This window comes from Chironomus tepperi, unplaced genomic scaffold (assembly GCF_022539635.2).
Source record: "Chironomus tepperi strain 1889 unplaced genomic scaffold, CSIRO-AGI_Ctep_v1 contig_370, whole genome shotgun sequence".
Lineage (NCBI taxonomy): Eukaryota > Metazoa > Arthropoda > Insecta > Diptera > Chironomidae > Chironomus > Chironomus tepperi.
Genome location: NW_027226492.1, coordinates 4,404 through 76,492, shown reverse-complemented (window position 1 = coordinate 76,492; position 72,089 = coordinate 4,404). Strand labels below are relative to the sequence as shown.

General features: G+C 36.0%; 6 protein-coding genes across 7 annotated transcripts; 1 reads left to right on the top strand and 5 right to left on the bottom strand.

Annotated features, from left to right (window-relative positions):
• Positions 1 to 5,777: 5,777 nt before the first annotated feature.
• On the bottom strand, positions 5,778 to 8,596 carry LOC139095639 (peptidoglycan recognition protein 4-like). Of its 2 annotated transcripts, XM_070647029.1 has the most exons (7): positions 8,348 to 8,596; positions 7,914 to 8,114; positions 6,896 to 7,720; positions 6,278 to 6,399; positions 6,122 to 6,215; positions 5,985 to 6,068; positions 5,778 to 5,906 (listed from the first exon to the last, which is right to left on the bottom strand). In XM_070647029.1, exons 1-7 carry the CDS (start codon positions 8,565 to 8,567, stop codon positions 5,785 to 5,787), a joined length of 1,668 nt encoding a protein of 555 aa, XP_070503130.1. In that variant the 5' UTR covers positions 8,568 to 8,596; the 3' UTR covers positions 5,778 to 5,784. The 2 variants fall into 2 exon arrangements, with proteins under 2 accessions (XP_070503130.1, XP_070503129.1); XM_070647028.1 differs by having other exon boundaries at positions 5,778 to 6,068.
• Positions 8,597 to 12,609: 4,013 nt separating this feature from the next.
• LOC139095659 (fibulin-1-like) lies at positions 12,610 to 13,999 on the bottom strand. Its single transcript, XM_070647049.1, has 4 exons — positions 13,474 to 13,999; positions 13,019 to 13,175; positions 12,892 to 12,959; positions 12,610 to 12,828 (listed from the first exon to the last, which is right to left on the bottom strand). Exons 1-4 carry the CDS (start codon positions 13,934 to 13,936, stop codon positions 12,647 to 12,649), a joined length of 870 nt encoding a protein of 289 aa, XP_070503150.1. The 5' UTR covers positions 13,937 to 13,999; the 3' UTR covers positions 12,610 to 12,646.
• Positions 14,000 to 17,047: 3,048 nt separating this feature from the next.
• On the top strand, positions 17,048 to 18,288 carry LOC139095651 (probable serine/threonine-protein kinase nek3). Its single transcript, XM_070647040.1, has 2 exons — positions 17,048 to 17,243; positions 17,732 to 18,288. The coding sequence occupies exons 1-2, from the start codon at positions 17,084 to 17,086 to the stop codon at positions 18,286 to 18,288; spliced, it is 717 nt and encodes a 238-aa protein (XP_070503141.1). The 5' UTR covers positions 17,048 to 17,083.
• Positions 18,289 to 19,792: 1,504 nt separating this feature from the next.
• Positions 19,793 to 24,987, bottom strand: LOC139095644 (uncharacterized). The gene is made up of 2 exons (XM_070647035.1): positions 23,036 to 24,987; positions 19,793 to 22,286 (listed from the first exon to the last, which is right to left on the bottom strand). Exons 1-2 carry the CDS (start codon positions 24,583 to 24,585, stop codon positions 20,288 to 20,290), a joined length of 3,549 nt encoding a protein of 1,182 aa, XP_070503136.1. The 5' UTR covers positions 24,586 to 24,987; the 3' UTR covers positions 19,793 to 20,287.
• Positions 24,988 to 29,873: 4,886 nt separating this feature from the next.
• Positions 29,874 to 46,199, bottom strand: LOC139095638 (uncharacterized). Its single transcript, XM_070647027.1, has 4 exons — positions 46,071 to 46,199; positions 35,561 to 37,439; positions 32,711 to 34,771; positions 29,874 to 31,915 (listed from the first exon to the last, which is right to left on the bottom strand). The coding sequence occupies exons 1-4, from the start codon at positions 46,090 to 46,092 to the stop codon at positions 31,873 to 31,875; spliced, it is 4,005 nt and encodes a 1,334-aa protein (XP_070503128.1). The 5' UTR covers positions 46,093 to 46,199; the 3' UTR covers positions 29,874 to 31,872.
• A 7,537-nt stretch (positions 46,200 to 53,736) lies between these two features.
• LOC139095636 (uncharacterized) lies at positions 53,737 to 55,835 on the bottom strand. The gene is made up of 2 exons (XM_070647024.1): positions 53,861 to 55,835; positions 53,737 to 53,747 (listed from the first exon to the last, which is right to left on the bottom strand). The coding sequence occupies exons 1-2, from the start codon at positions 55,833 to 55,835 to the stop codon at positions 53,737 to 53,739; spliced, it is 1,986 nt and encodes a 661-aa protein (XP_070503125.1).
• Positions 55,836 to 72,089: the final 16,254 nt, after the last annotated feature.

Sequence of the window (72,089 nt, the reverse complement as noted above, 5' to 3'; positions counted from 1 at the left end):
AAGTGGTAGATCTGCATATATAAATTATGGAGTTACGATGGACATTCAAGTTGTGCCTGAAATCACCAGAACTGATTCGAGTCTAAAGGCATTAAAGCCACAAGATCGTGAATGTTATTTTGATGGTGAAAAAAAGTTGAAATTTTTTAAAAAATATTCAATGACAAATTGTGTTGCTGAGTGCCTGTCAGCCTATACGATTGAGCAGTGTGGCTGCATCGACAGCCTTTTTAGTCCAGCATTAGCATCTGATTACTGTCTATTAAATGTCGATAATTATCATAAAATGTCATGCATTATGGACGCAAAAAGAGACTTCCTGTTTAATGACATTCCATCATCTGCTGCTTGTTCCTGCCTACCAACATGTGACTCTGTTATTTATCACATTAAATATTTTCATAAATTTTCAACACAATTGGATGAAATTTCAATAAATTTACGTGTCAACACTGAAGATGCAATTTTATTCCGACGATATCAGCAATTTACATTCTCGGATGTTGTTTCGTATGTCGGTGGACTTTTGGGACTTTTTGCTGGCATTTCAATGCTCTCAATTGTTGAAATTTTCTATTTTTTCATTATTCGTCTTGTTGTTGATGTGTGGACGACAATCAGGGGTCATCAATAAGGTTGACTAGGGTGACTCTAATATGCGTCTCTAGTGTGCGCATCTAGTGTGCGCAATTAGTGTGCGCAATTATAGTGCGCCATTAGTGTGCGCCATTAGTATGCGCCATTAGTATGCGCCATTAGTGTGTGCCATTAGTGTGCGCATCTAGTATGCGCCTCTAGTGTGCGCATCTAGTGTGCGCCTCTAATGTGTGCTTCTAGTGTGTGCATCTAGTGTGCGCCTAGTCAGTCACATAACCTTCAGTATTAAGTCATGCAATTTAAATGTTGTGTAAATAATCAAGATTTTGGACACGAATTTGTCAAATAAATGTGAAATGTGAAATTATTGTGCAAATTTTAGACACAAAATTGATCATGAAGCTTGAAATTCAAAAATTTTAAAAACTTCGTGTTTACATTTCCAAGCATTTTCACATCATTGAAAGGTGAAATTTCCAACTTTTAGTTCCAACAATTCATAACCTCAAAATTTTGTAGAATTTTCTGGTCAATAACTTTACATCTCAATGTTAACTCTAATCATTCAATTGTGGATAAAAATGAAAAGTTTTCCAATTGTTGCTTATTTGTCCGACACGTCAGTGCCTGTTTCTGAGGTAAATTGAAAAGTCTAAAGCTTCGGGAGGAATCGGGAGGAGTCGGGAGGAGTCGGGAGGAGTCGGGAGGAGTCGGGATGAGTCGGGAGGAGTCGGGAGGAGTCGGGAGGAGTCGGGAGGAGTCGGAAGGAGTCGGTATTCGGGAGGAGTCGGGAGGTTGGGAGGAGTCGGAAATTCGGAAGGAATCGAGAGGGATCTCGTCGATTTTCTCATAACTTTCGTTTCAGATTTACTTTCCAGCTTTTACAGTCTGTCCCGACTTTATACCCGAAACATTTACAAGAGATGATCCAATGGGTCGTCGACATGATCGATACTTTCGATATGAAAAGCATTTAACCGAAGAATATTACTACGAATATGAAGAGTATCTTGCGGAAAGTGTGGACGAACGGAAGCTCAACTTGACTTATGGTGAAATTTTAGACAAAATTGAGTCTGGAGACATCAAACTTGATGATTTGGGGATTAAAATGTAAAATTCTGATTTTGGTCATTTTTTGAGTGATTTTTAGAATTTTGTTGATTTCAGCATCAAAAGGCTTCATGTCGTGGACGTGATTGAAGGTCGTGGGATATTCGCTAAGCTAAACTATTCAGTTCCAGCAGATGATTTTTGTGATGTCTTGTCTGAATTCTACAAAGGAGGAGTTGAAAGCTTCATCGCATTCATTTTCACTTATGATGCACAGCATGTGATGACACAGACAACAACAAGCCATGGATATTGCTACACATTCAACCTGGCTCGTCCCGAGGACCTGCTTGTCGTCCAAAACACATCAAATGATTTTCATTATCAATTTTTTCCAACTGGATTCTTTTATTGTAGACCAACTGTGCCTGATGATTATCCACACAATGACTCATCATTTCCTTATGGACTTAAAGTTAGATTTGATCCTGTTCATGAGCTTTTGAGGAGGACATTCAATAAGAGCTTTGTGGGCAATTATTTCTATTTACATGATCCATTTGAACTGCCGACAAGCTCATCGACTAAGTTCTTACTTGCTGCAGATCGAGAATATCGAATTAAAATTTTAACTCAAATTAATGCGATTGATGACTCAATTGCTCATTATGATCCTGAAAGGTATGATTAGTACTGAACTTATCCATAGAACTGAACTTATCCTTCAAAACTGAACTTATCCTTTAAAACTGAACTTATTCCTAAAAATTGAACTTATCCTTCAAAACTGAACTTATCCTTAAAAACTGAACTTATCCGTCAAAATTAAGCTAATTTTTTAAAACTGAACTTATCCTTAGAACTGAACTTATCTTTCAAAACTGAACTTATCCTTAAAAACTGAACTTATCCGTCAAAATTAAGCAGTTTTTTAAAACTGAACTTATCCTTCAAAACTGAACTTGGCTTCAAAAACTGAACTTATCCCTCAAAACTGAACTTATCATTCAAAACTGAACTTATCCTTCAAAACTGAATTTGTCCTTCAAAACTGAACTTGTCCCTCAAAACTGAACTGAACTTATCCTCAATAATTCCTTCAATTTTCCCATAATCCAGTCGCAATTGCTACCTATAAGTTGATGCCAACTGCATCCAAGAATGTCTACTGATGATCAGTCGATGCAATTGCGTCGAATTCTTCATGATGAAATTCAACAACGCGAATTTGTTCCAAATGAGATTGCACAGAAAATGCAAAAATGCCAACAGTCGTCTTGTGGATGTCTGCGGCCATGTAATTATGTCAAGTATGAGACGGAGATAGTTGAGAAGGGGTTCAGAACGTAAGATGCAGTCACAGTTGTCAATTAAGCCTGAAATTAATTTAATTTGTTAATTTTTATAGGAAATCTCATTACAAATCCGCAACTTACATCCATCTGGAATATTCCAGTTCCAAATACAATCCAATGATCCGCAAGCAACAGTTCAATGAACTTGACTTTTTCTCATACACTTTTGGGATTAATGTCGATTGTTGAGACAATTTACTGGTTTACAGTCCGTTCCATTGAATTCAGAGCATCGACACGAGTTGTTCCATTTCATGAAAATCTAGAGTCAAAGCTGAATGACAGACAAGAAAAATTCGGAAAAATTGTCAAATTTATTAAAAACTTTCTTGAAGGATCCTCAATTCATGGACTGGTTCACTTGTCGAGGTCGAATATTGTCCAAAGGTAATGAGAATTTTTTGTAATTTTTGGGAATGTTCGCCCATTTGTCTAAAGTCAAACTGCCCTTTTACCCTCTCTTCTTAACCAAATGATACCCTTCTACTTCTTTAGATCTAAATGACCCTATAATCCCCTCTCCGTACCCAAAAGGCCATCCTACTCCCTCTTCATAATCAAATGACTCTCATGTACACTATACATACCTAAATGACCCTAATACCTACTCAAAATGACCAAATGACTCTCCTTCTCCATTCCGATAAACAAATGCCCCCTTGCCTCTTTATAACCCAATAACCCCTCTCTCCCCTAGTGGACGTTCCCTTATGAGTCCCATATTTTTACCCAAATTCAACATCAATTCCTTCCTTTTGACGTCAAACTCAATCTAAATCCAACAATACTAATTCACATCAATTTACAGACTTTTCTGGATCTTCTTCATAACATTCTCGATGGTCTATTGCTTTGATATGATTTCTAAAGCGAGAGATAAGATACCTGATGGTCGAATTGTGGCTTATGATGACAACTTTAAGATTGTCAAAAATGTATGGGGAATATCAGAGATGGTAGGACTCCAATGTGGAGTCGCCTCCTCCAATAAAATATGGAGTCGGCCTCCATGGAGTCCAGGTCTTTTAGGACTTTTGGAGTCTGGACACTCAAAGTCCTGCCAATTCTGAAAAATATTTAAATTTCATTAAGATTTAATTAACAATTCAACTATTTTAGATGCCGTTCCCAGCTATCACAATCGTGCCTGAATATATTTTCAATAAAGAGGAATCGGACAGAGTTGATTATGCTTTGGAGTATGCCAGTGAACTTGAAGAGAAAGGAGAAGTTTTTCATCCAACTGAAGAGCTTTTGAGGTTAGAATTTGGCAGTTAAAAATTTAGCAATTTAACCTCAAAATTTGGCATTTTAACCTCAAAATTCAGCAATTTAACCTCAAAATTTGGAAACTTAACCTCAAAATTCGGCAATTCAACCTCAAAATTATTATAAATATTCCAGAGAATCAGCATCAAAATTCTTTTGCATTAAGTTCGATAACGTATACTTTGGTAATGTTGGATATGACCTACGAAAATACACAATGGAAGTGATTTACAATCATTCAAGACTTGATTGGTTCCAAGACCAGGAATTCAAGATGTTGATCCAGTTTTTGCACAAATTCCAACGACTCGTGGTATGGGATATACTTTTAATATATTGGAAGCTGATGAGCTGTTGAATTTTGAAAGGTAATGCAATAGGGTACAGTTATGGACCGCAGGTTCGGAGCATGAACCTTGACGTCATTACGGTACCCATGATCAGCATGCTTAATGCCAATTATAGCCAATAATTCAATCTATTTTACAGAAATATTACCGAATTCCGATACTTTATCAACATCACATCCAACAATGCTGGCAATTCTTCAAATTTCGTTAAAAATCTCAAAATAAATAAAGGAAGTAACGCCAGATTCAACCTAAAATTCAAAAAGAACCTCTCAATCAATGAGGATGAATGCAAGTCCTTTGGATTCTTAATCCACAACAATGACATCCTGCCACGATTCAGTCAGGATTATGACTTTTCAAATTTTCAATACGGAATGGAAATTGACATTGAAGTTATACCTGAAATAGTCAGAACCGACCAAGATTTGAGACAGTTGAGTCCACAACAGCGTGGCTGCTATTTTGAGGATGAAAAACAGTTGAAATTTTTTAAAAAATATTCCATCCAAAATTGCATAATCGAGTGTGAGTCAAATTATTCCCGAAATTATTGCAATTGTTCGGAATTTTGGCATCCAATTGAGGATGAAAATTATTGTTATAAATATGGAGACCATGAAATGTGTGAGGAAGTGTTCTGCATTGACTTTCTTTTAGATGACATTCCATCATCACCTGCTTGTTCCTGTCTACCAACATGTGACTCTGTTACATTATAAATTTTCAACACAATTGGATGAAATTTCAATAAATTTACGTGTCAACACTGAAGATGCATTTTATTCCGACGATATCAGCAATTTACATTCTCGGATTTGTTTCGTATGTCGGTGGACTTTTGGGACTTTTTGCTGGCATTTCAATGCTCTCAATTGTTGAAATTTTCTATTTTTTCATTATTCGTCTTGTTGTTGATATGTGGACGACAATCAGGGGTCATCAATAAGGTTGACTAGTGCGTTTCTAGTGTGCGCCTCTAGTGTGCGCATCTAGTTTGCTCCAATATTGTGCGCACCTAGTGTGCGCCATTATTGTGCGCATCTAGTGTGCGCCATTATTGTGCGCCATTATTGTGCGCATCTAATTTGCGCCTCTATTGTGCGCTTCTAGTGTACATAACCTCAATATAACCAAAATAAAACACATTAAATTAATTGCTAAGTCGTAGTTTTATTTCCATATCTAGGCCATAGCTTAATTTGATCCATTAATAAAGCACCTGGTCCAGGTTGACCAAAATCACTTCGTCCAAAGACTTTGTAGTCTTCTGTCAGCTTCCCTAAAATTAATCCATCATCAAAGAGTCGTTTTAATGACAATTCAACTTCAGCTGCTGGTGGAAAGTATCGATAATCACCAAGAACGATGACTGATATGCCTGCATTTGGTAGAAGTGTTGATTGACCAATTATGTCCCATCCACGTCCTTCAAAGAGGATACCTAAAATGACACATGTTGCTTGGTGTTTCTGACATAATTTTGAGTGACATTACCTCTTCCAGCAACCAGGAAGTTGTACACAATGTCATCATATTCAGATTTAAGTTGATCAGTTTCAACCTTTTTGACCTCCTTGATACAGCCAGCCTGAAATATTCACAATTTTAGACATGAAGGCATTAAGAGTTTTGTATGAAAATCATGCTTACTAAGTCTGAGCAGCCCTGGTTGGTGATATGTCCAATGATATTCCAGTTCATGGTTCTATTGAATTTTGGTAATGATTTAGGTGTCAGTGCTCCCCACTCCTCTCTACGATGGACCGTGTATACTAAAATGGTAATTTGAATATCAATTTTTATGTGGCTTGGTGTCTCTGTGTCTCTATGTCTCTGTGTCTCTTGTGTCACTCCTGTGTCTCTTGTGTCTCTGTGTCTCTTGTGTCTCTTGTGTGTCTCTTGTGTGTCTCTTGTGTCTCTTATGTCTCTTGTGTCTCTTGTGTCTCTTGTGTGTCTCTTGTGTGTCTCTTGTGTCTCTGTGTCTCTGTGTCTCTGTGTCTCTGTGTCTCTGTGTCTCTGTGTCTCTGTGTCTCTGTGTCTCTGTGTCTCTTGTGTCTCTGTGTGTCTGTGTCTCTGTGACTCCTCTGTGTCTCTGTGACTCTGTGTCTCCATGTCTGTGTGACTCTGTGACTCTGTGTCTCTGTGTCTCTGTGTCTCTGTGTCTCTGTCTCTGTGTCTCTGTGTTTCTGTGTCTCTTGTGTCTCTTGTGTCTCTTGTGTCTCTTGTGTCTCTTGTGTCTCTTGTGTCTCTTGTGTCTTCCTAACTTACATGAATGATAGTTCTTCATATTGGCAACAGCACTATTTAATGAATCAGCCGTTAAATCTCGATGCATCAAGTCATCCTGTGAAAATATCAAATATTGACTGCTTATATTGCCCGATTCCTGAAAGAACTTGATGAAATTTTCCAATAAAATAATTTGATCAAGTGACGGACTCGTTGACTTGTAATTTCCAATAAATGCAATCATAATTCCAATGCTGTTGTATTCTGTAGCAGCAATATTCCTCGTATGTTGTCCTTGATACCCAAAACCACGTCCTTCATAGACATTCCCATCAGCACCGATAAGAAAATTGTATGGAATATCTTCAAGGCTGAAATCCTGAATTTGAATTGATTTTACAGCTTCGATGCAGTCAGTCTGATTAGTACAAAACCTCCCACCAGTATGTCCAATAATGATCCTCTTAATCGGTGTCTGTAGCTTGGTGATGTTGCTTGATCTTGGCAGTTCAGCACCCCAGTCATCGCGTGTCATGAAGAATTCTGGATAAAGGTTTGATTCAGTCGTAGTTGGCTGTGATGTTGTTGTTGATGTCGTTGTGGACTGTGTTGTGGTCGTGGTTGTGGTTGTGGTTGTGTCCTCTGTTGTTGTTGTCTCTGTCGTGGAATTTGACGGATCTGTAATTGGCTCATCTGTTACTGTATCAGTGGATTCTGGAGTGGTCGTTGTTGTTGTTGTAGTATCTGTAGTCGTTGTTGTGGTATCTGTAGTCGTTGTTGTTGCATCTGAATCTGTTGTTGTTGTTCCTGGATCTAAAGTGATTGTTGTAGTTGGATCTGGAGTAATTATTGTTGTTGTAGAATCTAGAACAGAAATTGAGATTTATGCAATAAAACGTAAGCCTCTATGGCATGTCTCTGTGGCATGTCATTGTGGCATGTCTCTGTGGCATGTCTCTGTAGCATGTCTCTGTGGCATGTCTCTGTGGCATGTCTCTGTGGCATGTCTCGGTCATGTCTCTCTGTCATGTCTCTGTCATGTCACATGCATACCTACCTAAATCATTTGTTTTATTCGCACGTATCACATAATAAGACACAACAGATGCAATCACAGATAAGACAACGATAAGCAGGACTATGGCAATTCCAGCACCTCTTTTGGTTCTCAGAAATTTGATAAGATTCTCAACAACCTTAGTCTTTCGGGTTATTGATAAAAACGATGTAAACGAATTGTTCCGACTTGGTTTTCGTTCTAAAATTGATAAATATTTTTGAGTTATTTTTGGGGGGTCGTTCGGGGGTTACGTAACTTGATGGTGGGCAATTTAACTGGATTTGACTGAATTTGACTCAATTTTACTAGATTTCCGCAAGTTAAGTTGAATCTAATTCAGATGAGTCAACTAAGAGTCATCTCCGTAGGGTTACGTAACTCACGAACGACCCCCAATGTACCCGACCCACTAATGACCCATTATACCATACCTGGTGACGGATTATTGTAATAATTATTATAAATCACATTAATATTTTCACTTTTTTCAAATTTCATATTTGGTGGTATGCTGGCTGCCATAACCGGTACAGGAGCACTTGCTGCTGGTCTACTTAAGTCTACATACTGTCTCGCTATATCAGCAGCTGCAATTGAACTGTCAATTGTTGAAAATGAGTCATTTCGTTGAAATTGACGATTTATATCCATAATGTCAATCTACAATGTTGACAAGTCGAATGGCTTAACAAAACTGGTTTGTACAATGATTTATTTCTGTTAAATTTTCATTATCTAATCAAAGAGAGCTTGACAATTGCTTTTTACAGTTTTATAGAGATAGTCGAATAGTAGATTGGGTGAAATTAATTTGAAAAATTGTCAATATCCGCTCGGGGCAGATATGTAGTCAGGAAGTGTTTCAGAAGTCTTTGACCCGAGTTGACCGAACTTCGCTCGACCAAAGTTGACCGAACTTCGCTCGACCCGAGATGACCGAACTCCGCTCGACCCAAGATGATCAAACTTCACTCGACCTGAGATGACTGAGCTTCGCTCGACCCAAGTTGACTGAGCTTCGCTCGACCCAAGTTGACTGAACTTCGCTCGACCCGAGTTGATTGAACTTCGCTCGACCCGAGTTGACTGAACTTCGCTCGACCCGAGTTGACTGAACTTCGCTCGACCCGAGTTGACTGAACTTCGCTCGACCCAAGTAGACTGAACTTCGCTCGACCCGTTGGACTGAACTTTACTCACAGGTCGAGCTCTTTTGGTCATACAAGGTCGAGCGAAATTCGATCATCTCGGGTCGAGCGAAAATTAGTAATGTCAGTTCGAACTCATTCGGTCATCTCAGTTTGAACTGAATTTGGCTACTCCGATCGAGCTGAAATTGGTCATCTCGGGTCGAGCGTAGTTCGGTCATCTCAGTTGTATATTCCTCCCTAAGAGCGTTACCTAATAAGTAAATGACTCCACTAGATAGTCTACATTTAATACATCTATTTATATGAAATCAATTCCATTTCATTGACCTTAATACGCAATTTTATTATCAGTGATTAGCTGTCAATCAGACTAATCGATACTTAATTGTTGTGCAACTATCCACAATTAGCCAATGTATTTTCAAATCGTATTCAATTGTCATTGTAAAATGAAGTTGACAGCTTTATTTCTCCTTTTTTCGTCCATAATAATTGAAAATTCATCACAAAACCAAAAAATTCTTCAAAAATTGACAACTAGACATGAAAAATTAACAAAAAATGTTTGTAAAATTCTTAATGACGTTCAAGACACAAAGAATGACACTCGAGATATTTTGGTTGGACATATTGGTGGAAGTCGATGGTCACAAACTGTCAATGATGTGATTCAGTGTATTAATAGTGATAAAGCTGTTATTGTAACAAACTTCAAATCTACAGTAATGGAGAAGAAATTGAGAAAAGCATCAATGATTGTGCTGGTATCACATCAACCTGATAGGGTAGGTCTGATATATTTAAGATTCTCAGGGTTCGGGTATATTAAGTATTTTTGGGAGTCAAGCATAGTTTAGGTTGATCTATGTCCAGTCATCTTAGGTTAAGCTAAATTTTGTCATCTCGTGTCTAGCAAATTGATCATCTCAAGTTGGCAGTCTCAGGTCGAGCTGAGTTTGTTCATCTTGGGTCGAGCTAAGTTTGGTCATCTCAGGTCGAGCTGAGTTTGTTCATCTCGGGTCGAGCTAAGTTTGGTCATCTCAGGTCGAGCTGAGTTTGGTCATCTCGGGTCGAGCTAAGTTTAGTCATCTCGGGTCGAGCTAAGTTTGGTCATCTCGGGTCGAGCTAAGTTTGGTCATCTCGGGTCGAGCTAAGTTTGGTCATCTCGGGTCGAGCTAAGTTTGGTCATCTTGGGTCGAGCTAAGTTTGTTCATCTCAGGTCGAGCTGAGTTTGATCATCTCGGGTCGAGCTAAGTTTGGTCATCTCGGGTCGAGCTAAGTTTGGTCATCTCGGGTCGAGCTGAGTTTGATCATCTCGGGTCGAGCTAAGTTTGGTCATCTCGTGTCGAGCTGAGATTGGTCATCTCGGGTCGAGCGAAGTTTGATCATCTCGGGTCGAGCTGAGTTTGGTCATCTCGGGTCGAGCTAAGTTTGGTCATCTCGGGTCGAGCTAAGTTTGGTCATCTCGGGTCGAGCTAAGTTTGGTCATCTCGGGTCGAGCTAAGTTCAATCATCTCGGGTCGAGCTTAGTTTGGTCATCTCGGGTCGAGCAAAGTTTAGTGATCTCGGGTTGAGCTAAGTTTACTCATCTCAGGTCGAGCTAAGATTCGATCATCTCGATCTAAGCTTAGTTATGTCTGGATCTGAATAAATTTAGTATCAATAATCTCCAATATTCCACAGAACTCAATACGAGAGCTCCTCTACCGCCAATTATTCTCATCTGTTTGGCATCACATGGCAAAGATCATCTGCATCGTACCCACATCATCAACCCAACATCGCTCGACAATCCTCAATGTCTTCGCAAGTCTCGGCTTCTACAATGTTGTGACTGTCCACGAAACTGTCAACGGAAACGTGATTTTCAACATTTTCAATCCATTTTCCGGTAAAATCAGCTTAGGGATTAACATGGAGAGCATCTTGAAGCTATTTCCAGACAAATTACAGGACATGGAACAATATCGTTACAAAATTCCAGTCCATAACCAGCCACCCCAAGTCACAATCGTCAATAATGCTGTCACGTCACCAATGCTTCACTTCCTACATGCTGTATGTAAAATCCAAAATGCCCGTCTACAGCTTAACATCCTGCCTAATTCATCGTACCTTAATGACTTTTGGCAGACCCGACAGATGCACCTGTCCATCAATACAGCCTCACTTTTTGACAATACGGAACCAAAATTGTCAATTTATGAAAAACGTGGATTTTGTGCCTTAATTCCGATTCCTCAAAAGACCTTAACATTCCGTCTTATGATTATTATGCCATTTAATTACCTGATTCTAGTTCCATTTGCTGCATCCATAGCTGCCTCTGTTGCTGTCTGGTGGATGTACCACAACCATGGTGCCGTTGACTCACATTGGCACCTCCTGGCAGCAATCTACAAAATATTTCTTGGACATAACTTCCAAATGTCAAGGAACAATCATTTTATGCTGTTGATGGTGTTGGAACTGATGTGCTTGGTGCTGTTTGTGATCAGCAATGCTTATGAGAGTAAGATCACGTCCTGCATGATTGAGCCTTTTTATGAGAATCGAATGGAAACTGTGGCTGACTTATTGGCATCAAGCTATGATGTTGTGACTGATGAAGGCTTTGCATACATGCTGAAGGATAATGATGGATATGAAGGCTTAAAGGACATGATCAGGAAGACAGACTTGCAGATTCCTGAACGATTTGATGAGGAAATTGGCCTTAAACAGTCAATTTTGATCAGCATGTGCGACGTACTTGAGGGATACATGCAGCGTGACGGGCTGATTGCTGATCACTTTTATGTCCTGCCGGAGATTATTTTGTGGAATTTTGTGAGACTTGAAGCTAGCTATTTGAATCCATTTTTGGATAGATTTCAATATTTTATGGATTTGGCATTTCAAGGTGGACTGCCGATGATGTGGAAGACATTTCAGGGGATATCCACTTTTAGGCATGCTGGACATCATCCATCGGACTCTGTACACAGTTTAAGGGTTGAGGATCTTCATGAAGTATTTAAGATTTTGGGAATTGGATTGGTTGGAGCTGCTGTTGTGTGCTTGATGGAGATTTTCTATCGGGATTGTTTGAGATATTTTGATTTGAGGAAGTTTGTTGGGGATTTGATGAATAAGGTCGGGAATGTGATTGATAAATGTAAGAGGAGAAAGGGGAATGTAAGGATGATTAGGGTACAGCCATTAAATTGAAGAACTAATAAATTTTTTGAAATTTTGTCATTTTTAAAATGCATAAAAATTTAGTGCAAGTTGCATGCAAGTTGTATGCAAGTTGAGTGCAAGTTGCATGCAAGTCGCATTCAAGTCGCATTTATGTTGCATAGGAAAGTGACTTTGTTTAGAAACAACCCTCAAAACTAGAAATATTCATAAAAAAGCACAGCAATGAGCTTTTAGTGAAAGCTCAATTCAAAAAAGAGCTTTTAGTACTAATATTGTGATTCAAATTTCAATTTGCCGTTATGAAAATTTTGATTTTCATTCTTATTTAAGGGTACACATGATTATCTTTTGCAAATATTATTAATTTTTATTATTCTTTTTTTCCATCAAAATCCATTAATTGACATTACATTTATCGATCGGAACACAAACACCCTTACTGTTCCTTACCAATCCATTATTACAGTAACATTTGTCTTCACATCGAATCGGCTGAATTGTGCAATTTTGCTTATAATTGTCGCAGGTTTTCTCACATAATGGATTTCCGCATTCATATGTTTCATTTGCTGGACATTCTGAAAGGATAATTGAAATGATTTAACTATATGTAGTTTAGGTCCACAAATTGATGTTCCTACTTGGACAACTGTCTATTGGAATGCAACGACCATCTGGTCCACGGACAAATCCTTTCTTACAGAAGCATCTAAAACACAAAAAATAATCACTTTTAGAACCAATTTAGCTAATTTAAGGACACCTTACCCTTTCTTACAAAGCTGAATGCACTGGACTTTTGGTCCAAAACATTTTTGTTCACAATAAGTTCCACATTCATTATATTCTTCATTTTTTGGACATTTGTTGCATTTGAACTCACACTTTCCTGTGTCATGGTTCCTTGTGTAGCCAAATGGACATTCTGGAATGAATATATAATGTAGTGCTGTCTATGCTTTCTTAATTTTGGAGCCGGAACCGGAACCGGGAAATTCCGGAATCGGGAAATTCCGGAACCGGGAAGTTCCGGAACCGGAAATCCAGAAAGCATAGTGTTGTCACGGCACACCTTGGTATGTGGCTCATGGCAATACCATTGCATGCAAGTGTGCTGCGACATACAGTTTGGTCCAGAATTGGCAGGAGCACTTTTTGGAATTTTGGAGTTCGATTAAACTCCGACTCCCAGAGTCCTGCCAACTCTAGTTTGGTCAACTTACTCTTACAATCCTTAACTGGAATGCATTTGCCTGTAATCTGACTCCTGACATATCCATCACAACAGACACAACCCGGAACACATCGACACTTGTAAGCAACATCCAACGTATCGCATGTTTTTTGACATCCAGCCATACAGTCTGAATAAACCTCATTTGATGGACATGTCTTCGGATTTTTTGGTTTTGTTGGACATTTCTGGACGGAAATGCATGCAAATGTGTTTGGATGTCTAATCATTCCACGTGTACAGACACATCCAGGTATACATTGTGACTCATCAATTGTAACATTTCGATTCCAACAGTTTGGTTGCTGTGGTCCTGCACATCTTGAGTAGACTTCCCATTGTGGACAATAGTCATTACATGTGTCATCTGCTGTCGATGACGAAACAGGAAATGAGATTGTAAGTATGGTGAAAATCGTGATGAATAAATGAAATTCCATGACTTGAAGCATTAAGCTATGAAAGTATCAAGTCGTTAAACGATTTAATTTGAATTACTAAATGATTGTAAAATTATAGCAATTAAATGCAATGACTGACAAAGGCATGAAATTTCGGTAAAGTTTGCTTCACTTTAAATACTAAAATTTATCAACATTTTTTGGAAATTAATTAGGAATGTCAAGTAAAAATGTTAAAATTTTATGGAAATTTATGTGCATTTTATTGAAGTAGGTGATAATTACAAGCTTGGGAGAGTGACAAGGTTATTAAACGAATTGTCAGAAATCTGACAACAGACAAGCTTGACGTCGAATTTGGCACAATGCAAGAGTCACGCATGCCTGGCGTCTGCCACCGGAAAGATTAATCCGAACAAGATTCGGACTAAATCTGGCGTAACGCCAGAATCATGACTGGTTGGTGCCATATTTCGGACCAACTAATTCGTTCTGGATCCAGAGTCATGTCGGTCTAAAATCTAAATTGGATCGATTAATCCGTACTAGATTCGGATTAAATCTGGCTCATTGGTTGAATCATGCCATACTAGTTAATCCGTATCAAATTCGGTTTAAATCTGGCAGAGTTGTGCCAGTCTGGTTAATCCGTACAAGATTCGGATTAAATCTGGCAGAGTTGTGCCAGATTGGTTAATCCGTACATGATTCGGATTAAATCTGGCAGAATTGTGTCAAATTGGTTAATCCGTACATGATTCGGATTAAATATGGCAGAAGTGTGCCAGATTGGTTAATCCGTACATGATTCGGATTAAATATGGCACAATCCCAAATATGACCAATTTTGAACCATTAATATAAAACAGTTATGCACATGTATATGCCGGCCTTAATATCCCTCAACCAAAAAGGAAAGAAATCAATGACTCACGACATTCTTATCAATTTCAAAAAAGACGTTCCACAATATTTAAAAAAAAGTCAATTTTTTCCTTCTTGAACCAACAGTCACGACGTCCACGACTTCATAAGTAATAAAAAAAATTAAATATTAAAATATCAATTTTTACAATATCGACCTAGCTTTACTGACTATATAAAAGGTTGGACATGATAGCCATTCAGCTCATTCGAGTCTTTTGTGTGATTTAAGACAAAGTGTTGTTGTGGACTTGATTTGAAAACTCAACGACCGTTAAAGTTTTGAAATAAAAAAAAGAGATTTAAAGATGAAATTAAGTTTAATTTTTGCAATTTTTGCGATACTTTTTGGTATTGTCATGTCCGGTCCAGTTCCAAACGATGGATCGCTATCTGAAGAATTTTATGATAATTACGATGATGAGGATTATGGATGTGAATATTATGAATTGGATGATGGATCAATGGAACCATCAGCATTACCAAATTAAGTAGTTAAGGATGCATTAAGGACAAAAAAATCAGCGGAACTGCCACGAATTAAATGCTTTGTGGAACTCATATGTAAATAGCTTAATATCTAAGTCAGCCAAAGTCTTTTGTACCAGCCATAGCTTGATGTCCAATAATACAAATGACCTTCCAGTTTACGGACTCTATTCCTTATTATTGTTAACACTTTTTTTATTTATTTATTTATTTATTATTGTAAATTATTTGTGACAAAATGTAAATAAATTTATAGTTATGGGATTCATCAGTGGGAATAAGTAAGCCGCAAACTGAAAAATTAATTCCTGCTGATGAGTCTTGAATTTTATTTTAAGTTAATCTAATTAGATTGAAAGAATTTTAAGTGTTGAAACTTCCGCGTGGGAAGGGGATGGGATGTTTTTATGGTTGAGTTACAGGTTTACTGGAACTGGGGAACAAAGGGGCTAAGGGAGTGTAGGAATTAGGACTGAGGGACCTAGTTTAGGGCTTTAAACTAGGACTTTGAGACTGGTACAGGAGAGTGTTCAACTTCCGGGTGGAACAATGATGGCATCTACTTATGGTTAACAAACAGGCTTAGACTGGTAGACCCTGGGTTTGGGGACTGGCACTGGGTGACTGAAAAATTGATTGACTAGATGATTACTAAAGGAAAGTGTCAACTTCCGCGTGTAACAGGGATCGGATCAAATTATAATTAATTTATAGTTTTAGACTGCGACTGGGGCACTCGGAATGGGTCTAAGGAACTGAGACTGGGACTAAGAGGAATGGAAGACTGATACAGAAAAAAGTTAACTTCCGGGTGGAATAAGGATGGCATGTTATATTTATCCGAGACTAGGAGACTGGAAGACTGGGAAACTGATGGACTGGGATTAGGAATTAGGAACTGATAGACTGGGAGACTGGGACTGGGATCAGAACGTGGGGGGACTGAGATTGGAGCGGAGGTAATGGAACTTTTAGACTAAGATACTGCAACTGTTGCTGGAATTTAGACTGGGACTCGGTAGTGTTTACTTCCGCGTGGAACCGGAATGTCATCTTTTTATGGTTAACTTACAGGTTTAGACTGGGACTGCGACATGGAGTAGAGGGACTGGGATGGAGAGACTTGAACTGGGACTAAGAGAATCGAGGACTAAAAAACTGATACAGGAAAGTAACAACTTCCGCGTGGAACTTGGATAGCGTCTATTTATGGACTATGATACTGGTACAGATAAGTGGTAACTTCCACGTGCAACAAGGATTGCACTTATTTATAGTGCCGTTTACTACGTCTATTTACGAGACTGGGACTGGGACTGCTACGGTTAATCACTTCCTAATACTAAACCTCCTTCAAAGCTAAACTTCCATCCAAAACCTTATTTTACATGACAAACGTGCTGCATTCACTTTTTTAATTCTTTTGTTTTTATACTTACTATTCAAGTCGTGACTTGGTCAGCAGTAATTAAATAAGCAGCAGTAAGTTTTTTGCACTTTTAAATTCATCACAAAACTACCGAAAATATTTTACTAAAACTGCTTCTGATGATGGATATACTTAAATTCTGTAAATGACTCAAATTCATGTAAAACATTCAGTAACAAGACCCCACAACCCCCTCCCCCATGTATCAACATCCGGCATTCTTTAACCATTTTCATCAATCCAATTCAAGTCATTTAATCAGTCAATCCGTAAATTTCAACAAGATTAAAATGCTTAAACAAAAATTTTTGATAATTTTCGTATTGGAACTGATAGGAAATGTAATAAATTTGGAAATGAGTCAACAGTCGAATGACGAACGTGATTATGATAATGAGACGGCAATGAAAATTGACGAAACAATGGTTAATTTGAGGCAATCAACATTTGAGCCAGATGCGGAGTTCATCATGATAAGTAGCAGTAGTAGGAGTGATGATGAGATCAAAAGGAGAAGTAAGTAAAGTGCACTTGAATGGTGTACATGTCAACTTGCACGAAATACTTAATTACTACTTGAATGACCAACTTGCATGATCTACTTGAATGATCTACTTGACTACTTGCATGTCCAACTTGATTGATCTACTTGACTACTTGAATGACCAACTTGATTTGATTACTACTAGCATGATCTACTTGACTATTGGACTACTTAAACGCTCTACTTGACTAAATTACTACTTGCATGATCTACTTGACTAGATTACTACTTGCATGATCTACTTGACTACTTGATTGATCTACTTGACTACTTGAATGACCAACTTGATTGATCTACTTGACTACTTGAATGACCAACTTGATTGATCTACTTGACTACTTGAATGACCAACTTGATTGATCTACTTGACTACTTGAATGACCAACTTGATTGATCTACTTGACTACTTGAATGATCAACTTGACTCATTAATTTCAATCCTTATTCTTCTCAATTTTAGAACGTCAAGTTGATGAAACCCAACCAAATGAAGTTCCCGACGAGAATCCAACTGAAAATGAGCTGCCAAGTGAAGCATCAACAGCAACAACTGAAGACCAAACAGACGAAGATCCATCAGTCAACCTTGAAGTTGAAACATCAATAACCAAAGGTCCAACAACAACATTTATTGGGGGAATTCCCTTGAGTATAATAACAAGGCCAAACACGACTACAACAACAACAACAACAAAAGGTGTCGCAATGAGAGGAAAAGTTACTTATTACACAAAAAAGCCAATAATTTTTCCATCGGAAACGACAACAAAATTTACTGTTGGTCCATTAGTCAGACAACAGGCAACAACAGCAAGTCATAAGGCAGCAATGGCAGCGACTAGTCCAAAAAATATGAAAATTGCCAGCTCGACTACCAAAAAAGTTGTTAAAAAAATTGTTAAAACGACCAAAAAAGTGACAAGGTTGACGACTAAAAAGACAATGAAGCCTAAGGTGCTGAATGCCACGACTGTTAAGACAACGGTTAAGGGTGTGACTACAAAGAAGATTAGATGAGGGTTGAGGAATGTAAAGAAATGAAATAAAATGTATTTTTAATGATTTTAAAGCAATTTTGACTCAAATGTCCTCAAATTCCATGCTTGCTAACACATAAATAGCACAAAGCATAAATAAAGCATAAACATAGGTCAGCATAGTCTCTATGAGAGTGAAATTTTGTAGACTTTTCATGCTGAGACTGGAATTTCCCATTTTGAGTGGAAATTGAGCAGACAGCTTTTTGTCTTCATTGTCGTCTTCCTCATAATCGTTGTAAATACGTAATCCATCATGTTCCGATTATACGGTGTACATTGTGCATGTATACTCATCTTATCAATCATATTTTTTTTCCGCTCATTTTCAGAATTCAAACACTGCTTCATTGCTAACAAAACATGCTATTGTTGTTAAAACATTGCAATTTTTAATAAAACATCAATTCATTGACAGTAAAACATTGCTTATAAATCCTACTCAACATTGAATACAAGTTCGAAAACATTGAATGATTGTTTAAAAGCATTGAATACAATAGTTGAATGCAATCATTGGTTACAATAAATATTTTATATTAAATCCTTTTGAATTATTGAATGAGAGCAATAAATTAGAGAACCTTTACCTTTTAGCTGTTTAGATCATTTACATGCAGAAGGCTTGTGCAGTTAGAGTTTTTTTGCAGTTAATGATTATTTAACGAATGAGGGCAATTCAGATAGCCACATTTAGTAGACCTATTGTTTAAAGTGTGATCAGAAAATCAGTAAATATAAATATTATTGCATTTTGTATCGGAAGTGAACAGACGAAAGCCAGCTAAAGACCTAGCTTTAAAAAGCATCTAATTTAGGTAATGGATCACAATTTATCTGTACGACTTATGAAGTAACTTACTTACTAACTTTGCTGGTCGTAGAGATCAGTTGTGATCCATGACCTCCCTCAGGAGTCGCCTGAAGCTGGCTATATCGCTGGCTACCACTTGCCAATTATTGATACCAGGTGCACTACTATCTCTATCTACAGCTTCCTTCCAAGAGTTCTTTGGGCGTCCACGGGCCATCCAGAAAATCAGCTTTGAAGACCTTAATTAATGGACTTTCCATAGGTCGTCTAATAATATGACCAGCCCATCGCAGCCTATTCACTTTTAACTTATGAAGTAAATAAGTTAGTAATCAGAACCACTTCTTTGATGACCTTACAGCATTTACTAAGGGAGGGTGAGATTCGCGACAAAACCTTCTGCAATCCAGCACAGAGCCACCTTAAGTACAAATTAAAGTCATGTTTTAATGTTTTGTAAATTTTCAATTTATTTAACATATTTATTATTTTACAGAATTATGACTTATGCAAATGATATGTTAATAACCAATTGTACATTTAGTTAAAATTTAGTTAATATATTAATTATAAGTAAATTTTATTAATTGACAATTGTATTAAAAGTTATCTTTGAGGTAAAAAAAAATAGGAAGTTAGAATTAAAAATGGATAAATCTGTTAGCTCATATTTAGAAGTGAACGATTTAACTATTTAAAGAACTGTAATAATGTAAAGAGGTCGTGTATTTATTATGAAATGGCCTTTAAGGGAGAGAGAAAATGGGGTCATTTGGTTATTTTGGCTTGAAAAGTCCAGCCTTATGAGCTGGGTCCCGAAAATTAGACATTTTTGACATATAAGAACAACGCTCTACCATTTAAGCCACAGATGCCATTTCACCGCTATTGATCATTTGGCTATTGAGAAGGTTTATCATTTAGTTATGGAAATGAGGGATTTTGCAGGTTGAGATCTTATTACTATTCAAATACTTTAGTTAATAGATCTTCAATTACAAAGAGGGAGGTAGATGACCTCCTAACAGCCAATTTATCACATTAATTTATACATAAACAAGACATTGACACTCCAGATGAAATATTGTACAGGCCAGATGACCATAAGCCATAGGCCATAGACCAGATGAGGAGTGTCACTGAATTGTTTATAAACGACCCCAAATTAAGCTTCCCCAGGTCCCGTCCTGGAAGAATTACGTTTAACAATAGCAAGCATGCCTAGATCATCCTCAAAGAGCGTCGTCATATTCTCCCCAACATTAATATTCGTTCCACTACTAAATTTACCAAATAAATCTCTAAAAACATTCAAAAATTCCGAATTATATTCAGCTCTAGTCTCAGCACCATCGCCACGATTATCCTTAACAAAATCCTCAATACATCGTTTCACAACCGGAAAATTGTTGTACATATCCCAAAATATATTCAACAATAAATTGACTTTATTCCTAAATATTAAGCCTTTATTTGCATACTTAATCTTCATCCACAGCTCATCCTTAATATATTGTGCTAAAAAGTACTCAAAATAAATTTTACTAATAAAATCAACCTTATTTCCAGCATTTTTGACATAAATCCCCAACTTTAGTTCCTGCATTATAAATCCATTGGTGATGTCCGTCAGCTCAGCATCCGCTCTCGGCAGCTCATAGTATTTATAGTCAATTGCATAGTCATTGATCAATATCGACACATTAACATCCTTTAATTGATAATTGCTGTTAAGGATGTGCAGCATAACTGACTTACCAAACATATTTCGATTAGCATCTTTGGGTAGATTCTCAAAATTTGCAGTTTTTCGGATATACTCATCAATAATTTGATATAAATTGATGGAATTGGAACTGGCAATGACTGATTCCGCTGTGTGATTTGTGATGACTTTAATGAGGTAGATGTTGTCGATGACTGTTGTCCGCATCTGCCGCCAGACCTCCAGTGGCTTCAGAATCATGTCCAACCTCCTTACCGTCTCCTCAACTTGCTCTAGACCCAATCCAGCAGTGCTTAATAACATTCTTACATAATTCTCACGATCCTCACAATATAAAGGATGCAGCTTGACTTTAATGCTGACTTTTGGGTCTATAATCTCATCCATCCTACTGCTTAATCCATTCCGTACCCCAAACCACATCTCAGACTTGTTGTGAGCCATTCCAACCAAATTGGACATAAAATTCTCACCAATATCATCAAATAATCCATCAATGTGGTCCATAAACAGCCTTACTTCCCCATTTTGGAACTTAATTTTGAATAATTCAGCCCTAAAGTCACTCAAGTCATCTAAATTGTGTGCATTAATGAGGAAATTTGTCACATTTGTGGATGTCCAATTTTTGAGATTTTTATATCCATCAATATTGACAGTTTTGAGGTCAAGGTAGGCAATCCAATTGACTGTGTCATTTTGTGATAGAATTTGGGTGTTGTGGATGAGTTCGGTGGATATTCCGGACATTGGGTCGCCAGTAAGGATGTAAAATGGACTTCTGTGGCGGATATATTGGAAATTGTAGGGTTTTGGATATGAATATTCGCAGTGCTTATGTCCAGTATGAGCATATTTAGCATCAAAGTCTGAATATTGACGGTTAAAATATTCAAAATTAAGTTTCAAGTTGTTCTGCTTATTAAGGCTGATTTTCCACGGCGCATAAATCTCATCGATGCTCAAAAAGTCCATCAAGTCCTCATGTCCATCCGTTATGCTGTATATTGACATGTTATGTCCATTAAACTGTATTTTTGTGTTCCAAATTTCGTCCTTTTCCCATTTTGTCAGTTCCTTCCATTTGCATGTCTTACTGAATGTCTTACAGCCTAATAATGGAACCAGCCAGACACCAAGACCTAACAGCACAGAAATCAGCATGAAAATTCCAGTCGACAGTGAATAACGAATGATTTTCTCCTTCCTTGACTTCTTAACCCAATGTGCATGCTCGGTACGGATGTCCTCATATTGTGTGTCCCTGACATCAGGGATTCTATCCAAAATATCCTTTGTGACTCGATTTTGGAAATCATCAAATAAGTCACTGTAATCAGCATACAGCTTGTTGAGTGTGTTTTGGTCGTTATGATATTGAGCCATCATATGTGCAGCTCTAGTTGCAAGCTCACTGAGCCACATCTTTTTTTCGTAACTGAAATGGAAGGGATGAATTGTAGATTAATATTTTAAGGGATATATTATGAAGATGATGGTGAAATGACGGTCAGGTGATGTAGAGAGTGGCTTACTACTTCATGCTCCTTATTTACTCTCTTCTACTCTCTCTTACTCTCTCCTATACCTCCTTACTCTCTCCTATACCTCCTTACTCTCTCCTATACCTCCTTACTCTCTCCTAGTCCTCCTTACTCTCTCTTACTCTCTTCTATACCTCCTTACTCTCTCCTATACCTCCTTACTCTCTCCTAGTCCTCCTTACTCTCTCTTACTCTCTTCTATACCTCCTTACTCTCTCCTATACCTCCTTACTCTCTCCTAGTCCTCCTTACTCTCTCTTACTCTCTTCTATACCTCCTTACTCTCTCCTACTCTCCCTTACTCTCTTCTATACCTCCTTACTCTCTCCTATACCTCCTTACTCTCTCCTATACCTCCTTACTCTCTCCTACTCTCCCTTACTCTCTCTTACTCTCTCCTACTCCTCCTTGCTCTCTCCTACTCTCTCCTATACCTCCTTACTCCTTACTCTCTCCTACTCCTCCTTACTCTCTCCTGCTCCTCCTTACTCTCTCCTACTCTCCCTTACTCTCACTAGCTCCCTTATACCCCTCCTCCTCTCCCAGCTCCTCCTTATATCTCCCTATTCCCTCCCTAACCCCCTCTCACATCTCACCATACCAACCAAATCCTCCAAATTCATCTCAAATGTCCAATACTCACCCATACACCAAACTGATCAATCTCTCTTGATTATTTCTCCAATGTTCATGAATATTCGGATTTAATCGACGACAAATTCTCTTATAATTTATTTCATTTGTCAAGTCACCATGGTCATATGGCTTACATCCATTTCTGTATGTCACGAGCATCGCTAAATGTGTCAGCTCATGTGCCAGAGTTCCAATTGTTTCCATTTTTGTCCCATCATTCAGCAAATCTTCAGATCCAATAAAAATTTGAAATTTTGTTGCATTAAAGACGGTCTGAAAGAGTCCCTGGACATTATTATGTACTGTAAAGTCAATGCCAGCAGCAGCCTTACGATTGCAGTCAAAGATGATTCGGACATTGACTAATGCTGCTATTTTAAGGATCGGCTGGATGTATGGATTTTGGTTGAGTATTTGGAAGGCATTGGCAATCTCGTCGAATGCTAGTTTCCGCTGGGTCAAGTGCTGCCATATGAAGGAATTGGAACGGAGTCGCATGATGTAGTCTTGCGGGAGGTTGTCGATGTAAATTTCATGAATTGTGGAAATTTTTTGTTTTTCATCGCCGGATAATTTTTCCTTAATTTTCTCAATGTCCTCACATGGACCTAGGAACAGTCCAATGTCCATAAGGAACTGATAAGTTTTGAACTTTTTCATGACAATTGCTTTACACATGGCTGAGACATTTGACAGGTTGTACCAATATTTTAGGTCTTTATAGTCTGATATGACATTTTGGATCAATTCTTTGGAACTGCTGAATAAAGACTCGTCACTTTCATCAATGTCTGCTATTGTGTCATGGATGATTGCTGACTTAATTTGGATATCATTGAGCTCGACTGGATGATTGCTGTAATTATGTGGATATCGTGAGTTGTGCATGATTAATGTCCGGAGGATGTCAAACTGCCTAGTTCTGCATGCGATATCAGCTGCAATTTCATAAAAGTCATTTCGGGTATTTAGGTTGATTTGTGACTGAATTAAAATCTCAGCAGCTTGTCGGTTCCGTAGTTCAATTGCCAGCATTAGAATGTTGTAGCCACGATGTAATTTGACATGAAAATCATATCCATAAACAGCACAGAAGCCATAAATTCTGTTATTAATCATGTCGTCACGTAGAATGGATGTGATTATTGTCAAGGATGGCAGCAAGTTCAGGTCAAAAAGATGCAAAAATCGGATACACAAGAAGTCCTTTAATTCACCATAAATAGCCATAAGATCATCAATTGTGCCTCGTTCTTCAGCTGCATCTATGTCTTGTTCCATCTCTGAATCTGTTTCTGTGTCCATCCTTTCCGTTGATCTATAAACCTTAATGTCATTAAAGGTTCTGTTGAAGTATCCAAACCTTCTCGTCCTCAACCGTTGCATCAGCTTCGAAAAGTCATCAACATCCTGCACATCCTGATCCTTAACGCCCATAAAACCTTGATTATGTCCATAATTTTTATACAGAATCCTACAATGCTCTTTGGATTCAAAGAAGATTATCAGCGGTCGATAGTCAGTCCATTTTATGTTCAGCTGGTTAATCATTCCCATCGTGACTTCTTGTGGATCTAGATTGTCACATTCGAGGACGATAACAAAAATGTTGGGACAACTGAGGATGAAAGTTATGAATTGATCAGTCAGAATGTATGTTAATCCATTTAGCCATGATGGACATTGATTAATTTCTAATATACGAATGTTGGACCAGCGGCGGACATTGTCATTTAATGGATTGTAGCGGAGATTGTAGTTGATTGATGTTTTGAAGGCTGTGATTATGCCGATGAGAGTTAGTGTATTGTCTGTGAAATAAAGGAGGAATTAATTAAATAGTCGAGGTAGAGCAACAGCTCAAGAAACTAGCAGAAGTAGTCGTTCTGGGGATGAACAAAACCCTATTCAACAGCTTTATTAATGCCCTATGATTCACAATGGATCAATAGGAACTAATCATCAATAAAATACTCGAGCTTACTTCGGAACGAATTTAGTGCATTTTAGAAGCAGCAATTGCTATTGTTTTAGCAAATATCTACGATTTAAATTGGAAACCAGCAGATCTGGGTCTGAAGAGCTCATGGGATTGCTGTGTGAGCAACGATGCAAAAGTGCTAAGTATTAGAAACTGGCAGAAGTTGGCGATGGGTCCATGTACGTCTTCGTCAAGGAACAGAACAACAGAACAGATCTGTGTAAATTCTGAATCCATAATACAATATTAGAGATGGATTCAAGTCGCTTCCACAAACTAGTTGCTGGGCCATCGCACCTTGCATTAATCAGAGTCTCACTATGATGGATTAATGGTATTAACCACAAAAGTTGAGGATGGACCATGATGAAGTTAAGCTAAGAGTGACACAAAGTAACATACGTAAAGAATGTGACCCCCTACCTGTCTCAAGTTAATACCCCTCTGGCTACTTTCAACTCATTTATTATCTATATTATAAACACCCAATTCCTTTGCTGATACAAGAACGAACGGAAGCCATGTGAAGCCATTTTGTGAAGCCATGTGAAGCCGAAAATTGAGGGGTAACAGAGGGAATGTGATGCCATATGAAGCTTTGTGAAGCTGAAAATTCTGAACATGGGGCGCCACGGGCGCTCCCGATACTCTAGTTTAATATATGCTGGACTCTGAATAGAAAGAGATCTCGAAGTAGACAAAAAAACTCTCGGAATTGCTGTGTGAGATCGATGCAAAGGTGCTGGGAATAAGAAACTGGCAGAAGTTATTTAAAGACAGATCCAGACGAATTCTGAATACGGCAATGGGCCCCCGTGCGCCTTCACCAATGAAGTAAAGGAAGTAAATAGTAAGCTCTAATGAACAGAGCACATTGAGCATAACCAAGGTTGTTGCAAAAAAAAAAATCCGATGTGTTTTTGAACATTTTCTATTCAATGTGTGGAGTTGTCGCCTGTGTATTCATGAAATATGTAGAATATGTGTTCATATATTTGAAGAACGTTGAGAGTAACGCTTATCAGCAAGCAATCGAAAGACAATATAATTCTCAATTGAAAATGAGATGACACTGCTAAAGGAGATGAAATATAAAAATAAAATAATTTATAGAATCCAAAGAGAGAGTGCGCCACTCAACTTGAACTAGCTACTCAAGCTACTGAGCATTATCTCTCTATTTAGAACGGTGGTCAGGGGCATAGTCAGGGGAGCCATTGGGGGCATGTGTCTCTCTCCGAGAATTTGAAAACCGTTTAAATAAAATTCAAAAAATACCGGTCGTGTCCCCCCTAGAAAAATTTTCTGGCTATGCCCCTGCCAGTTGTGGTCAATCAATTTTTATTTTGCAGTATAAGCCTCAATTGAAAGACATACGACTGATGTAATTTCCAAAAAAATTTTAAAGGCACACAAATTTGCCGCGTCACACAGGTTGACTAACCCTGTAATATGTTAAGCGAAAATTCGCTTTATGACCAAATCAACCCTCGCTATCACCTCTACATACACCTATTCCACTTATTTAAATTAAAGAGTTTATGTTCGAATTTTTATAAAATGACCAGCAATAGTAACAAGCAAGTCTGATAAAAATATGCTTACAAATAAGGAAAATAATCAGTCATTCATTGTTAGTCTACAAAAGCGATTCACACAGCATGAAGCTGTTCTTATGGACAGTATTGCATTTGATATTGGAACTTGTTCAGGTTATACTGCCGGAAAAGTAAAGTAAGTACGATTATAATAGCTTTCGGCCAAGAATCGTAGACTTGCATTTTAGATGCAAATATCTGCAGTATTCGGTTCATGGTCATACACTCCAATGTACAGGAGGCCACTTTATTGATGTACAGTAGTATTCATACTGTAATTTTTGGAGTGTCTGATCATTAGCTGTAGCTAATGATTCGTTCAAGACTACAGGGCTGCGGCTTTTATTGACTGCAGATCTTTAATTTTGAACAACCACTTAAAGACAGACAATTTATTAATAAAATATTTTACTTACCCATTGTTAAGCCTTCATTCAAAAAGTTTATTTCCTCTCTCCAATTCTCAAAATGTTCACACAAAATCAAATCAAATTATTCACTTTAAAAGTATTGCACTTTACTCAATTGAAGGAAATTCTCGGAAATAACGTAATTTTAAAAATATTCACACAATTTCACAAAGTCAAGGACACGTCGTCCTGGAATTTAAATTAAATCAGTCATAAAGTCACGCGGGCTTGAAGCCAGAATTTGGATTGATTTAATGTTTCATTTTATTCAGGATCCGGATCATAGTGGGAGAGCATTTTAAATGTTATATATATTTTTTTTTATATATTTTTTGTTATATATTTTTAAATAAATTTGTTTGAATCATCAATGTAAGGTCAATCATTTTATGACTTAATATAATACAAATTTTTATTTTATTACAAAAAAAAAACATTTTATTAAATCTAATTTGATTTTTAAGTCAAATTAATTAGCATACATTGAAACTAGTGTATCGGGTGGATGTCACATGCTGATATATTGACACCATACTATGAAAAGTCTCGCGGCAAGACCAAACTTCACCTGGCTTATTTTTGAGTGCATATTAGCTTCCATTAAAGTTATTGCGTCGTATTAATAATTTTATTTAATGTTCACGGAATGATTAAAGATTTTAAAATCCTAATTGTATGAAAATGAAAGTTTTGTGCGTTTTTACAAGCAACGGCTGTTCCTACCATGCCCAAAATCTAATCAACTCTTCTATAGAGCAACACGTATCAATTGCATAAAACTAGAAGTCTCTACGATGTCTCGTTATTGAGATTTTTTGGTGATTAACTTGTTTGTTCGTTTTGTTCGGCTTATCAATGTGAACAAATTCAATACTAGAAAGCATGAAAACGATGTGAATGAAAAAAATTGATGATTGGTAACAAAAATTGCCTACTTATAGGCGTGCCTAGTCATAGTATAATTAGTAATTCTGATACTTTCAAAGATGTCACATCCACAAAATTGTCAGACATAACTTTGAACTGGATTTGAAAAATTTAGTCATTATTTTGTTGCTTTATTCGAATATTAAGTGCTGTACATGTGCCGTACTAAATAAGGAATTGAAACCAGAGTTGGCAGGATTTTCGGAGACCAGACTAGAGTATAGGTGCCACCAGATTGGAGTCCTACCAACTATGATTGAGACAAACCATAAATTATTCATGATTAAATGATAATTATAGGAAATTTCAGAGATTATAAGTCGTGAGATTTACGTCGTATGTATTGACTTGAAATTGACGAAATACCTAACAGTTCAATTCCAGTAAAAACAGCACAAAATGTCACAACAAAATCTAATGAGATTCCACCAGAATTTTCCAACAATAAGGCATAAGAAGCTATAAAAGGATGGAGTGAAAAATCAGGAGTAATTCAAGTTCCATCAGATGCCAGAGTTCCTCAATCACTAACAATTATTGATGTTGATGACTAATTTGTGGTTTAATTTTTAATCAAGTAGATAAAAATTTTGTAATAATTTGTAGCTTCTACTAAAATTTCTGACTGAGGAGCATCCTGCCAAAATAAACCAAAATGTGGAGATTGAGCCCTCAAACTTATATCAATCGCATAAGCAAATCTTGACCTACCCGCGAGAATTTTTATGGTATAGTTTTAACTTTTTTTTTCATGTGTGTAACACTAATGAAATTTTTTTTATTTTCAAAATTTTTATATTTGTCACTCATAAGTTCCAGTTCCAATCACTATTTTTTAATATAAAATTCAACTTTATTTAAGATTTTTTCCACTTTTCGATCACTCAAATAATATATTCAACACTTCCTACCAAAATTCCACAAAAACTGACAAATTGAGCTACATTAATAAATTTAGAGAGGCGTTAAACTCAGATAACACGTCACAAAAGCTTCTAACAAGCTTCTGGAACGATTATTGCAAGTACAACGGTACTGAGCAGGCGCATTTCCTTTATTATGACATTGTAGGTATTTCATCATATTTATTAATTTTTCACAAAATATATCTATTATCTAGGAATACAATAGATTGATATTTGAGGGAATAAAAGACAATTTTAATCGAATCGTAGGACTTATGTATTAGACAATCTAGTGTCGAGAAGCAACACTTTGTCGTGTGAGATGTCTAACCCCTGTCAATATGACGTCGATAAGAGTATAAATCATAGTATTTCGAGAGAAAATCTAGATGATAGTCGATGATGATGAGAGAATATGAGCACCACGTTACGTTTCATTGATCCTCGCTCATTTTACCTAAATTGTAGCGAAGCTTATAGTTTAAGACGAATCAAAGTGAATTGACTTCGATGGGTTGGACATGCTGTTAGAAGATCGCATAAGCTTCATTAAGTCTTTTAATCCTAATTAGTCGACCGAAGAGTTTTAGAAAGAAAGCTGCCGATAAAGACAGAATTGCGATTGGCATTAAAAATTGGAAGACGGAAACCATTGATAAAGCCAGCTTTAGGTACCGCCTGAGCAAGGTAATTTTTCACAATTGGTCTGTGTGGCCAGCGAACAGAAATCAGTTAATCAGCTAATGATCTGAAATTGAGAAAACTTACCTAGTGTTGGCTTCTAGATTATTCTAGAGCACCACACCGTCAAACTGAAAATTGATGTCCTATAGCCAGTTTTGTCCAAAACTACATTTGTGCCACGACACACTTTTGTGGTAAGCCACGGACAAAACTGCACATTGCATGTAATTCATGGCATTTCTAACGGCACAATAGTGTGTCGCGGCAAATATGTAGTTAGGATTACATAGTACTGTAGTGTAGAGTGCCTTAGGCACAAGTTATGTATACAAACTTAAAATTTAATTTTAAAATATTTTAACAAATATTAAAGTTTATTTTATTGTATTTTTTTAAGCCACATTAAACATTATTTTGAGTAAATTTCAAAAACTTACTTAATTTATCTTAATTTAAATATTTTAACAATTTTGAACATTCAGAATTCTTATTATGGCGTAACTGATTCATTAAAACAGTCTTGTCCAAACTTAGTAAAATCGTATACCTATGCAATGCACCTAGATCGTAGATCGCAGTGCCTTTTCGTCATCGATGGACCCTAATCTTTATTCTAATGTACCTAGTCACAATTTGTGTATCGCGAGTACATAAAAACTTAGTGTGACTAGAAACAGCGAAAAAGCACTTTCCATGGAATCGAACCCGGGACCATTAGAGTATTAGGCCATTTGCTGCGTTTTCGCTGCCTTACTAAGTTTGGACAAAACTTGTCTAAAATTATAAAAATCATAAAATTTTAGAGTACCAATTTTAACCTTTATAAGCTCATGAGCTGATGCCTCCGGTGGTGGCATGATACATTACTTCTTGGTACACCACTGGTACATCTGGAACGCCAATTTGGTATACTTGCAGCGTACCAATGACTCATAAAACCCGTACCTACTATACCGTACCACAATGGTATGGTACAACAGATCATCAACTGCAGTGCCGTTGCTATAAGCAAACCCTACATTATATTCTATACCGTACCACAGGTGCATCATTAGTACACCACTAATATACCATTGTTACGGGTCAGGCATATCTGCCACTATTCCATATCAAGTGTACCATAGGTCCATACCAGTAGTGTACTTATACAGCACGTATCATGCGTCTGGGACGCATTCCACCACCGGAGAAATCGACTCCAGAAATATCATTTTTTTACATTATTGATTCAATTTATAATTTAATTTAATTAAATTATTTCACAGCACATTTTAAGACATTACATTAATTATTCTTAATTATTCAGTTTTTTGGATAATTTGTTGGGTTCGACAATTGTATGCAGGTATGCGCATACTTATACGCAAGTAAGCGCATACTTGCATGCAATTGTAGAACCCATAATAATTTTTAAATGCACATCAGTTTAGTCATTGCCATATAATCGTTTAAAATGTAAATTTTGGAACAAAACATGACTCAAAGTGGGCAAGACCTAATTCACATTTTTCTGGGGAATCTGGGAACTCCAATCGAGGCACCATTTTACAATTTTTAGGAGGATTTTGGAAGAAAAATTTTCATTTTATGCGTTACGTATTTAACGAATGACTTCCAACATCAAACAATTAGATTTAACAGTCATTGATTTTTTTTATAGATTTTTTAATACAGTGGTGGACAACCTGTGTGACGCGGTCATGAACGGTAAGTCGTGCCTATCAAGCAGTGTTGATAATCAAAGGCACATAGACAATCTACAAACTATGCTCTGGAGATGATGTGGATGATGTTTATATATCAATAAATTTGCCTTAAAAACGGCTAAAAAATGATGTAGTAATTAAGTTGAAGTTGTTGAATCGTATCAATATAGGAGCAATTAATCAAATTAGGTAGAGCCTTCGCGTGTCTTTGATGATGCAGCCATTGATGATGGAGTCCGGATCATCTGGCAAAATCTATGGATTTCAATGATTTTACTAAAAAATCCATAAATTCCATGAATTTGACAAAATCCATGAATCTATAGTTTCTGTCAGATGATCCACTCCCTAATGATGAGGCACGCAAAGGCACTGCTTTTGATGATTAATTGCTTCTATATTGACACGATTTAACAACTTTAACATGATTACTATATCATTATGCAACTTTATTTAAGGCAAATCCATTGATATATAAACATCAGCGACATTATCTAAAATGTGAGCTCTGGATCGAGGTTAACAGATTGCCTTTGTCCCTTTGATTATCAACACTGCTATCAGGACAATTCTGGTCTCAAAAGTATTCTAGGTTGGCCACCACAGCAGGAGTAGTAATGTCATGGATATCATTTAAGTTGCATTGTTACTGGGTGTTGTATTTGCGAGTCTGAACCTAAAATGATACAAAAAATAGTAAAATATAAGATTTGGGATTTATTACGTCCGATTTTTATGGAAAAGTGGGGGAAGGGGATATCTAAACAGCACAAGGATGACCAAAGAACTCCTGTAGAGAGGCTGTTAAAAGAGGAAGTGAAGCCCATTTTCCCAAGTGAACATAAATACGGTATAACTAGCTAAACATAAGTTAATGTCTCTTCCAAATGTCTATTTATAACGATTTCATGTCCACTTGGGTAAGTATTGGTAACTATGAGGGACACGTAAGGGTCAGATACTCCATAAATACAGTAATTTCTTTTCGGTGTCAGACACACTTGGAAAAATAACAGAACAGCTGACCTACGTATTTAAAACGCAAAAAAAAGGCATCCAGCAATGGAGCCAGCTTAAGAGAAACCTTGGGTCACAGTCGATCGGCATGACTAGCAAACTAACTAAATAAAGGAGAGGAGGATTGGGAGATGGGCCCCAATGACCCCCATTGAGTACGCCTCTGCTCCTCTATTGTGTGATTAAAAATTAGGTTTAGTCCAAAACTGCAGGACTTCATTTTCTGCGTTTTGAATACGTTGGCCAGCAGTTCTGATCAGTGTCCAGTGTTAGACACCCCAAAGATATAGTGGTGTACTTTTGGAGTATCTGGCTCTTAGATGTACCATATAGTTCATCCAAAACTGCAGGTCCTCGGTTTTTGTCTTCAGCCTTGCAGTTCTTGGCCGAACCCTATTCATAAATTCTTAAAAAGCCTAAAAATAAAGCCAAAATTTACTCAAAATTCATTTACCTCCTAAAATTCTCCATTTGAGTCTTTCCACAAGCCATAATAATGTCCTTCATATCCTCATCATCATCAAAGACATCCTTTAAATATTCATAAACCTGAATATTAGTTCCAGTTGTAAAATTAAGGTACAGCTCCTTATAAAATTCCTTAAAATCCTCATCATAGCTGATCCGATGCATCTCATGACTTTGTGCACTCTTAACAGCATCAATAATGCACTTTTGGACCGTCGGAAATTGTGTATTGATGTCCTTAAAAATATTAAACAGGAACAGCATCTTGTCCTTAAATAAATATTGTCTCGGTCCCCATGTAGGCTTGAACCACATCTCATCCCGGATATACTTTGCAATATAATATTCTAAATTAATTTTATGTAAAAATTCAATTTTATCATTTTCAACTTTAAGAATTCCACGCTTAATTTCATGCTGCATTTTTGGTGACTTTATATCCCATAAGGATCCATTCTGTCCATAAATTGTGAAGTCCAGATTGCCTTTATAGTTGATGTATTGAAGCTCACCGTTGATTAATGACGTCATGTTGACATCCTTAAGGCTGCTGTTGTAAGTCACGTCCACATACCGCAATGCAACAACCATTAAGGTCTTGTCGGTTGCGTCCCGGATGACCTTCACTTCCTCCTCACTTAAATCACTCATAAATGACAGGATCTTCATCGTATATGCCTCAAAAATATTGTAATAATTAATATGTGTTGAATTTGACTGGACAGACTCGATTGTTTGGTTCAGGATGATGGCAATCAGGCATATGTTGTCCAGTTGGACCTGCTCCCAGTTCCGCCATCGATTTGTAATGTTGAAAATCTCACCAAGTCGCAATTTGACATTTTCGACCTCATTTGATGTCAAATTTTTGTCATTTATTGACTTTTCGATGAAATTGTCGCGGTCCTCGCAGTAAATTGGAACTAACTTGTGACGGACTATTGGGGATGTCCTGGATTTATTGAGGATTTGTTCGATTTTTTCACCAAAATAATTTCGGGTTGCAAACCAAAATTCAGAATTATTGTGGGACTTTTTGAGGACATTTTGGAGGAACTGCTCAGCAACTGTCTCATTTTTTTGGAATATCCAGTCAATGTGGTCCATAAATGCAATAATTTCACCAGATTTGAATTTATTTTTAAATATTTCAGCCTCAATTGAGTCTTTTTCGATTTTGTCATGTCGTCGCAGGTTGTGGACATCGATGAGGAAGTTGGTGACATTTGTGGATGTCCAGTTGAGTAGTTTTGAGTAGGTTTCCAGGTTAAAATCCTCAAAATTTAGGTAAACGACCCATTTTGATGGATTTTGGCTTCTTTTATGGTTCGCGATGTGCTTAAATGTTGTTGACTTTCCAGCAACTGGCTCGTCGCAGATGAGATGGATATTGGACTGAGATTCATAGGATGTAAGGTCGTGGCTGGATATGTACTTATTGGAACAATTTGACTCATTATAGTAATAATCCTCAGAATATGATGCAAACATTCTGTCATGATATCGGAACGGAAGTGACAGATCCTGAACATTTATGGCTATTGTGGATGGTGACTTGATTTGATCACTCGACAGGAACCTCAAAGCACCTAAATCATCTTTGGCTACGTGACGTAATTTTGTAAAATTATTGTTGAATTTCACTTCCGTGTCTAAAAGTCGCTGTCTTGTCAATTCCTTTAATCCATCCCAGCTGCACGTTGTGTTGAATAAAATGCACGGCTCGAAGAACATCAGCAGAATCAGCGACAATCCAGCAAGTCCAATAGCCAAAAATATTGCCAAAATTAATGAATATTTTATGATTTTTTGCTTCCTTTTTTTCTTCTCCCAAAATTCATGCTCAAATTTGAGATTCTCGGCAAACTGATGACTCACGTTGTTGATGGTCTTCTTGATGTCTGGCAGAACTGATGTCTTGTAAAAGTCAAAAAGACTTTTGTAAATTTCATTTAGAGTTGAATAAATGTTGGGTTTTTTGATGTAGTGGATCATCATGTGTGGGGCGCGGACTATAAGTTCGGCGTGACGGCGGTCTGCTTGGTATCTAAAATAAAAATGGGGAGGGGTTTTAGTGAAAATTGTTGAAGGAGGTGATTTTGAGGAGGCTAGGGGGATGATTAAGGGGTGTGGTAATTTTAGTGGGTATGGTCATTGTCTGTTGGGGGATTTTGGATGATAAAATTGATTATGAAGCTAATAGTCAACAGAATTTGGATGATTTAGCTTCAGTGGTGTCAAAATGATTGAAATTGATTCAAAAATGAGCAAAATTTGTCAAAAAAATGGCGAAATTTGATCAAATTTGACCGAAAAGACCAAGCATGATTCAAAAATGGCCAAATTTGACCAAAGATGACCAAATTTGACCAAAAATTGACCAAAAATTGACCAAATTTACCAAAATTGACCAAAAATGAACAAAATTGACCAAAAATTGACCAAAATTGACCAAAATTGACCAAAAATGACCAAAATTGACCAAATTTGACCAAAAATTGACCAAAATTGACCAAAAAATGAACAAAATTGACCAAAATTTGAACAAATTCGACCCAAATTAGAAGAATCTCATCTCCACATGTCATGAGCATGTCCAAGAAGTAGTAAGAGATGGTTGAGAGTCAACTCTATCCCAAAAAGCTAGTCAATCCATTCCCAAAACGGATGAATTAACCAATAAGCCAATTTTTTGATAAAATTGTTAAATTTTTCTTGGTTTTTCCGTAAAGGAAGTGCCCAACCTGGAGCTCAGGGTCTCCCCCAACACCTCTTAATACTCTACACCCTATCATGTCCCTAGTGCAGTCTACTTCAATAAATAATTCAAACTTACAAATAAACCAATCCAACCAAATACTCCTTATCCTTAAGCACCTCACATTCCCGGCATATCTTGTCAAACAGCTTCATCTTAATGTAGTCACACTCAGCATACGGATTGCACAGATTATTGTACGTCAGCAGTATAGCCAGGTGGCACAGCTCATGCGACAATGTTGCAATTGTTTCATACTTTTTCGTCTCATCCAGCAAGTCCTTGGCACCAATATAAATATGACTCTGCCTTAAATGAAATACAGCACATGTTTTATCACCCGATGTAAAATCCAGTGCCTCAACTGATGTATGATTAAAGTCAAAGACAATCCGAAAGCATTTTACTTCCGCTACAATTTGTAGAATTGGTCGTATGTCCTCATTTTGATCCAGGATGTTGAATGTCATCTCAATCAGGTCCGCAGGCACATTTTCATTCTTTTTATTCTTCCATATGAAGGAATTAAGCTGTAGAATGAGTAAATAGTCTTTTGGCTGTTTCTGTGCATTAGCTGCATTTATATTCCGGATTATGTCCAGTTCAGGTGGATTCAACATCCCTTTAATTGTCTGGATGTCCTCAAATGGTCCAATGAACAGCCCGTGCCTTAATAAGAAGCTATAAGTCCGGAACTTCTTACAATGAATAGCTTTTGTTGCTGCTGATGTGTTGGACTGGTCGTACCAGTAGTCAAGGTTCGGGTATGTCTGGATGATGCACAGCATTTTTTCCAGGTTTTCCTTTGACTTTTCCCAGTCAAATTCATCAATTTTCCTAATTAATTCATGTAATTCAGTCGTCAGGTTGATGAACTTTTTCAGCTCATATGTCAAATTATCAAAAAGTCCAGCACCAAAGTCATGCGGAAATCTCGAATTAGCCTCGAGTAGACGAAGCAGGATGTCGTACTGACTTGTCTTGTACGCTATGTCCGCAGCTATTTGACATGTCTCATTGCCATTGCTGAGATTAAGGTTGATTCCGCATTTAATAAACAATTTTGCGGCATTCTTGTTATGGCACTTGATGGCGGTCATGAGGAGATTCTCTTGATTCTCAAATGTCGAGTTAAGGATCAAATGGACATCACGTCCTGATATGGAATGATAAATGAGCTTTCGACTTCCATAATCTTCAATATTAAAGTCAAAAATGGCACTAAATCCATCAAGTTCTGTGTTGTTGTAGTCATTAGCCAGAATGGCTCTTATGTGCTGCACATCAGGTCTTAATGATGAGTCAAACAGATGCAGGAACCGAATACCCAGCAAGTCATTCTTAGCAGCCAATTTATTCATCAATTTCTGTCCAGCATCAGCATTATTAATGCTTATCTGCTCAAAACATCCACTAAAGTAACCTAATCCATTAACCTCAAAATTCATCAGCATTGTCGGAAAGTCAATAACATCCGGTTCTGTCTCAACCGTACCTAATTCATACTCAATAAATCGACTATAAAGTCCATGATTTTTATAAAATATTTTCGGATTAATACTTTCAAAAATGACAATTAATGGACGTTTGGTACGGTATCGTTGCTTTAATATGCTGGAAATGTTACGTTTTTCATTAAATGTTGGATATTCGCATTGAATTATGATGACAAACATGAATGGACATGACTGAATGAATTTGGAAAAATTTTGATTTGTGATGTAATTGAGGCCGTCTTCGTGTGACTGGAAGCCGTCGAGGATGATCACGCGGTGATGGTTGTGGTCGTCGTCTTTGTCAAGCTTTATTAAGGAATTAAGTCTTCGTCGGTAAATGTAATCGGAATTGATGTAAAGGTATTGATCTGAATGTGTTGTTGATTCGGAATAGCGGTTGGTGCCATTTTTGTGCTCTTCTTTGTCGTACTCGGGCTCAAGTAGTGGAAAGCCTGTCTCGACTGGAATTAAAGGAAAAAAAATTTGTATTAGTTTGGGGCTGTTCACTTGTTATGTAAATAAAAAATTTAAAAATGAAAAATCCGTTACAAAATAAACAGTTATCCAAGTCTAGGACAAAGGCGCAGGGCCCCCTTCCCCAATGCACCCCCTTCCCCAAAACCCTGGCTCTACCCCTGTTTGTTACGTAATAAGTGAACGGTTCCTAAATATTTATTAATGGTTTTTGATTAAAACTAGTGTCGGTACAAGTGAGCAAGGATTTAGTCAGGAGAGGGACTCAAGATGGGGGAGACTACAGTGGGCATTAGGCAGAGTTCGGCAGGACTTCCATTTTGAAGTGCAAATCCAATAAAGTCTAACTCCAGCCGAGTCAGCAACAGATGTCAGATGGGAAGCCTTCTGTTATAACCTAAGCTCCACATAGAAACATGGTTGCAGTAAGTAAGTAAGTAGGCTCTACATGGACTCCAAAGTACGACTACAGAGGAGTCAGGACTACATTTGATTCGGACCGTGAAGTTCTATTGGAATCGAGTGGAGTCCGGCTTCCAGAGTCCTGTCAACTTTGACTTTGATGGCAAAATGTATGAATAAACTTCGTGTCACATGAAATCAACACCAAGATGAACAGAAATAAATTTGAATTTTTTAATCAAATCAGTAAATGTGTTGATTCCAATGCAAGAGTCATACGGAATGAGAACAATTTACCATTGGCATTTAGTTTTTCACAAAAAACCCTAGAAAATTGAACAATTTTTCGAAATAAAAAATTACTTAAATTCCAACAAATCCTTTTAACCCCTCTGAACAGACACACCTAATCAAACCTTGCATATTTTGAGAATGAAACGTGCTTTGTTGCTTGTCTTAAATGAACTCTTGTTTAGAACAATCTACTGAATTCATATTAGTTTCTTACTTTAACTTGACAAACTTAAATCAAATCCAGTGATGGGAAACATGTGTGCCACGGAACACTAATGCACCGACAAAAAATTTAGCAAATGTATGAATCGTATGGCTTGTGCGTTTCCGGCCGAGGTTTACTTTTGCCCACCACTGATGCTTAGAGACATTGAATTAGTTTAGATAATACAATACGATGCAATACAATACAGAGTGGACAAAGGCCGGGGTTCTCCCGTCTACCAATCCACCTTCCACCGATGGCCCTTCCACATGTTGCCACCTTTTACAGATGATGATTTGCAAAAGCCATAATTAGTCGGCATTTTGCCAATTATTTATACCTGCATTCCACATTCATTGATTAATTTGTCCATTCTTAACTAATTATATCAGACAACTGCATTTCAATACAAAAATGTCCCAAAATGGAATGCACAGTAACTCTCGATGCATAATGACACATTTTTCTACTTCATCTCATTGTTCATCACCATGGAAATTTTAAATGATATTGATTCACAACTAAATGTTGCCTGTGACAACAGTATAAACAACACATATAGACATGAGAAGATGATTTTGATATTTTTTATTCATCTCAGAATTTTTATGAAAGAAAAAGAAAATAAAGATGTTCTAAATAAACAGTAGTTCAAGGTCTTGGGAGGAGGGTCTGAGTCTGTAGGAGAACATTAGCTTGAAAGACACAAATTGATTGATCCATTGATGGTAGCCTGTGTGCTGCGGCACACTAGTGTACCCTCAAAAATTGTTGGAAATACCATGAACCGTAGACCAGAGTTGGCAGGACTTTAAAGTGGAGTCCGGACTTTTGGGACTTTTGGGACTTTTAAAGTCTGGACTCCAAAGTCCTGTCAACTCTGCCCTAGACCATGTGTCAAGGCTAGATATAAATGTATGCCGCATGGAATGAAGGGTTGCCCACCACTAGATTAATCGATCCAAAATCCGGTCTTATGCCTGTGTGACTCCAACTTAATGCCGGATTCGTTATAATCTGAATCGAAACAAAAATCCAAAAGTCCCTCAATTTTTGCGTTCGATAACACGGTGACATACACAACCTCCCATCCACTTCCCAATTACACTGATATTAAGGTAAGAGGCTGTCCCAGGCGTTCCCCAAAATCCAGATCCTGCAAGATTTTTGGGACTCAGAATCGGACTTTTCCGCTATTTCTCGGTCTGGTCCCGACATCGAGAAAACATTTTCAAAACTTCCTCGATATTAGAGTTCATTTAGTCATCCTAGACATAAAGTTAACTGTGTCATGCTTGAAAAAGTTCCTAAAAACCCTAATTAATTTTTTAAAAGGTTTCTTAAAAATTTTATATCAATTGAACCTTTTTTCAATCCCACATATTCGCAATAATCATACAGCCTCTAGCACCAAATCACACAGAGAGAGAAAAACAATACAATTAAGTGCTATTGAGATTGAATTAAATTCAATACGTGTTGCCTATCAACAGATTAAAAAACAAGGATTAAAAACAATGTGAAGCAATTAGTTTGATTTATGGTGGGGATTTTGTAATGTCGTGAACATTGCGTGAGTGAATCCTTATCATGTTGACAGCACTCTAAGGCAGTGGTGGGCAACCTGGGATTTTCGAGGCACACTTTAGTGGGGAACTTGGATAAAAATAGGACACGCCATGCGATTCATGAGATTTTTGATGGCACATAAGTGTGCCGCGACACACAGGTTGGACAACACTGTTTTAAAAAATAATTGAAACATCGGAATTTCTTGGGAATTGAATCAATGTCTTCAATTAAAGGGGGTAAAAGGCAGAGTTGACAGAATTCCATTATAGAGACGCTTCCGCTGTTGTCAAAACTCTAATAAAATTGGGGTTGGATTCGAGTTGAGTTTGGAATTCCAAAGAGAGATGATTTGATCTATTTGACCACAAAAACCATTCCATGAATACGCCATTGACCCTGACACCACTCTGATACCCTGATATTCTGAAATTCTGACATTTTGACACCTTGACACTCTGTCACTTTAACACCATGTCATCTTAACACCATGTCACTCTGACACTCGGAACGGAAGAAATTCAATAGGGATTTGACGTCCACATTTCCATAGTCTGGAAATTATTATATTAAATTGGTCTTTAAATTTTAATTAGTGGAAACGCGGCTTACAGTCTTCCTTTGAAGGCTACAGGTAGTAATGTCATCAAAGAAGTGGTTCGGATCCCACTATAAACTGTAGGTCTAGGTTTGAGCTGGAGATCTGGCGAATCCTCACTCGTTAAACTATCAATAGCCATGAAACGCATATAAACGCGCAGCTATGGACCTTAAGGTCTGAACAGCTAACAGCTGAAAATTGTCAAAAATAAGACAAAGCCCGATCAGCAGAAAGTATTTGCTATGTCGCCGTAGTAACCATAAGACACGAAGTTGTTTTAATGGCACCATTGCAGTTGAATTTGACCCATTTTTGGATCCTACTGGGGAAATTATCATTGAGTTGATTTGTCAGCAGTTGCAACTCAAATCATGCTTAATATCTGATTTAAAATCTGATTTTCCTACTTAAGATATCAAAAGATGCATGTAAATTCTTTAAAAAATATTTCAAAAATGCCTGAAATCTTCTCAACAAAAATTCCAATTCAATATTAATTCCACCCAATACAATTTAAAATACATAAGTAAATTCCAATGTTATTCTGCAAAATTATTTTATCTCCTGCATGCTCTGAGGCAATTCCTTCATGAGCATTAAATTTCTATTTATACAATTCTATTGCATTTATGCCACAAAACGTGTCCAAACGCTACTTAGAGGATGTGTGCAAATGATAATGTGCATAGAACAGGACTTTACAGACAGACAAAGACCATGAGAACTTAATGTCCTTAAATATACTGAATGAACATGCTTGCGAGCATTAAGTTTGCTCTGTACTTGAGAGAAATTACGTCCTGAAGCTGCAAAAGCAACAATTAGTAAGACGATATTAAAATAATGTCAGTTAGATGCAAAGACGGAGAATTTTGCACAAACTGTGTCAGCATAATAGTCAGATTGGATGGCATTTTGTAGAAAACTTTATAAAGCATCGAAGCATGGTTCCAATAAATAATTACATAAGAGTCTGTAAGAAGAGAATGAAAAGATGTGAAGGTGCATTCAATGGACAACAGTTGAGTCTTAGCTTCTCTTTTTTAGGGAATCCGGATTCTAAATAGACGCGAATTTTTGGAATTTTTAAGGTCAGTACACCCAAAAGTCCTGCAAAATTTACAGTAGAGAAGTTCATGTCATGATGGAACTAATTTAATGTAGTTTTATTGCTGATCAGAGCAAAGGTGTAGTCAAAAATTATTTGAATATTAGGGGAAGTGGGGATGAGGTGTGGATTATGAGCTTTAGACCGTTTTGTCTAGGAACTCATGAAGAGAAGCTGCTGGATGAAGAAGAGATAACATGTCATTTTGTATTAGCAATTGGCCGACGGAATTGTCAGCGATAGACCCAGCTTTAGGATACGTCTAATAGATAGGGTGGCCAGAAGATGTCGCAAAATATATGGACACTTTTGGAAAAAATCGAGACACTTCTAAATTTGCCACTATTGGGCTGCTTTTGGACTAATTTGAGTCTAAATATTCAAAATGAAAAATCGGGACATTTTGAGGCTTTGTCGGGACACAGCAGCATGGAAGGGAAGTACAGCAGCGTTTCGGCAAAAATACAGCTGTTGGCCGCCCTACTAATGGATGTCCTGGATCAGAGTTGATCTGTATGACCGACAAAGTAAGTTAGTAAGACTGTCTAAACATTTAGCTGATTTTTTGGGATTTTGCTCTCTCAAAACCCTTGCAAATTGAGAAATTGACACTAAATAATACGTAGGGGAGTATGGTTGACCCCCAAATCCCCCTTTCCCTGATTACCCCCACTACGCTCCTATCTAGTGCCTTACTTAACTAAATTTGTTATTTAATACTTCAGCATTTATTTAAATAAACTTGAAAAAAGGAATAACAAATAATTGTGCTTATTTTGTGTATTAATCCTTAAGGAATTAAAATAAATAAACAATTCATCCACATGCTGAATAAATATACATACAATAACAGTATTAACTGACGTTATTCATTGAAATAAATGCGCAGTTTCAATTTTTTCACACTTTAAATGAAATCATATGAATTTTGAAAATATTCATCATGTGCCAATATTCAGCAAGACTCAACAGATTCCTCAATTTGCATTATAATTTGGAAAATAATTGGATTGGTCAACACATGAATGTCATTTGGGGTCGTTCACTTGTTTCAATTTTATGTCTAAGCTTTCTCTATGGCAGTAGTGGACAGCCTTTGCTGCACAGTTTGATGGCAAGCCTTGATTGTAACCGCGCACGGCATACGGTTCATGACATTTCCAAAAAATAGCCAATTACTGCTCTAAGTCATGCAGAGTCAGAGTTGCTCATACTGTGAACCGCGGCATCAGCCAGGAAGCTTTACTTAAGTCGTGTGCGGTTTAGGTCGTGGCTTACTACTGTCTTGCAGACTTTGTGGATGGTAAGAGATTTGAAGGAAGCTTCCTGGATTGGAAGTGTTGAAAAGGATGTTAGACTCCTTAATATCCAGAACAGACACAAGGTTTTGAAGGATAGTGCTGTCTATGAGCGGCAATTGATCCTCATGCACCCCAGCCAAGGATGTAACCCAAGCTGTGCCATGACACAAAATCCAATTTTCCCACCACTGCTCCACTCCGACAAAATGCTGAATAAGGCAACAAAAATCTTAAATTTCAGACATGAAATTTGATACTAATCTTAATGGACATTATTAATGGCATGGCTATAAAAAAAAGACTTGATGATATTAGTCATAAAATCAGTAAAGTGCCAGCAGATGTCAAAATGACGCTGCTGAGATTAATTTTCGTCACTTCTCCTTAAAAGCGTGTTACGTGATAAATGCACAGGTTGTTAATTGATTAATGTCATTTAGATGCAGTTTTGACAGATTTTGGGGACTCCCCAGAATTGAGGTGGGTTAAGGGAAATACCAATTACTTACTTCACTTACTTCCTTGGCTGGGGCGCACGAGGGTCCATTGCCGCGCATAGGGAATGTCAGAAGACAGCTCTACCTTTCGAAACCTTCTGCCAGTTCGGGATATTAAGGACTCTAGCGTCCTTTTCAACACATGCAATCCATGAAATTTTCGGTCTTCCTCGCGATCTCTTATACCAATTATGGGAAATACCAATAATGAGTTCTAAAGATTCATGAAGAGTAGCTGTCGATAGAGATGTTATTGTACTTGCTGTTGGTAATTGGTTGACAGAAATCAGCTATCAAGTCAGCTTTAGAACGCATCTATGGGAGAACGAACTCTAAATGCGGCAATTGACCCTTGAGTGCCTTTGCCAAGGAAGTAAGAAGTAAGTATGAGAAATCATGGATTTAGTATGAATCTGCACGTCAAGTGAATTAAGGAAGTAAGTTACATGAACTGCTAATGTCGCTTAGATGCAATCTAGTCGTCCTTAAGAATATTTATATCCTTATTTCGCTGGTCATACAGATCAATTGTAATCCATGACCTTCCATAGATGTCCCACAGCCCAAACTGACTTTATCGCTGGCTATCGCTTGCTAATTTACAGACATACAAATTAGACAAAGCAAAAATGTTTGAAATTTAATTTACAGCAACTTCTACCAGGAAATTTTCATTAATTTACTGTTGAAAATTATCAAAATAATCAGCCATTGTTCCACATTCACATTGTGTTAATATTCTGCGTTGGAGCAATGCCCTAGTGACTATGTTATGCTACACAGGAGGCGGTAGTATATCGACATAAAAGTAGTTTAGTGGAATGGGAAGTTAAACTTTATATCCTATGATTAGTATTATAATATCCACTATAAGGCAAATCACACGCGCGAAAAATGAAAATTCTGACGGTTCCAATTTGAAACGGTTTGTAACTTAGTCATGCATCATAAAGTATGTTCCATAGGATATGCTTTGAGCCCTTCTTATGATGCCCACCCGTTAAACTATAAAATTTACATATAAAGCACATATCATTTAAGGCGTAACCAAATCTCAACAAACATTTGCAAACCCTTTTTCCCTAAGAGCGTGACATAATATATGAATTATCCCTTAAGGGAACATATGGAAGTTTGGCAATGAATCTCCCATTCAACACCACCCCCAGAACGGTTTGAATGATAAAAATCTTGAGCCAAAATGTGTTTTATGTTTGTATACAATGACATGACAAGGAAGTGGTAGAAGGAAGTGGAGATGGATCTGTCACACTTTAAGGCAGCATGAAACAAACATTACGAGACATGTATTGTTTTGTAGTTTAAAAGACAAAAGAATTGTTAACAGAAGGAAAATCACTTGACGTACAACCGAAGAGAAGGAGGCAGAGCAACAACACAAAAAACCAGCAGAAGTAGCTGTTCTGGAAAGGAACAGAGACTTGTTAAACTGCCTTATTAACGCTCTAGTGGATCAATAAGAACTAATCATCATCAAAATCTACATTTTATAATAAAATGGTAATGATAATGTTATCCTAAGGTAATATAAAGTGTTGAATCTGGGGAAGAGACACAAGCTTTCTATACTTCCCTTGATTGCAATCCACAAAGGAAAAGGCGTCCTGGTGCTCATTAGCAACATGGCGTAGGACGGTAATGAAAAAATGCCAGTTATATGGCAAAACTGAGAATTTGTGCAAGCTTTTTGATTTAGCCAGCAATAGAGTCAGATGGAAGGGCCTCTGTGGCTATCTAGGCTGCACGTCATAAAATGGTTCCAGTTAGGAAGTAAGGTAATGATTCGGTAACTGGGTAACGAGCCTCATTCGCTAATTCACAGTTATAAAAATGTATAGCAAAGTTGGGAGGGACTACATTTTGGAGTCAGATCTTGAAGTCCATTTAAAGGCTAGTGTAGTTCAACTCATGGATTCCTACCAACTGTGATACATAAATAGTAACAAAATCATGAACCAAAATGTATATTCTGCATCGAAATTGTTAACCCAACCCACAATCTCCCTCTCTTTCTCCCCTTAGTTACCAAAATTTGTATTAATTTCTTGACCTCTTGTAAAAATTAGGACATTTTGAGGCTATATCGAGATACAGCAGCAGTAAAATGTACAGCAAAGTCCCGGCAATAATAAAACAAATGGCAGCCCTACCCTTACTGTTTCCATAACTTCCAAACATTATTTAAACGAATATTTACTAAAAGTAGTTCTTATCACGTCATTCTTATCATTTCATCATTAGTGCTTACTTTTGCCAATTCAATCGAGTTTAAGGAAATACGACACTGATATTATTGTAATTTAATCTGTTATTTACTTAAACTTTGCGGCTTGTTTTTCAATATTTTTATTGCAAATTTCAAAAAATGTTAATTTTGTGTCTAATTTTTGTAGTTTAAGTCACAGGAATTAGAAAATTGTCAAATTTCGAATTTAAAATTGCACAAAAATGCCAAAAATTGTGTAAAAAACCCAAAAAATTGCACAAAAATTCAAAAAAATTGAATAAAAAATTCAAAAAATTGACTAAAAATTCAACATTTTTATCAAAAAATTCAAAATTTCCATTCAAAAAATCACAAAAAATTCTCAAAAAATCACCCAAAATTTCACTAACTTACCCATGTGCTGATTGACCGCCATTTTTCATCTATTTGCATCCAAAATTTCCAACTAATTGTTTACAAAAAATGAATTATTTTCACAAAACTTTTTCATCAAACTTCTTCATTACGATGAGCATTCGTGACTGTAAATAAATACATAAAAAAATGAGAATAAAAAAATGTGAGAAAAAAATGTGCTCATTTTTTAGTTCCTCTCTCTTCCTCTCACAGCCTTGAAATAATAAAAAAAAAATGATCATAAAAATATCTGTGAGTAGACTAGGCCAATATGCTCACAATTGGCTGTTGTTGAGAGAAATTGACTTGGAATTTATTCATTCATTCATTTATTGTGGCAAAAACAAGAACCAAGAAACATGTTTGGTTTTATGGATCGTCTTCATTCTTCAGTCTTATCTTCATCGTTCAATCTCAATAAAATATCACAAATTAAGAGTTCAATGAATTAGCATAATCTGAATCATACCCGAGTAGCACAGTGTGTTTGCTATGGACATTGGAACGTCGACACAAAATTGGATCTGACGAAGTTGTAAAGGCTGATTTTGACTCATTTATTTGATGAAAAATGGAATTCTTTGTATTGTGTTGCTCGGGCTATTCGATTGGTAGGCACACGAGATTTGGAAGAAGTTATCGAAAGATAGAGCTGCTCCCGTGTGTCCCAACTAAGTAAGTAAGAAAGTAATTAAATTAAGGAGCCGTTCACTTATTTTATTACGCAAAACAAACGAATTTCTAGGCACACTTGATTTGGCAGAAGTTATCGAAAGATAGAGCATGAAAAAAGTTTTTTTGATTAAGGCTGTTACAAAATCGTAGACCCACCTCCCCTAAAAACCGAACGTAATAAGTGAACAACCCATAAGTAAAGCACACCAGATGGCAAGCCGGCTACTCAGCATACTTGTGTGTCACGGCATTCCTATTGTCCATGTGTGGGTTAATCAATTGAACTGTAGCGTGCGAGATAGACATCAATTTATTCAATTAATAGTTTGTGACATATTAGTTAGTAAACTTTAATGTCTAGCGGAATAGGCTGTAATATTTTGAGGGAGGATGCTTGGTGTAGGTTTAATAAATTCCAGATTTATACGCAAAATTTAGAGTTTTTTAGGAAATTTCTCTGAAATAATTCTAATAAATTGAAGAGTTTGTCCATAAACAGACTGAACGGTGAAGTTTGACTGACATATTTGGGAATCCGAATTCGAAAATTTCAAAACGACGCCTTCACATACATAAGAATTCTGACACCAACCACATACACTCCTTCTTCCCTTTAATACTCTCTTTCGATTGTCAAACTCACACAAAATAACTGAAAATTTCGCTGATATTAAAATGAATGGAATGTTTTCAACTCCAGTTTGCATTATTTTGCTTTTTTTGTACATGTTGAGTTCGGAGTTGGTCGGTTGTAATCTTTACTATTTCTATTCCCCAGCGGGCAAAGAACGTGCTGTCGATAACTGAGTTAGCTGAAGGCAACGCTCACAAATATGTTAATTTAGTATATTTTAGGTGATCATACTCCCGAGAGCATGCTTTTTGCCTGCTCTTGATTCTGATTTCCTGGTTTGCCATCTTTTAGGCTGGATTTGGATAGTCTTTCAATCTATCTTTTAAAGCATAGCTCAATATCAGTATGTCAAAGTCGATTCCATACAAAATATGAGTCGACTTCAAGCACTGATTCAAAATATATATCCCGGCACAGAGCACAATCTGTACAAGCTGTGCAAGTTGTAGTAACAGAGAAAGTATGCACTTGACATTTAATCAGCATCTGATTCACACTTCGAATTCCCCAATTCTCCCATGTAATTTGACTCAATTCATCATCTTCTTAAAGCCGTCACATCTGAACTTGGTTGTTCTACGACAACCAGTCAAACAACACACGCATCATCATCCTACGCACTACGCATCTGTTTGTTCAATCTTATTTATTACAATCGTCTAATGAGTTAAATTTAGGAAATATTTTTTGCAAAAAAATTTTTGTTATTTATTTTTAAAACCAGGCAAAAATTTTTTGAATTTATTAGTGATAAAAATCTACACAAAAAGACATTAAAAAAGTATAAAAATACTTTAGTGCTTTATAGCTATTTACTTTGATTTTTATGTCAGCTGTTCGCTTGTTAGATAACGGACCTTAAATTGTTGAAGTGGGGATATCAAAAATTGGATTGAGATTAGATTAATTATCAGATTTTGTGGAAGGTAAAGAGAGCTATTTGGGTAATGTTGAAGACATTGAGACATTGAGTAGTTCCTCCCTAACAGGGAAAGAGCAGGGACGTAGCAAGAAAAAAAATTTGAAATTGTTTAAAAAGAGCAAACAAAAAATTTTGAAAAATAAAAATACGTAACAAAATAAACGGTTTTCCAATTCTCGGAGGGGGATCCGTGCCCTCAATGGCCCCCTTGGCTTCGCCTCTGCTCCCAGGAGCTTGTTCACCTGATATGTACTTGATGAACCATGCTCGTAAGCGTTGCTCTTAGTTCACTCTGCTCTTGAGATCATGTTTTTTGACTTTTAGATTCTTGAAGGAGATAGAGCTTGGTTAAGACATTCACTATGTATTGCTATGAGCTAACATGCGCCTTAGTCAAGGAACTAAAGTAAGTAAAAAGCGTGTAAATTTAGGATTGTCAAAATAAATTCTCTTTTACAGAATATAAACACATATTCCACATATGTCATGTACGCTCAGGGATAAAATGTGTAAATGTCCACGCATATCCACACATATCCACACATTTTTGTATGTGACATATTTTCAAAACACACCCGAATCTGATTTTAAAAACAACTCTGCTTGTAACAATAGAACGACCTCTTTCTTAGTCTTTAAAATATATCTTAGGAGTAATCTGAGAAGCCGGCGATAGAACCAGTTATAGGCAACATCTGAGGGACGCCATGGATCACAGTTGATCTGTACGGTCAGCGAATTAAGTAAGTAAGTGAGTAATCAGAGAAATAGTTAAAGGTGGTTCCTCAGAAGAAGGTCCATCACCCCCTTCTGGTAGCAATTGCTGCCACAGCATTAGAAATGAGTATTTTTGGAACTATTCTATGAAGTTTCAAATTATATTAGGAAGGAGCCGCTCACTAATTAAGTCTGTGATTTTTTAATAATATTGACCAGTGATAGATAACCTGTGAGCCACGTCACACAAGTGTGAACACAGAAATCCATTTTTTTTGCGTAACATTATGAGTGAATGACCCCAATGGCCTCAAATTTCAGTTCTTTAGAATTAATTAAATAGAACATCGACTCTTTTTGCTCAGCGCAGTGATGAACAACCTGTGTGTCGCGGTACATAGTATAATAGTATAATAGTATAACACGTTAACAGTTTTCTATTTCATCTACTTTAATTCCAATTAGTTCCTCAAAATTAATGAATTTAAAAATGTCTTTTTTTCTAGAGAATTTTAGTTAAATTTATGACAAAATTATTAAAATAACAAACATTATCAAAATTTATGTATTTATTCACTATCCCAAAACTTCTTTTGTGCTCATTTTTTTCTAAAGGCCATTTGCAAATTTTCGTTTTATCTCTAAAATGTTTAGTATAATAATAATAATAATATATAAGGGGGCTGATCACTTACTTAATTACGGTCAGGGATAAAAGGGGGGGGGGGGGTCATTTTGATCTAAACATTGGAAATCCGAGAAAATCCATGAAAATTTCGAGAATTTAACGGTTCATTTCAAAGTTGAAAGGACATTGGAGTCCGGACTCCCGAAGTCCCAAAGTCCGGACCCCACTTTTTTTGGAGTCCAGACTTTCGAAGTCCAGACTCCATATTGGTGTCCTTCCAAGTCTGGCTCATTTTTGAAAAAAAAAATCGTTATTCTGTAACGTAATAAGTGAATAGACCATCCAAGTAAGCAGAACTGGATGTAGGGGTCCGAATGACGAATATCCGTCTGTACCGTCCGGTAAATATCCGTTACCGTCAAATCCCGATTACCGGTAATTTTCGGACATCCAGCCTGGATGTCAACTTAGATATTCTTCTAAATCTAAAACAGACTCGATTAACAGAAAATTGTCACATACTTAGATAATTTGATGCTGTGATTGATGTATGAAGGTACGGAAAATTCCTAAATATTGCCCATGCTTGCTAATATACTGTCAACAAGTCTGAATATCTATATGTAGGATGACTTTGTAGATTTATATTTAATATCCTAAACAACCAAAACAATTTTGTTATTTTTATCCCAAAAAAAATCAAGATGAATTCTACAAAAAGGTATAAATAAACAGTTGATATTTTAGAGAAGCTGACAGCTTAGTGGGCATAATGTGGATGAATTCTTACACGTGTCGTTAAAAAAGCGGCTAATTCAGTTCATGACGTTTGAATGGGGACAGATTTGGTGATATCTTGCCAGACATAAGCCGGCTTGTGTTACAGTTCCTTCTTTTTCTTATTTGATGGCTGTATAGAGGAACTGTGATTTATGGCTTGTGTTACAATTTAATGACGGGAAATTTGCTTTCTCGCAATTAGGATTTCCTGGGAAATTACGAACAATACGAACAATGTCAGTCTAGAGCTCAGTTTCAATTCTGATTTTGTCAAGGGGGCCATTCACTGATTACATTGCCCAAAAAAAACGAACTTCTAGACCTCCACTCCCCCCTAAAAAGCGAACGTTATTTATTTAACGAATTTTATTTGACTTGAGCCGACTTCGAACTAGAGATGTCAATTATTTGGGTTTTTACTATTTGTACAAATACCCAAATACCCAAATATTAAACCCCAAATATTTGTACAAATATTTTAAAAAAAATTTGGTCTTAAAAGTAGGCCTAAGGACCATTTTGCAGAATATTTCTTGTAAAAGTTGTCTCAAATAACTGCTGAGCATTTTTTACAACATTGTAAAAGCCATTCCCCGCTTAGTTTAATTAAAATAACGAGCTAAAAAAGTCAATCTGGTAAATGTTTTTATTCTTAAACCCACTGAAAATGTAACCGTTTTGGACCAAATTGCCACCCACAAGAGCTGAGACAATGACAGCAGATTCTTGAATATTTTTTTCTTCTTTATACGCAGATTTAACTTTCTATTATCTGCATACAGGAATATAATTATCTCTCTGAAGGTCGCATATTGTGTCTGCAATTTTTCCACAAATTTTCAGTAGATCTGATATAATCAGTATGATTTTTGGTTAGGATTTTGGTAATGATAATGCTAAATTTATGCAACTTTACTATACTTTCTTCTAAGTTCCATTATATAACCAAAATATAACTTATATTCAATAAAGATGTGAGATTAAATTCATATTGGCAAAAAATTGACACTAAAAATTTCAATCTGCTGTCTTCAGACATTCCCTACGCGCGGCAATGGGCCCTCGTGCGCCCCAGCCAAGGAAACAAACAAACAAACAAACAAAAATTTCAATGAAAATCAGAAATTTTATGAAAAATTTCCTAAAAAGTCAAGATTTTAAGCAGACCCAAATAAATTTGGGTTTACACCCAAATATTTGGGGTACTCCAAATAGTGCAAAATACCCCAAATATTTGGGTATTTGGGTATTTGTATTGACATCTCTACTTCGAACTCAATTTCAGATCTCCGGAGATCCCGGAATATGAAAGACCTCGTAGGTTCCAAGAAATCGGACTGATCTGGTCCTCGAAACCGCAACAAGAATTTCAAGAACTCATAAAAAAAAAAAAAATCAGCAAAAATGTAACAAAAAGTCATGACCGATAAAGTTAAAATCACACAAGTAATACAATCAAGATTTATTTGACTTTACATCCAGTAAAATCTAGACATCTGTGGTATCTGCCATGCATTATTAAGTTTGTGAATCTCGAATGAGAAAGATAAGAAAGCAGCAAATTCATCATGAATGGCTTTAACTAGTATTGAGCAGTTTTTTGAGACCTGTTGACTTTCGACGCTAGACCTCAACAAGTGGTCCCTACTTCCGTGTGAAAAGATATAAATCAATAAAATCACTCACAATGCCTTCCGTTTTACTTCATTTAATTTATTATCAACTTATTTGATATAATTCAGGGCTAGTGGGTGATAATAATTCCTATAAGGATTAGATTATATTCCTGAGGAGTATAATGTTACTTAATATTAATATAATTCATTTAATTAATTCAAAAAATTGTGACATACAAATCGTTTCGGAATAAACGCGTCTAATTGCTCTCGTACTTGTCAATAGAAAGAACTAAAATAAGTTTTGAACGCAAAGAGTACGAGGAATTAGAGCGCATTGACAGACCGACATGAATGTAATTGGATAATTTAAAATTCAGGAAATCGTTAAGCCGTAATATTTTAGGGAAATTATGTCACTACTTAACACCGTCCCCTGCTGAATTTTAAATAATTAATTGTGCTTAAAATTGTAGTACTCGTGTGATGAGTCGCTATCTGGATGCATGAAAATAAAAGCTTTTCACCATCGTCAAGCTCTTCTACGTCTAAAACTGGATCTTTGACATCGCTTTGATCGATGTCATTCCACTTTGTTCCATCGTCTGCGACATTATCATTACTGGCTATATAGCGCCAATCGTTTATATTTGTAATTTCCTGTATCTCTGAGACTCTTGGTGCCACAAATTGCTGTAGTTTCAAATGCTATATCCATAATGTCTGGGAATCTCTAATTTGATTATTTCGTCAAATTTTTTCAGCCATTTTATCCATGAATCAAAAATGTCATCAGGGATATGCTGCTCCCATCCAATTCCTCGTCTCCAAATTGCTAGCAAGATCATTCGTCCCCTGATATGAAAATGTGATATTGGACCTAAACAGTCGAATATCTTCATTACGAAGCTAAGCACTTCGCGTTTTGTTGGACGATAATCATGTTCTAATGATAAACTTAATAATTCCAAATTATTAGTCATTTGGAATGTAAAAATATCCTTTCTTGGATCCCAAAAAGACCAAGAACTTTTCTTGATGTGACATCTTCATCTGATCCTAGATCCAGCAGTAAATCTCGATCTATTGACTCTTGTGGCAATCTCTGTACTTGCTGATCTTCAGGTTTTATTTTGATTTGATGGTACATCTTCGTAACGTCACTTACTATTGCTATTCTCCTTTCTCGAAAATGGAACAAAGCTTGCGTAAGTGGAACTAAATTGTCAGGGCCTTTGAGCAGTCTTGAATTAAGTGAAACACCTTCGTGTTTACACGCTGTATCTACCACCCACCGAGGCTTTGGTGGCTGCTTATTGTTGTTGAATGTAACAAATCCAACTACGTAATTTATACGACTATGAGGGACTTCCGGATTAAGATCCTCTTGAGTTGCTTCTCTCACGAAACCTTGTTCCTTCAAAGAGTTTTGATGATCGTTGGCCCATTGCGTCATTCCTAAATGCTTTAAACGTGCTTCAGTTGCGCACAAACGTTTTAACGCTGTGCTATAGTTATTTGGCAATGAACATTTATCATCCTTCCAATACAACCCGATCTCATATCTGGATCCTTGTCTTCTCATTGTTTTTGTCATGACATCTTTCGCTCGGATGTCCTCAATACTTAAATATTCCTTGTTTGCGTCTACAGCGCCCAATGATTCAAAACTATTGAAGTATTTAACTAGATCATGGAGTTCCTGCAGTGATTCCTTTTCTTGATCAGTTTCAAGCTTGTGAATGCATGGCGTATCAGACGTACAACAATGAAAAATTGAATTAGAGGCTACCAATCCGCCACAAATAGTCCAACCTAATGGCGTACGCTCTGCTATGGGCGCAGATTCTTGCGTAAAATCAACTATGGTCTCATGCGAGATCATCCATTTGGCGTGAGGAAGCCCTAATAATATTTGCGGTCTTTGCTCTGTAATCTTTGGAATTAAAGCATTCCTAAGATATGGATATTCCGCTTTTATTGCATCTGGATCCTGTTCCTGAATTGGCAATGAAAGCTTTGGCAGTGCAATCATTCCATGTAAACTAATGCGTTTATCAGGATCACTTACTGGGGCAATTATTAAGTCATGAAGAAATGCGTTTGACTCTAAACGTTCTGTTTCCGGTTCCAGCCATGTTAACTCGAGTTTATGTGGCGTACCAGGAATGTGAAGCTTGTCAAACAGTTCTTTGTTGACTAATGAGGCACTTGCTGCTCTATCCATCAGCAACGTCGTCTCAATCTTATTACCATATCCATCTATCACGAAGATGGGAACAACTTTAAAGTAAGTTGAGTTCGATTTGTATGCAAGATTAGCAGTTGCACTACTGCTTGACGGTTCTGAAGGCTGTTTAGCTCCATCGCACGATGGCGGATGCATTGTTGTTGTGTGTGAAGCAGGATCAGTACAATTTCTTCTGTAACATTTTGGAATCCTACTGGATCTCGGACAAGACGTACAATTATGTTGATTCGATGCAAGACATTTTGAGCATATCTTATTACTTGCGAGAAATTTAGCTTTCTCCTCGTATGACAGCTTTCTAAATTCTTCACATCTATAAAGCTGATGTTTCTTGTCTCTACCACAGTACCAGCAATCCTGTTTATCCTTATTTGCTTTCTTTTGCGCAAATAATTTGGATTTATCTGATCCTTCATGATGAACAACATTAATTGCTGCTTTTGCCTTCGACTGATTTCCATTAGACGATGTTGAAACTTCCCGGCTTGGAAGGTTCGGTACGAACGACCACATGAAATCAGAAAATTCTACTATATTTCCACGTAAATCTTTGTCATGAATGTGAGAATGCCACTTAGATTCGATCGCATAAGGCAATTTGTTCGTGATTCTTGAATTTATAGCAATTGGCAATTCCGGCTGGAAATTTAGATCCTTACACAGAAATATATAACTGTCGATTTCAACGAGAAAATTTTCTAAAGACTTTCGATTTTTGTCTGGAATATGCGTCCAGTTTTCAAGTCTTTCCCATGCCTTGGCGACAGCTTCCTTCGGTTGAAAAAATCTTTTTTGAAGATTTTCCATAATTTGATCAGCATTTGCGAAAGGTTGATTTAGTCTTGGCTTGACATACCGTTCAGCTTCGCCATATAACGAGTCTCGTAACTTATCCACCATCGTCTCATTGTCATACTCGCCTCGTTCTTTCATTCGTTCGTAACTTGCTTTGAATGTAAGCCATTCAGCTGGGTCACCTGAATATCTCATTAATTTGGGAGCTTCGAGTCTTTGAACATGAAGACGCTGATAATAAGCCAATTTTTCAGCCTCACTCATTGCATCGATATCTTGTTTCGATTTATGACGACTCAAGGACATATTGCTGTCGCTTTTTGACAGAGTCGGCTGCTTAAATATTTCTGTTAAACGCCGTTTAAATTCTTCATCACCTTCATTAATCGTAAATACTTCCAGGGCATCCTTTTCAGTAAATTTATCGTCAGCATCTTCTTCCAGACCGACATTATGTGTAGATGTCGAGGCTAAAATTTTTACCTTTGTCGCACTATTATGAAATTGACTTAATCGACGATTCTCTTCCTCTAAATGCTTAATTTTATCAATGCACTTCGACAGTTCAGCCTGTCGGGCATTATCCTCACGCTCTTTGGCTGCAAAACGTTCTGTTATGCCTTGCAAAAGCAATCGATTCGCCTCCAACTGTTTCCTTAATGATGAAATTTCGTCTTTTGTTTTTCTCGTTTCTTTTGCCCTCTTAAGACAATCATTGACGCAATACCATTCATCGATATCCATTTCTCCTGCCTTACTGGAACAATTCAAATGAACTATGCGTTCACAAAAACTACATTTAATTCCAACTTCTGGATTTTCAGGATTAGGACAGTTTTTCATGAGACATTTGTATGGAATTACAGGCATTCCATCTTCATTTAATTTTATGATCGCCGACATACTACAGAAAAATTAATAAGCTTAATTTTTCTAGATAAATCAATAAATTTTATTTCTCAAAAAATTTTAGGTTTTACAAAAAATCTTTGTTTATTTTTGCGACTCCAATCTGGAACTGGTTTTTCGACGATGTGGAAATTCTTAATTATCGTCGATTTGAATATAATTTTGTTGACTTTCGACGCTAGACCTCAACAAGTGGTCCCTACTTCCGTGTGAAAAGATATAAATCAATAAAATCACTCACAATGCCTTCCGTTTTACTTCATTTAATTTATTATCAACTTATTTGATATAATTCAGGGCTAGTGGGTGATAATAATTCCTATAAGGATTAGATTATATTCCTGAGGAGTATAATGTTACTTAATATTAATATAATTCATTTAATTAATTCAAAAAATTGTGACATACAAATCGTTTCGGAATAAACGCGTCTAATTGCTCTCGTACTTGTCAATAGAAAGAACTAAAATAAGTTTTGAACGCAAAGAGTACGAAGAATTAGAGCGCATTGACAGACCGACATGAATGTAATTGGATAATTTAAAATTCAGGAAATCGTTAAGCCGTAATTTTAGGGAAATTATGCCACTACTTAACAGACAATCAAGAATCTTTACAATTCATCTTCACTTTCTCCAAAACAGAATCAACAATCCTCCAAGAACCCACTCATCCACCCAAAGTACCAGACAAGAACCCACTCACATCACAAAAATCTGTGCTAAAAAGGAGAAAAAATTTGTTATAGAAAATGTGATTATCCCTTATTTGACCACATAGTAGCAGCAACAGCAGTAATAGTTATTCATATCGAGTGCCAAAGGAAGGAAAAAAATAAATTTTCTTGTTCAATCGACAGCACATATGTACATATATATTTTGGATTATTTTCTCCTCATCATGTGGATAAAAGTGAACATACACATAATATTATATACAATTTTTATATAAAAGAAGGAAAAAAAAAGGCAAGAAAAATGATATTTCACAATCGTCCTCTAAGTGTCCTTTTTTTTCGTCTCCATTCTTCGTTCGATTCAACTCTCTGTGTGGTGTATAATGTAGAAGTGCCATCTTCGCATTTCTTAACTTTCTTATGTTGTATATGTATGGATGTATTACGTGTGGGATAAGGAGAAAAAATATTCGAAGCAGATGAAAAGGATGTTAAGCTATTCCACTCTTTAATTTGGGGTCGATTGAATGTTTTGTAGATATTAATGATCAAAATTGTAGGTCAAGAAGGTTGTAGGAGATTCAGAGCTTTCTCTGGTATTGATACTTAAATATTGAGGACGTTTTGGAACAGTCGAAATCAGGTTTGGTGTCCTAAAGTGGGTGTACAGTCCACTAGTTTCATTTGAACGATGTATATCATGACAAATCTAAATCTTGGAAGACACATGATGTGGAAATTTCAAAATATCCGACCCCAGACCATCGTGACTCTATGCCCCAAAGCAGATGTAATGAAATCCTAACTCAAGCCTACCTCACGCCGGCCTGAGGCTGAATTTCCGGCCTGAGACTGAATTTTCGACCCATTTTCTACACTCTGTCCTCTCAGTGCATCTTCATATTAGCAGATATCCCCAAATATCCATCACAAAACCCCCAAACAACTCCCATCAGAATAGAAATTGTGTATAAAAATATTTGCCATTAAAGAGCCAAAAATAAACAAAATGTTAAGAAGAAGAATTGGATAGAAAAAAGGGAATGAAATATAAAAAATATTTCATATATTTGACATTTTTATTCCTTTGATGATTTTTGTCTTTATTCTTGAGAAAAAGCAAATCAAAAGAAAATTTTCAATAATTTTTTTTTGTCAAAAAGATTGAGTCAATATTGCACACAAAATTGATAATCAAACAGATTGGAAATAACAAAGTAAACTTAAAAGCTTAGTTCTAGGAAATTATTGGTGTATAATGATGGAAATATAGTATGTAGTTGTAGAGGGAGGGTCTTTATGGGGGTCCTTTTGGTAGAAGATTGACCCTTCTAAGCCTCGAAGAGTACTGGCGGGGTATCATGCTATGAAGGATTAACTTGTTGTCAGAAAATGCCGACATAAAAGTCACACGACGTATGAGAAGAGTCGGAAAATAGTGTCATCCAGGCCGATGTGAGTCTATCATGTGAGACCGGAAACTGTTGTCCGACGTTTATCACGCCGTTTGCATCATTTCGGGCACGACATTCAGTACTTGTTTCAATTTGAATATCTAAAGTTATACAAATTATTTAAAGACATAAAAGACTCATTTAATATGAATCAGATCTACAAGATCGCAGAAAAGTACATTCTTTCCTAGAAGCCGCTGTTAATTGGTCACTGAAACTCAATCACTTCGAAAATTACTAAGGCAATTTAGTTTAAGAAATATGATTTACCATAAAATCGGCATCAAATGACATTCTAGAAATATTTAAAGCTATATTTAAAGCTGCTACATTTTCAGGATTTTTATATGTCTTTCCCGAAACCGAATCAAAAGGCGCTAAAACTACACGAGATTAATTGAATTTGTCTTTAACCTATTTAAAAATGCAAATATTTTTGGTGATTAGTGTTAATTAACAAATGTCATAAGTAGTTATAAACATAACTAAAAAAGCAATATTCTATAACAAATTAGAAAAAATATTGCATCAGCTATTATAAAATATTCAAAAGCCATAAATAAAATCTTAATCCATCTAAAAAAACTCTTCAAACTGCACCAAATCTATGACCATGACATTCTGCAAGTTAACATTTTTATAACACGAGAACATCTCGAGTGATCGAGCAACAATGTGAACTATAAAATGCACAAAAATGTGACAATTAGCGACACGTTTTGTTAAAATGAAAAATAGTCCTGAATTTTGGGATTTTTGGAGAGTTGTTTATAAGTGATGGTTGATTAAGGAAGGAGATTTTAGGGTATTAATGGGGTTGTTAGCAATAGAGCCCTAACTTTCATGGTTTAATGGATTCATGGTTTCAAGATCTCATGGAGCATGCTTTCATGGTACAGAAATGCCTGTTAGGGAGCATACTGTACATAAAAGTGGTCTCTTTGTCTGTTAGGGAGCGTCCTTGAGACATCATCTAAGGACTTTGGTTTGTAACTGGTTCTGTTTAGCCATCAAATTGAGTAAGTTAGGTAGTTCATCGTCAATGTCGAACTTGACTCGGTGGTTTGAACTGGTGTCATTTTTAGGGACTGATTCATACGCGATCCACTGACCCATTTATCATCAAGACTCGGAATAGGGTCAACTCAAAGCTGCGGTTCACAGCCTCTCTTCAAACGCTACATGCAGTAATGTCATCAAATGAGGGGTTTGGATCAGACTTAAAAACTGTAGATTAAAGGTTTGAATAGGGTGCTATTATGAGCTCTCGCTCATTAAGCTGTCATTAGCTCCAAGAGGCATATAATAAAACGCGAAACGGTGGATTTTTCAATGCTGGATAGCCAGTGATCAATAAGATAGATTGCAAGCTGCAAGTAGCTGTTAGATGCAAATCACAAGAAGGTTCTCATGCCCCCTTAATCACAGACGTAACAAATGGACAACCTCAACGATTCAAATAAAATTTCATTGAGACAAAAACTTTAAGCAATAAATTATATTGCATTTGAACCAAACAAACAGCAACAACTCAAAAACCAGCAAAAGAGAAGGAAAAAAATCATTCCAGACTAAATAAAATTAGTTGAATTTAAAAAAAATAATATAAAGCGAGCAGCCGTAGAAACAGGAAGGATACATTTCCATACACAAAAATTATATTTTTTTTTTTCTTTCTTTTCATTTATTCTTCAACTCGTCTCAATTCAATTTTTATTCAGTCTTTTTTGAAACTCTTGAACAGGAATATATAGAAAAAAAAGTATATCAACACACATGTGTGTATATTTTTTATGCAACACATGGCAGTTGTGTCTACGTCTCGGAGAATATATATAAAAAAAAATTTCTTTCCTTCTTTTATTTGAAGAGAAGAAAAAACAAAATTTTCGAGATAATTTGTTGATGCTTTTCAAACACCTTGAACTTCTTTAAATAAATTCTTTCCACTTAATGCGTATGTAGACAAATATGAAGAGGGGGAAAGAGGATCATGATCATCATTATAGTCAGTCATTGGCATAAAGATGGTTATGATGACATACTTTTGTGTGTAGATATATCAGTCATGAGTGTGTAGATTGGATCATGAGGGTTTTGTTATGAGGGTGATATTGAGGATTTTAGAAGGAAGTTTGGAATCTCGAGTGCTGATGTATGGGAAGTTAGTATACAGGCATGCTCAGAGTTGTGATTGACGATAATGATATTAAACAGATCAGTACCTAGCTAGAAGGCAACACGTCAATAAATCAATTAATCGATCGATTAATCGAAAATCCAGCTCTGACTAGGTGTCTGATTAAGCCAACCGAATCCAGAATCACTTAAGGTTGAGGTTTGATTAGTATAGTCTAATTCCTAACATCTTACATGGCTCGAGGGTGAGTTTAATGTCACTTCTGTTAGGTTTGATGTCTTTGTCATAAAAACAAGCCTTACTTAAGATCCTGTTATGCTAGTCCGTATTCCCAATATGTAGATTAATAGACAGATTAATAGAAATTTCAATTTAAAGCCACAACTGGTAGACCTTCAGGTGCTCCTAGTTAACGTTGACATCAAGCTGCAACAAAAAGTTCTCAAAACCATTCCCCCCCAAAAGATTATGTCCTCAAAACTATCAACTGCTCAAACAAAATTCCACTCAATTCATTCCACTACTAACTTACTTCCACTCTATTCCTTCCACACATCCTTCAAGACATCCACTCAACATACATAAACTAGTGTAAGTCAATAATAATGACACTCATTTACGTACAAAAGATTAGTACGCAGTAACTATTGAGAGATAAAAATGAGGATTATGTTGTGTTTTAATAAGCGAGACGCACACTTGAATGGAATAACATATTTTAATTGTCAAAAAATGTGTGTATATATAAATATACATGTACGGCAGGCTAAGTGACAGCTTTAAAAAAAAAGGTTTGCTAGCCACATTTTCAAGACGCACACGTGCTCATGACATTAACTTTATAATATTCCTTCTATACTTATAGTCTGCTTTTAATTAAAATTCAAGAGCGCAGTTACACCTGCCCCTCACAATATCTTCTTATTTCTCCGCTTACTCCAAAAAACCATTTGACGATTTCTTTATTGCGTTTATCGGTTATTTTATATTCTTTATTATATTTTTATGGATGGTCGTGCATCTTGCGTGTATAACATATTTTTATTTATATGGTGGTAAGTGATCACATTGCTACGCTCGTGCTATTGCTGGGGAAACAAAAAAAAAATAAAATGATGAAATAATTGCGGATGACGGTGAGTTTGGGTATTAAATTGATGAATTTACAACGTGAGGTTGTGTCCTGATGATAAATTTGACGTCCTTCAAATTTATTAATTGACATTGGCGAGGCTTTGCATTGGATATTTGTTGAAAGTGTGGTAATGAGGGTTTTGGGGATGGTCTGGCTGATTTTTTTGATGCTTTTTTATTGGTGTCTGGTCTGAAGTATGTGTTATGTAAGATATGACCAGATATGACTGCAAATCATTGGTATACATGAGCGTGAGGGTAAGTAATGAAGTGTGGAAGCTGAATCTGATGTCTGAGTGATTGCAGACCATGCTGAGAATGCAATGTCAATTCTAAGGAGATCAACTCAAACTCTAGACACTTATAGACCCCAAAACAAGTCAATACTTGCCCAATGTCTGTCAAAAACTTAACATTCCCAGATATTCTTTCCCATCCTCCTCAAAAAGAGACAAACCAAATAAAAATTATTGGCATTTACAGAAGACTAAATAATTATATCAAAAAAGGCAAAAATAAAGGCATTCCAGAATTCAAAAGAAATTCAGATCATTAAAAATGCCGGTAAACATTTTGCCTTTCATCATTTGATTGCATGCAATTCTTCGGAATATTCATGTCAAGATGAATTCTCTTTTGATCGACTCTACCACCCCGACATAGCGATGTATAGATGTATATTTTTATTTATATAAAAAAACTGCATTTTTAGATTATTGAATCGTCTGCTACAGTGGTTCATGGTTGCCTTAAAGACCGGCCACCCGTAGACATTTTTTTTTTGTCTTTCTTTCCGTTCCTTTACAGCACAAATAAATTCATTTCTGAAGAGGTCTTTAGTATCATTTTTTGATATAAAATATGTTCCATTTTATGGATCACTTACTGTACACAAAATCCCAATCCAAATCGTCGCTTGAAAACAACAAAAAAAGTGAAGATGAAGAAGACGTGTATGAGAATGAAAAAAAAGGAAGAAAAAGAGCAGAAGAAGAAGAACAGAAGAGAAAAAAATTCTCCAATTGTCAGAAAATTAAAATCATGAGATGAAGAGCGATGTTATACCTTTCAATAAGCATCCATTCCAATACACAACAAAATAAAATAAAAAAAATCTCTGTAAAAATATAATTTTTGCTTCTTGCCTCGACTGTGTCTTCGGCACCGACAAATTTCTCAGAATTTCATTTATCCTATTTTATTTTAAAAAGGCTGGCATTTTTTTTTCTGTGCTGTTTTGCTGTTAATGTACAATATCAAAACACAAATGTGTGTGCTCGGCATTTTTTTTCTTTTACTTCTGCTGCTCTTTCATTATGCTCATACATTCATTTGCTCATTTTCAAATGAAAATTCTTTACAATGTCTTTATTTCTTTCCTTTATGACACACAAACAACAATGAATGAAATGTATTTAAATGAAATTTGCATTTTCACAGTTGGATATATTTTTTACACAAATTTTTTTTACCATGAAATGTACACACATTTTAATGACAATGAGGATAAATTGTCGTTTCGTCAAAATATTAATAATTTTTTATTCCTTAACCGAATGACTGTCGCTTGAATTTCAAAAGAAATTGGTGAATCGCTTTTTCACATTTTTTTTTGAGTGTCTTGAGGGAATTTTGTCAGAAATTTTTTTAGAGGAATTTTAGTTAGTCATAATAAAGAGAGGCAGAATGCCAATCATCTGTAGAAAATGCAGTTAATAATTTTAGAAATGTTGGTGAATTGTGGTTATAATCTTGAATTATTAGAGGTTGGTCTGGACATTTAAGGAATTTTTGGTGATTTTAGACCATTTAAGCTTGAAATCGTTAAAAATGATCGACTTTAGGATTTTGTGGTACTTTAAACTATATTTAGTGAGAATTTTTCATCCCCTTGCATCTTGCATTCTCGACCAATATGCAGCATAACTAAGTAATCATGAGTGCCTATCAACCTTTACTCTTCCTTCTTAGCACCATTGCATATTTGTAGTGAATAAAATCAGAATTCTAGTAATTGATCAGAATTATTTAATTTCATAAGTATCCCTAATAGACAGTGAGCACATTCATCTAAATAAACGTTCTCATAAGTACGCACAATCAATATAATATTTTGAATATTCTCATGAGCATGCTCCTTGTCTCTTCGAGTACCCCAAAGATCAAAGCATTTTACAGCAGCATTCAAACTGATCCTTAAATTTCAACACTCACTCGGAAAGCACATGATAATTGAAAAAAATCTAGCCCCAGACTGACTTGACTCTAGACTCTTGGCTAAGATCGGATTTCATTGAATCAAGTCTGGGCCTAGAATCAAGCTTACCAGGTTTCGGATTTTTGGCCATTTTGATACCGCGTGCATTCCGAGACAATGCGTTTACCGCAATATCGTAAAGTAGCGAGCTTTATTTCAGATATCAAGAAGCATGCCCGAGAGCCACATGGTGTTAAAAAGTCGAAAAGTATCAAAATAATGCCATCAGCAATAGTCATAGTGTTTTCAATACCGGTATTGCTTTGTATGAAATACCGGTATTCAATACCGGTATTACATACATTTTGATACCGGTATTGAAAACCCTAAATAGTCAGATGTGAATAGGATTCAGCAAATTCAGCGAGCCACGCTAATTCTGAAGTCACTATTACCCAACATTTTTCTAAACCATGTGCCTATTCACGATAGATTACCATTCCAAAAAAATCCAACAATAATTCCACTCAAGGGTCAAAAATCTATAAACTTTATCATCCATATTTCTTCTCTCATTCCCGCCTTTTATTCCACAATTAAATTTATTTTATTTGATTTTTCTTTCCATCGTCATTTTTATCTTCATTCCGTTCGTTTGCTCGTCTTTCTTAGCATTTTTATTATTAAAGAAATCACAAAAAAAAAATAAAAATTTATATAGTTGAGTTGTTATGTTATGCCCCTCAATGTATGTTTGAATGTATATTATAAATATAAATAAAATGCCGATTTGTGTCTATAGTTTAGCCATACTCATGTAAGCACCAAGTGAAGATGAAATAAACGAGAATAAGGAGAGAGACAAGAAATCATTCTGGATGTCATGGATGTGAGTGAATAAGAAGAGGCCCTTAAGAGTCTCTCTGAGTTTATATATCCATACAATATTATAATATTTATTATGTTGAAGAAAAATGCATCGCCATAAGAAGAAACAAATATGCATGGTGAATAACAAGAGCAATAAGATGAAGAAATATATTGTATAGATTGTAGATTGTGTGGCGAGACAAACAACAAAAGCTTCTTCACATTGGATAATCTCTTTAAAATAATAATAATAATAATAATAATACAGTTAATCCTTCATAATCTTTATGAAGATCTTTATGTTTTATGTTCAACTAAATCTATAGGTGCTGTACAATGATAATGCAGAATATTGTATAACATGAAACAATGTATCAAAGACTATAAAAGAGGCCTTTTTGAATTGGATTTATTCACTCGATGATCAATTCGATAATTTATTCGGTGATTTTATGAGCTTTTAAAAAAATATTTATAGACTATGATGAGAGGGAACAAAGACATTGTGAAGTATGCGGACCAGTTTTTTTGTGGCTTATTGAAGCATGTGGTAACATGTGGATTTGTTGAGATTGGATGGAAATTTTATTGAATGTTCTAGAAACTTTTGCTTTAAATTTTATTAGGTATGAAGCCGTATGAAGTCTTTTTAAGGGGTTTTGTGAGGTGGTGGTTAAGAAAAATGAGTTTAGGGTGTCTTGTAGCTAGTTTTAAGTGCTAACTATGAAGGTTTTACCTACAATAGGATATTTGAAAATATCCTTGAATTTTCGAATATTTTAAGATATCCTTGAAGTGAGGAAAAGGCTGTAAAGTTTCTGGGAATGCCCCAGGTTGAACTTTATCTTCTTAAAGTTGATGAGATGCCTCTTGACCCCACTGACTTGAGTTTTATAAGCTAAAGTTGACTTGAATTGAAAAGGTAGTTAAACATTACCTCTGGCTAATAGTAAGTGATCATTCACCCCTAGTAACTAGACCGTTAAAAGGATATAGCTCAAAGCCAAGCTGAATTAACAAGCCAAACTCCACAAATCAGTTAATTGTTCCAAAATCTAGCTCCAACCTGTCAAGACACTGGCATGGTGTTGAACTGATACCAAAACCAAGCACCAAGTCAGAGCCACGCCAACCTGAAGCAGGGTTGATTATTTTCGATTGATTTTCCGATTTGTGATATTCGGGTAAAGCCTATATTGGAACTAGCTTAAAATTATATTTTTAATGATCTGATTACTGCGGCCCCTTAAATTAAAAATCAATTATTTTTTCCTAATTTTGTCACACATCTTAAACTATAAAACCTAATGAAAATATTCAAAATTTCACCCCTTTTTTTAAACTAATCCCTACAAATTAATCGTCATCAAATCATCTAATTTCATCAAATTATCATAATTGTATTCACAAAATCACAACTAAAAGATTTAATCCCATAAATATGTCAATAAAAAAAAAATTAAATAAATTTATTAGAATTTATAAGGACCAGAAAAATCTTAATTTTATATCACAATAAAGTGCTAACAACGTTAACACTATAAATAAGCCATCCATCATCGTCATCATCATCTACAATGTGTTATTTATATTATTAGCATTCATCTTACTGAGTATAAAAAGAATGAGGATTTTATTTTTTTTTTGTGAATTTAATTTAATTTAAATTAATTAAACAAGTCGAAAAACTCCTCTCGGAAAGAATAAATTTATGAGAAATAAGAATGAGTGATTAAGAAGAAGGGAACATGAGAGACTCATATGTTAAACAAATATCATCATCATCATCAACAATAAACAGCAACAGAGAAATAATATTCTAAAAAAGGAGGAGAAGATGATGATGGAGGTATAAGAAGAAGGAAATAGAAGGCATGTAAATGAACCGTACAAGGGAGTTGAGATGTGAACAAGGTTACCAGTTACCACAACTAAACTTTTAATACTGTTTATTATTTTATTAAGCTCAGGGGTTTGAACTATGTTTATGGATTATTGTTGGGCATTTTTTGGATGGTTTTCAATTATTTTCTATGTGCAGGCCCTCAATCGTGGTCGAATTTTGAGGAACCATACCCCAATGTAGAGTCTAGTTTACTATAAAAGGCTTTCCATCTAACTCTATTGCTAGCTTTATAAAAAAGTTTATGAAAACTACTGCAGCATTGGACAAACTATAAAGGATAGAACAAAATTGCTGGCCTGTTCATATTAAATGCAGGAAATGCATATCTGAAATGTAGGCATGAGAATCTTGGCTGAATCCTTCGTATTTTTCTCTTTGTACTTCATTCATCAGCCTGTGGACAACCAAAGGCTTATGTATGCCAAAGAATCAACTTTAGGCATCAATTGAAGTTGGTCATACAACACAATTGATCAGTTTGGCCAGCAAACTTGCGTACCTCTCAGCAGAACTCGAAGTCGACTCGAATTTTGTATTAAAGTCAACTCGACTCCATATTCGAGCTCCGCTTAGTAACAGCTTTGAGCCTCGTAATTAAGGCCTTTAGACCTCATATCTCAGCTTTTGTATTAGGTCATATACCCAACAGCAGCATATAAACCCAAAAGCTACATTATCATATATTCCCCAATATCCATAAATTCACAAAACTATATCCCTTTTAAAACAATAATTCAATCTCCATTAAACAGCTCAAACTCACACCCAAATCAAATTTTAATTAATTAATTTATCTTTTTTTTTTCAGTAGTTCCAACTCCCCATATCATGTCCAATTTTCAAACATTATTAAGTAGTTTACTTAAAACTTTGTGTATGAGAATGTATAATAAAAAAGAATTCTTCAAGAGCAATGCTCAGTCATCCGAATTGTGGAGAAATGAAGAGAGTCAGAATGAGAATTTAAAGCAACAACAAGCAACAGCAACAAAAAAAAGAAACAAAAATGTAACAAGAAACAAATCTTTTTTTATTATTTTACATTTCATCTTGTTCTCTAGCACATTTTAAGCACTTCCATATGAAATATTTCCTCTCCTGTTCTCTCACATCAATGAATCTTTTGCTCTCTCTCGCATCATCTTCGTTATCCATATTATTCCATACAGTAAAGAAGATGAAAAGGGAATGAGGGAAAAAAAAAGAAGCGATCAAAAAACCATACACATTGAGTGAATAACCATACACTCAGTTAACAGATACATTTATAGATAGATCAGAGACTTAAATAAAGTGCTTCGCTCGTGCCAACTCACAGGAAAAGAAAAGAAATGAAAAAAAAAAATATGCTGTTACTGCCGTTCTCATTCACATTTCAATCTATATTGTTGTTCTTGTTGTTGTTGTTTTGATCTTCTCCTCTTCTTCTTCTTTTTCTTAAATATTTTTTTGTTGTTGTTATGTTGAGTATTACTTACTCTCTATCTCATCACTTACTCAGTGTGTATATATGCTACTCAAAATATGTGTGAATGTAATTGAAATTATATTTTATTTTAAATATGTCTATGAAGAAATTTTTTCAATCTCAATGGGAGTTGTACGTTAATTACGGATATGAAATTATGGAGATTGGGGATTTTATGATGAACCAAATCGACAGGAATGAGTGTTACTGAAGTACAACGATAAGAAGTGTTCAATTATTCTGATGCTTTATCAGAACTTATTCCATATTATGTCCGAGTGTGTTCATGAATATGGCAGATGTCAGTTTTAAAGACCTAGAAAGGAGGAAAACATGACTGAAACCGGGGCGAGACCGCAGAAGAATTTCTTGATCCACTTGACCACCAATTCTTGAGACCAACATCAGAAAGTCTAGGTCAAGGCAATGAGAACTCATACTAGGCAGGAAGACTAAATTTTTGAAGAACAGAATTTTGAAGATTGGCATCCAAAATTTTTAATTTTCAGATTGAATGCCTAAATTCACATAATTGGCATGATTTGTGACCATACCCTAGCACTAATAGGATGGTGCTATAGTATGGTCACAAATTACCCTAGCACTAGTGGTATGATACTAAGTTATGGTCACAAATCATGCCAATTATGTGAATTTAGGCATTCAATCTGAAAATTAAAAATTTTGGATGCCAGACCTAAACCTTTAGACTAGTGATAGATTAGATTTAGATTGCAACCATGTTCTTATGTGGAGTTTAGGTTACAAGAGATGGCTTTCGACCTAATTTTGTTGCTGGCTGTCATCTAGTTTAAACAAATTTTCTGTCCGTATGATAAGCTGGTCAGACTAGTAATGTAGGTAAAGAAAAGCTGTTAGGAACATAAATCCAGACCAAGTCGATGGAATAGTGTAAAATGTCTACAGCTTGACAAACTTTTTCATATAAAACACAGGAAATACAATTATTGATCAAATCCTAAACATTTCATTCAATTAAGCTCAAAATTCACTAAAGCTAGTTCCCACAAACCATACCACTGCTCCAAATCACCTTCATTCAAATTCTAGTGTCACACTACATCCTAATGCCGTCTCATTCTTGCTGTTTATAAACATACAAGAAAAAAACATTTTCGTAAATTAACATCAAGGCAATGAAATGAGAGGAATTTGATTTTATGAAGTTAAAAGAATTTTCGAGATTTCAATAAATTTTGACGGAAGTTGATGATGAGAAGGATTTTTCTGAGATTTTGTCGGTCTGCTGTATAGTTTTGTCGAGAATAATAATAATAACAATATTAATGTATGGAATGAGACTGAGCCCCGAGGCTGTTTTGCTACCGATGGCATTGTAAATTTTTTTACATGAGAAATTTTCGGTTGTTACAAGATTAAATAAATGATACATGTGTTCAGAGATTGCTTTAAACTTACGGGTAGAACTCAATTAATCATTAAATCGATCGATAAATTTAATGGATTTGAATGGAAATCTCAGAGAGAAAAATGAATTATTTATGTGTTTATTGATGTAGATTGACAAAATGTTAAGGAGGGCTTGTTGAGAATTTTAAGTTGATTTTTAAGAAATTCTTGTGAATTTTTTAAATTTTTTGGATGTTCATTAATCAAATTATGTTAAAGATTTCCTTATAAATGTCCTACACCTTTTCAATATTCCTCATCATTTTAAAATTCAAATTTCAAAACTTTTGCCTTTTTTATTGGAAATCAGTTAACTTTTACCGACCAGCTATCAACATGTGCCCACAAAAACCTTTAATTTGATGTGATTTCATCATTTTACATAATGTGAATGTTAACTGTTTTAGACACTAAATTCTGTATAAAACAGCACGATGAATGGCTATTTTTGCGACTTTTAGGCATTGAAATTTGAGAATGCATACTTAATGTCTCGACTAAATTTATTCTTTGTGATAAATTTGATCTATAAAGTAAATCAAACGGGATGGCTTCTTGGGATAGAGAAGAAATTGATGGGCTTTTTATTGGGATATGAAATTTTGGATATTTTTTTGGTGGTCTTGACTGGAATTGGGAAGAAAATGGGATGGATTTGAGGATTTTATGGATGGCATGTTCTGCAAAATTTTAAGATTTATGAAGAAAAATGGAAGAATTTTGCTGAATAATACATAAGTTGGGTGATTGATCGAAAATCCAGCATTAAGCAAGAGTTACTTTCTCTAAGTCGAATCCGGGATCATTCCAGAGTCACACTGACCTAGTACCGGATTTTGGGATCGAATTGCTAACTTGTGCTATTCTGATGAAATTTACAGAAATTTTGAAGTGTTGAATGTTCTAATTCATTAGCTTGAGTGTTCGAAAATTGGGTAACTCCTTCAAATCGACTTCAAATTACCCAAGCAGCACATTGTATTCGTTAGGACATCGCGTTGACAGCAAGACGTGAGAGTGCCCTGCCAACTTACGATTGATTTCAGTCTATTTTAACGACGAAAAATGATATATTCGGCATCATTGTTAATCGAGCTAACTCCTAACATCACATGATCATCAAAAAGACCCACTTAATATCATTACCCCTCAATAAATCAACCAAACCAAAAAAGCCAAAAACAAAAAAATCGTTAAAAAAATTTCGCAATAAAAATCTTTTTATTGTCCTTTAATTTAAACTCAATTTGTAGCTACTTTACGCTCATACTTCATATCCCATTCCGCATAATTTCCATCCTCTCTTTTCTTATTCTGTTTTTACTATGTTCATTTATTTTATGTTCATTCTTACTATGCTTTATTCTAAAACCATTCTACATGGGTTTTTATGTTTTTCTACCTTCCTAGTGGTGTTGGTGGCTTCAAAGCATTTAAAAGTTCTCTCATCTCTCATCTACTATTTTTTTTTATGCCTTATTTATTGTTATTTTATTATATTTATTAATACAATAATACTGATCGGTTAAACGCTTAAACAGCTGGTAGATTTTTTCTTTCTTTCTTCTCTTCTTTATTCTTCTCACTTCTTCTTATTCTTTCGTCGTCTTTTGCCTTCCTATTCTCTTTTTCATCATCATCATCATTATATTTGCCTTACGAATGAACAATTTTTATGTGTATAAATTGAATTTGTTTCTATGCAGTCAGTATATAAATATTGTATGTTCGGGCATTATAATGCACATTTTTTTTTTGTGTATTACTTAAACAACTTACACCACATTACGATGAAGTTTCTTATGAGATTAATTTGATATTGAGAATGGAATGATCGAGATGGTAGGATGAATAAGGGGGATATTACATTCATTACCCATGTCATCATCATTGTTGTTATTGATTCCCTTTCATTCAACTATTTTTTATACATTGTAACTATAGAACAGTAATGAATAGGTGAAGTAAAGGAATTGAATTTAATCAATATGAACATGGGGGGACCCTATGAGGTAGTTTTGTGGGAATATATTTATGAAATATTGAAGGTTTTCTGTCTATGGGGTGAGTTTTCAAGGTGACATTTGATTGGGATGTTATGGAAGTTTTGAAGATATGTTTGTTTTTTTAGAAGTAAAGTCAAGAAGATTTTGAATTTTTTGAGGACATAAATTATTACTTGAGAGCCAATATTACATGCTTTTTAACATTGTTGAGAATTTGGGAGTTGAATCGAGTCAAGCTGGTTCTCTATAAAGGGCAAGATTTGGGCAAAATTAAGGATATAGTTGGCGGACTCACTCTATGGACCTATGATATGTGCTTTAATCTAGGATATCTACCCGAAGTCAACTAAATTTTTGTATGAAGTCAAGTCGAATCGAGTCGAATCAAGGCAACTTTTTTCGATCAAGTCGACTTCGAGCTCTGGTATTTAGGGTAGAATCAATAAAATGGTCCATTTAAATTTTCAAGATTCTAACCAATCTGCACTTGGTATTGATAATTAACAAGCTAGCGATCGAACTAGCTTTTAAGAGTCTACCCAGAAATCTCATGAATCTTAATCGATCTAATACAGCGTCTAGATACCTGTTTAAATACCCAAAAGGCGCATGATGTGAAATAGTAGGAATATAGTGTCTTTAGACCAGTGTTGCCTGGTTTTTTATGCCATGACACACCTCACCAATATCAATGAATGAAATTACACACACCGTATGCGGTTCATGTCATTTGGTGGCACAGAGTTTGGATAACACTGCCTCAAACCGGCGAGACACAGCTTTGAAGTATATTTGACAAAATTCGGA

Excerpts from the sequence above, each read along its gene's own strand:
- LOC139095638 (XM_070647027.1), bottom strand. The coding sequence starts at position 46,092 with ATGGCGGTCAATCAGCACATGG. Across the intron at positions 37,440-46,070 it reads GGCGGTCAATCAGCACATGG|TCGAGACAGGCTTTCCACTA; the intron begins GTAAGTTAGTGA and ends CTTTAATTCCAG. Across the intron at positions 31,916-32,710 it reads CAAATGGAGAATTTTAGGAG|GTTCAGACTCGCAAATACAA; the intron begins GTAAATGAATTT and ends GTATCATTTTAG.
- LOC139095639 (XM_070647028.1), bottom strand. The coding sequence starts at position 8,567 with ATGGATATAAATCGTCAATTTCAACGAAATGACTCATTTTCAACAATT. Across the intron at positions 6,400-6,895 it reads TATGAAGAACTATCATTCAT|TATACACGGTCCATCGTAGA; the intron begins GTAAGTTAGGAA and ends TTACCATTTTAG. Across the intron at positions 6,216-6,277 it reads ACCAGGGCTGCTCAGACTTA|GCTGGCTGTATCAAGGAGGT; the intron begins GTAAGCATGATT and ends TGAATATTTCAG.
- LOC139095636 (XM_070647024.1), bottom strand. The coding sequence starts at position 55,835 with ATGGATATCGATGAATGGTATTGCGTCAATGATTGTCTTAAGAGGGCA.
- LOC139095659 (XM_070647049.1), bottom strand. The coding sequence starts at position 13,936 with ATGCTTCAAGTCATGGAATTTCATTTATTCATCACGATTTTCACCATA. Across the intron at positions 12,960-13,018 it reads ATTCAGCTTTGTAAGAAAGG|ATGCTTCTGTAAGAAAGGAT; the intron begins GTAAGGTGTCCT and ends TTTGTGTTTTAG. Across the intron at positions 12,829-12,891 it reads TCCAATAGACAGTTGTCCAA|AATGTCCAGCAAATGAAACA; the intron begins GTAGGAACATCA and ends TTATCCTTTCAG.
- LOC139095644 (XM_070647035.1), bottom strand. The coding sequence starts at position 24,585 with ATGGGAATGATTAACCAGCTGAACATAAAATGGACTGACTATCGACCG. Across the intron at positions 22,287-23,035 it reads TTGATCAGTTTGGTGTATGG|TTACGAAAAAAAGATGTGGC; the intron begins GTGAGTATTGGA and ends CTTCCATTTCAG.
- LOC139095651 (XM_070647040.1), top strand. The coding sequence starts at position 17,084 with ATGAGTCAACAGTCGAATGACGAACGTGATTATGATAATGAGACGGCA. Across the intron at positions 17,244-17,731 it reads TGATGAGATCAAAAGGAGAA|AACGTCAAGTTGATGAAACC; the intron begins GTAAGTAAAGTG and ends TCTCAATTTTAG.